Genomic DNA, 69,575 nt, shown 5'->3' with positions numbered 1-69,575 from the left:
GGCAGCTGTGGGCGATGGCATTGGTTTCCCCTGCCAGGGAGCCCGGAGTCCTGGTTGCCTACCTCCAGGTAGCGGGACGGGTAATTTCATTTCACGGTGTCTCGCGGTTGTCTCTGCTATTGGCAACCAGGAGAGTGAAGAGATTGCAAGTTAAGTGTCCTTTTTAGGGCCACATTTTGTTGCTGGCTCCTTCCTCTGGGAAAAAGACACTGATTTATGGCTGGACAATCCCTACACACAGAGATCAAATCATTCTTTCCGTCTCTTAGCTCATTTTTGTTTAGAGGAACAGATGGTTTCCATAGGCTATGTGGAAAATGGCTGAGAAAAATCAGAGTAAAAAAAGTTAAAGTCTTTATTTCTGTCTCTTTCTCCCCACAGTTGAGTTTGAAATTCTTGCTTGGGGCCATATGGAGTGGATATTCCTTCCAGAAGGAAACTATATACTGCTCTCTGCTTCTACTCAACTGCTTTTCACTTTGCGAGTGGACCCTTTGAAGCAGCCTTTTCTGTACCTCAGATTCTGACATGAATAATTGTTTAATTGCCTTTCAGTCTACGCAAGATAAGGAGCCATGTCTCGAAATTATATAATTCTCTTAACCAAACAATGGCCGAGCCACCCAGAGCCATTTTCAAAGAAAGACAAAAATTCCTCACATATGTTAAGCATTTCACTCTTTTCAAAGTGCCTTGCTCCGTATTATTTTGTTAAATGGGATGATGTATACTAAAGCACGCTGTAAACTGGATCACATAACAAAAAGGTAAAATTTTACAACGATTATCAATGTGATTTTTCCATATTGGAAACTGGGGCTTAGTGAGGGGAATTTACGGCCCCAAATCACAGCCGTTAAAGGGGCCCAGCCCGGTCTGTTTGCTAAGGCTGGATGCTCTCTCGCTCCCGGGCAGAGGACACCTCCCCTGGGTGGCCATCCCCGGCAGAGGTCAAGGAGTACAGGGCCCCGGACAGAGGCCGTGCAGAGGGTGGGGCCTGGCGCGGGCCTCAGCCCTGTGTCCTGCTCTGCCACCCTGCGGTCTCCCCCCGGAAGGTTCCAGGCAGCAACTCGCCTTTTCCTCTTGGTCCGTCGCCATCAGTCCCTCTTCCACAGACTTCTGTCCCTTGCGCTGTGGCAGAGGAATTGTTACATTCTCTAGATTTAAGAAATATATAGGTTCTTTTCTTTAAAAAATTGTCTCTGAAATAAGCTCGCAACCATTTGCATATTTTTAAAAAGGTGTCAGCGAATTCTCATGACGGGATTTGCGTTTAGCTTCAAGGATGTTAGAAGAGAACCTGGGGCAGCACTGCTGGTGGGGGCTGAAGCACCTGCCATCCACCCCCACTCCGTCTCTCCAGGATGGAGCCCACTCTGGGGAGCAGCAGGATACAGGGCCAAGGCCCCCCCCATCCCAAGACCAGTGAACCCCATGGGAGTGCAGGGCAGCCTGAGGGAAGGGACAGAATACAGGCGGTGAGGGCAGTTTCTGCCTTGTTTGCCTTCAGAATGGGCAATTGTTGGACCATGCCAGTTATTTAATGTTGCAAGTGCTTCAGTGCTGTCTGAATACTTTACAAATATTGAATTATAGTCTTCTCAATGTCTCAGTCTCTCTCTGGCAGTATGGTAGGATGTCCCCTCATGTAAATCTCTTGGGGACCACTAGGAGTTGACTAATTCAACTAGGAGTTGAATTTTTCTATTTTAATATGTATTATAGAAGATCAAAAATCCATACGTCATGGGTGAGACAATATATAGATTTGAGACTGTCAGATTGTAGAGTAACAACAAAGCAGAAGGAAGATTACACTGTAGGAATGAGGCACTAAGTAATCAAGTAGTCAGGAAAACAGCCTGAATTATAGTTCCCTGGGGACGGAATGAAAGAAGACACAACCAAGAAATTTAGCTCCTTATATCTCTTGGAAACCTCAGAGAATTAAATTCATGGACTCAATGGATAAAAACTGTTTCTGGATTTAAAAACCCAGCAAGGCTCCATTTCCCCTTTTCCTGTCCTGCCCAAGGAGCAGACAGAACAAGAAAAAAGGCATGATTGTGTTTTAGAGGTCCAGTTTGGGGAAGTCAGCCCAGAGTAGAGAAAAGAGCAAAAATTTTGCAGTGAGATGAAGCAGGGTCAGATCCTAACCCTGACAATGTAGGCAAATTAATCTCTCTGAGATTCATTTTCTTCACCTAGAAAACTGCTAATATTTAATATTTACCTTAATAGGACCACACACATAAGAAATGGTAGCAGTTATTTTGTCCTTTTTATGTAAGTAGGACAAACTTAGACTCATTAAAAAAGTGTTGTCACAGTTATTTCTTGCTTTTCTTACAAGAAAGAAAGGTGTATCTTCAGCGTGTCCAATAGCACAGAAAGGAAAAAGAAAATGAAGGGCACATTGCAAAGAATCAAGATTTCTTACTCAAAATTCAATCGCAGCTCCATAATGAGAGCGGAACACTGCCCTCTTGTATCCCCTATTGCTAAGTGTGCTAGCTTTCATCTGAGAGAATGCGGGAAGCTTTAGTTCACATCCTTGAATGCCATTCCAAACGTCTCATGTTTCTGATAATGTCCTTCAGGTCCTTGAACACACTAACTATAAAAGAGATGAATGACTGTGGATTATTCAGCAATTCAGAAACTTTAAGAACAGTTTCTTAACTCTTCACTCATAAACATGGTGCTGTTTCCCCTTGGGTAATTTCTCTCATCTTTGTAGTCAGATGTCAACAGGCATCATTTCTTCACGGTCAGGACCAAAGGAAGAAGCAGAGCGGTGGGAGGCTGTTAGCGCTCACCAGCGCCCCCTCTGGCCACTCTGGCAAAGGTGGCCGAGTTGAATCCTACTGTGAGGCTCGGGTGTGGGTGGACACAGCTCTGTGAAGAGCCCAGAGCCCTGGGCCAGAGTAGGGTGGCCTGGCCTGCCACTTCTGTTCTGTCTCTTCTCTGCACTATCCTGATTAGAGAAAAATACAGGGAGAATGTTTGCAAATATTGTGCAATAGAGCTGGCAATTTTGCATAATACTACCAAATTTGGAATGAGGTTTAGGAAGAATCAAAACAACTTAGGGAATGCACGTTACCTCCCCTCCCCCCCTCCCACTGAAATACCTGATAATTAACCACTTTTTATTTTTTTATGTTATAAAACTTGGATCTTGTGCTTTTTTTTTTTTTTTTGACAGTATATAAGTCAATTCTGTGATACTCTAAAGGAATAAAGTTTCATTGATATTCTCAGACCATCCCCCTACACATCCTCAATACTTCCCTGTACCTGCCTTAGGAACTTTAATGATCTTATCAGTCACTCAGATTAGGGAAACTTACAGCTGAGTATTCTTTCTTCCAGATCTTGGGAGAAATTCTCAAACCTTGCACTTCTGTGTCTCACTCCTTTCACATCCTGAAGTTGAATTTGGTGATAATTATATATACTGCTATAGCACTTGATAGTTTTTAAAACAAGGTTATTCACTATATTACAAGCAGAGGAGATTTCATTATTTTGTTTTTTAGAGGAGAACATTGGTGTTCAAAAAAATTGACATATTTTTGTTTAATATCTTCATTACAGACTTGGGTACTGATCAATTTCTAGAATCACTGAATCTAGAGGAGAAACCACACATATTAGATTTAAGTTGCAAAATAATTTTGAGATAAATTTAATTTTTAAGTGTAAAAATGAAATCATAAATGGGTTGGAAGAAAATAAAAAAGAATATTCTTATAATTTGGAGTGAGGTAGAGAAAGACTGTATACAAACTGGGACTTCCAGGACAAAAGTGATAGTGGAAAATATTGCTAGATTTGAGTGTTTAAAACACATGCACACACATACACACACAACGCATGCAAAACTTCTGAATGGTAAAAGATATACTCTGGTATACTTTGGAGTTTAATGAAGCAAAAAAGGGCAAACGACAAACTGAAAATAAAAAGGTTAACATCTTTAATATATAAAGAGCTCTTACAAACCAATAAGGAAAAGCTGACTCCATATGTTAACAACAGATATAAACAGCAAATTTGCATAAGAAAAATAAAGATAGTCAATAAATATAAACAAAAAAATTTTTAACCTCCCTGGTAACAAAATAAAAAAGATTAAAACAATAAAATTCTCCAACCTGAGGGAAAAAAAATAAAATAGGATGAAAACACCCAGGGTGGACAAGATTTGGGGAAATAGGCACCTTTTTGTTATGTTTTTGGGAATTTAAAGTGGTACCATCTTTTGGAGAACAATTTGGCATTACATATCAAAATCCTTGAAAGAGAGCATAACATCTGATCTAGTCTAGGAATGAATTCTCAGCAAGTAATTGGACTAAATTTGCCAAAGATCCAAGTACAAAAATGTAAGCAGTGGCATTTTTGTTTAAAATAGTGAAAAATAAGAAACAACCTAAAATATCGACAATATGGGTCATATATATCATAATTAAGACATCAAAAGAAAGGCTACCAAATATAGTACTATGAATTGTTTGATGTAATTTTATTTAAGAAACGTGCATATATATTAATGAACACACACATACATATAAGCATGTGCATATATGTTATATATATACACAGAGAGAAACAGTGCTAGTCTCCACTCTCTAGTGATTTACATATAACAATCCATTTAATGCTCTCTACAGCCCTGAGAAGTGGGTGCTATAATAAACTACATTTTACAAATGAGGAAACTGAGGCAGAAGGCGAGAAGCCCTTGCCTAAAGTCGCACAGCTAACAAATGGCAGAGCCAGGATTCCAATCCAAGCAGTGAGTGACACTGTGTTCAGCACCCTCTGCTTTATGGGGACAGACCAAGGCTTGGGGTACACCCTGCCTGGCCTTCAGGGCTTACCTCTGGGTAGAGGGCTTCTGTTTATTAGTTTAAAAAAATCAAATCCTTATGTTCTGACTTTTCTGCCCTAAACCCAGGTTACTTAGTGGTGAAGCGTTACAAGTTTGTTTAAAGTTGCAAAGCTGAGGAAATATTTCTTCCCCCGCTTGCTTGGCTGCTTTGGTAACTTACAGGCCAAAATGAGATCAAGGAAGGGCGGCCCAGCCTTCCTGACTCCAGCTCTCTGCTCAGCCCTGGACTGTGAAGCCTCACAAAGAAAACAAAATGTACTAGGGCAGGGGGCAGGGGGTTGCTTTTTTTTTTGCACTTCATTTCTTTCTGAAGATTCCACGCCTGCCAATTTTTTCTTCTAGAGGAATTATTGCATGAGGCCCAGCATTCCGAAGACCTGACATGCAGGCCTGGAGTTCGGCCCTGTGTGAGCAGTCCCCTCCCCACTGCCGTCAACCGGGCATGGCTAAGATTCTTATTCCGCTCAGTGTTTTCTCAGAATCCCAGAGGACCTTGGTGTGGGGAAAATTCTCATTTTATTTTCTGACTCAAATCATGTTGGCTCTTGGGATTATAGCAAATACCAAGGGGGCTAGAAATTGTACTGTGTTTCCTGTTATTAAATACATAATTTTAAAAAGAGAGCGTATGCTTTTTCTGAAATCTGCATCAGCTTTATCAGCTCTAAGGTGGACCTGTGTAGATTCCTCAGTACGAAAGTGATGATGGTGGCCGTGGTGATGACTGTCATAGTTTTCTGGGGGTCCATCCTATGCCCTGCCTTGTGCAAAGTGCTTTCCGCACACCGTTCGTGTTGACTGCTCCTCGCAGACGTGGAGGGAGGTGGGAGCATCCTCACCTTTTGCAGGCCCCAGTGGTTTAGTGGTCGGCGCATAGTCACAAAGACCAAAGTGCAAGGGCTGGGATCTGAACTCAGGTTCCTGTGAGTTCAAAGTATGTGCCTGAACATGCAGGGCAAGGCCTAAGGCCAGGGGTGACTATGACTACACGGAACGTGAGTGTCCACTCCCCAGCCTCTCACCCACCCTGGAAGGCACTGGGCCAAGGGGCTTATGTGGGGTTTGTGGAATGAATGAGTGGCTGTGGGAACAAATGCATCCACAGAGCCACCACCAACGTGACAGAGAGCATGAACAATAGAAACACGGCCATTATGTAATGTCTTTTTTTATTTAAGAGAAGGACTTGGAGGATAGGGGAGCCTGGGGTTTTGCTGTGGCTTTTATTCCTTTTTGGTCTGGTGTCTCTTAAATGGGAGTGTACTTTAAGTTCTGGAGAGAGAGATGGGGGCTGAGCGTTGCCTAGAGAAGAGAGAACAATTTACTCAACTCCAGCCTGGTGTCTAGAGCAAGGGATTGGCAAACTTTCTTTGGAAAAGTCCAGAGTAAATATTTTAGGCTTTAAGGGCCAGACCATCTCTGTTGCAACTACACAGCCTGCTGTAGTCGCATGGAACCAGCCATATGTAAACAATTAGATGTGGATGTGTCTTCATAAAACTTTATTTATGGATGTTGAAATGTAAGCCTACTTCATATAATTTTTTTGTTGTTGTTGTTGTTTTTTTTTTGAGACAGAGTCTCGCTTTGTTGCCCAGGCTAGAGTGAGTGCCGTGGCGTCAGCCTAGCTCACAGCAACCTCAAACTCCTGGGCTCGAGTGATCCTTCTGCCTCAGCCTCCCGGGTAGCTGGGACTACAGGCATGTGCCACCATGCCCGGCTAATTTTTTTTTATATATATATCAGTTGGCCAATTAATTTCTTTCTATTTATAGTAGAGACGGGGTCTCGCTCTTGCTCAGGCTGGTTTTGAACTCCTGACCTTGAGCAATCCGCCCGCCTCGGCCTCCCAAGAGCTAGGATTACAGGCGTGAGCCACAGCGCCCGGCCTTACTTCATATAATTTTTATGTCACAAAATTATTACTCTTTATTTTTTTTCCAACTATTTAAAAATACTACCCAACATGAGCTACAGATTCAATGCAATTCCTATAAAAATGTATTAATAAAAAACATCCTTAATCATGGTATCACAAACATCGGCAGGAGGCGGAAGTTAGCCAGTGGACTGTCATTTGCCTGTTCTGTCCTAGATCCTAGGCACATGGAAAGAGTGACCCTTTTCATCTTTTCCATCTTGTCAGCTTGGCCACCTTGGGTAGGAAGGGGTTTATGAAAAGCGCTTCCTCATTGTACCACCTGGGTGACAGTGGGCAAGTCACAAGTTACTGGTGCTCTGTGTGCCTCTACTCTTCTTTCCATAAAATGGAACATAGATAGTCCCTAGCTTAGAGGATTAAATAAGATCATCCACTGAAGGCACTTAAAACAGCATCTGGCATAAAGAAGCTGTCACTAAATATTAGCCATTATCATTATTGTTGTCATGGTTTATGCTGTAACTGGGATGCAGGGAGATGTGAAATCCCAACAATAGTTTAGTCCGTTGGCTTCTTCCGGGTCAGCAATGATTTTGAGGTTATTATGGGGTTCCCTGGTCCACCCCTTGGCTTTGCCAATGTGCCCACATTGGAGTAATACATTTGTAGAGTTAGAAGGGCTCTCAGAGTCCTTCTAGTGCAACCTCCCGGCCAGAGTGGGAATCTTCCCTGTAGCCACCATGACAACAAGCCATCTCTCTGTTCTGTATTCTTTTATGAGATGGTCAGTCAGGCGTGGCCACAAGAGGAAACTCAAGTAAAAAACAAAGTTTGCTAGACTCAGGGGTCCTAGAGATAGGAGGCAGGGCACTCCCGCAGGGCCACAAGGGTGGTGCAGACAGAAGACAAGAGTGAGGGGAACGTTTAGGCCACGACCTTTTTGCAGTTTCCCTGGGAAAGGTGGGGCAGGGTGAATGGCTTGGCATTGGCTAGTGTGGGTAATCCTGGCTGGCTCTAAGAGCGGTCTCCAGTTGCCTGGCGCCTGGTCCTGGCATGCAGAGGGCAGAGTTTTGCCTCCTGGGTGCGTGGGCCAGAGAGAGGAGAGGCTGGGCTCTCTGCGTTAGGTTAGTTTGCATATCAAAGGCTAAGTCCTTCAAGAATTGGCTAGATCTGGAAGAAGGGGAGTCTCTCCTCAGCCACAAAGGTTTCTTATGATGTCAAAACATTGTGCAGAAAATTTAAAAATCTTTGTAACATCATATCCTTCCAAATGAGATTTCCACTGCACCTGACCACATTATAAGTTCTAGATGCACACTTGGTTGCTTCCTATACCTACCGTGTTTCCCCGAAAATAAGACCTCCCCATAAAATAAGCCCTAGCAGGACTTCTAAGCATGTGCGCAACATAAGCCCTACTCCGAAAATAAGACCTAGTGATCGGCGTGGCTACGCAGCGCATCTGCACAACCCATGCATTTTGTTGTGGAGCAGTAAAGCAGACCTTCTCATCTGCCCCATGGTGACAGCTACTATCCCAGAGGTAACCAGAAAGTTACCTCTGCGGGCAGCCCCACCAACAAGGTCATCAGGTCCCGGCCATCCTGTGTGTGCTGCAAGCTGAGGCTTTGAGGGGAAAATAACACATCCCCTGAAAATAAACCCTAGGATGTCTTCTTGAGGAAAAATAAATCTAAGACCCTGTCTTATTTTGGGGGACACATGGTAATCGCCACTTTCGTTCCTGGGCTTGGAGACCCTCCTTTCTGACGTTCTCCTACGTATCTGGCTGTCCCCACGTGCCCCTGCTTCCTCCTCCATCTCCTCTTCCGGCAGTCATTGGCCAGTTGTACCTGGCTTGACTTCGAGGTCCTTGGAGACACGGAAGAGGTCTTTGAGTTGCAAGCACCCAGCCCGTGCAAGCGGTCCGTGGGTGTGTGCAGAATTGAAGGGTACCCTGCTTCCCACACGTGGTTCTCATCAGCAGGCCTGCTCTTCTCTGCACTCGTCTGTGCTTGCTCTGGACTCCCCATGTGCCAGATGCTCCCGGCTGCTGCAACATCCTAACCTACATTCGCCTCCGCGCCCCGCAGCGCTGAGTGCCCCGCCAGCAATTAAAGAGGTTTAACCAAAGTGCCAAAGAGCACATGCAACCGGGATGCACTGGCAGTTCTGGGTAGGCTTCCATGCGAACCCTGCCACCGAGAGGGAGTGTTTATTTGGGCCGACAGGAAGCAGTGAACTCAGAATAACACAGCCAGAGCCCGATGAGGTAAGCACAGAGGGAAAGAAGTAAAATTTTCCATTCTAGTTCAGCCATGACTAAAGTTGTCAGGAATCAGTGCAACAACTACGAATTTTAACATATTTGCAGGGGTAGATCTCTTTGCAAATCTGGGCTTTTATTTTCTCCATATGTTCCTACTTTAGCTTTCACAAGACTTTTTACAGTTACAATTGCAGGAAAAATGATCTGAAGCACATTCAGTATATTTTGTTCATTTATTTAACAAACACTCAATAGTACTTAGTTACGCCAGGCACTGTTCTGAGAACTTTTTATATAACCATGACACCACGCTGCTTTCCATTCATTTATTCATTCATTCAGTAAAATAAATTTGATCTCTTCTATGAAACCACATTGTGCTAGGGATAAAAAGGCATGAGATACAGGTTTTGTTTTTTTTTTCTCTCTCTCTAATGGGCTTAGTGGGAAAGACAGACCGAGTAAATCAATAACACAACTCTTACAGTAAATGACATGCTCAGGGCATACACGGGAGGTATCATGCGTCCCATGGGGCAAGGAGAAGGGACATCAAACTCAGCCTTGAGTAGGTGATGTTTACACCGTGTCTTAAAAGCTGAGCGAGGGACTGTGAGGAGAGGAGGGGCCATGCAGCAGCGACAGCCCGTGCACAGCACTGAGCAGAAGCCACCTGTGCCCTCAGGGAGCTGCAAGCCATGGTCACTAGCCCTAAGGAACGGGTGCGTGTCTGACGGTGAGAAGGGTCATAGACAGCTTGGGCTGCTGTCACCAGGTGCCACAGACTGAGCAGCATAAAAAACAGAAATTTGCTTTCTCACAGTTCTGGATGCTGGAAGTCCACGATCGAGGCGTGTCTTAGTCTGTGTATGCTACTGTAACAGACCACACACTGGGTCATTTATAATGAACAGAAATTTATTTGGTTCCAGAGGCTGGGAAATCCAACATCAAGGTGCTGGCATCTGGCAAGGACCTTCTGGCTGCATCAGCACCTGGCTGTAGGCAACAGGGTAAGAGAGAGTGAAACTCAATTTTATAACAAACCCAGTCTCTCCATGACCAACCCACTCCTCGGGTAATGACATTGATCCACTTCTGGGGCCAGAGCCCCATGACCTGATCGCCTCCCAACACTATTGCATAAGGGATTAAGTTCCCAACACATGAACTTTGGGGGACGCATTGGAACCACAGCAAGGGGCAAATCTGGTTTTTGATGAGGGCTGTCTTCCCTGTTTGCAGGTGGCTGTCCCTTGCTGGGTCTTCATGTGGCCTTTTTTTCTGTGGGCCTGCAACCCCTGGAGTCTCTTCCTCTTCTTATACAGACACCAGTCCCATGGGATTAGAGCCCCACCCTGACGACCTCATTCAACCTTAATTACTGCCCCCAAACTATCTCCAAATACAGTCCCATTCTGTGTGGTGAGGGTCGGGGCTTTAGTATATGAATGGGGACACGATTCAGTCGTAGGACACAGAGAGGAGGGATTGAGTGAGGCTGGTGTGGCAGCTGCTGAAATAGTCCCGGGGAGAAGTGATGGAGGCTAAGCAAACTCAGCGGCAGCGGGGGTGGGAGATCAGCAAAGAGTCCTGAGGTTTGTAGATGGCGGAGTTAGTGAGTGGAGGCAGCCAGTTGGCCAGGAGGCCTGGGGTGGAGGGACAGAAGAGGAAGTGAGAGGGTGCAGTCTCAGATGCCTTCAGAGCTCCAGGTTGAGGGCTGGGGATGCCTCCCTGGGCTGAGGAGCACAGGAGAAGGAGCACATCTGGACGGGGAAGGGAGACGATGAGTGCCAAGGGAAAATCATGTGGAGAGATTGAGCAGGGAGTTGGGTATATTGGTTGGAGAATCTGTAAAGAAGACTGGCCTGGAGCTAGAGATTCAGAAATCATCAGGTGATATGGGGTCATTGGAGCCAAAGATTTGGACAAAGTTACCCAGGAAAAGGAGTGGCCTAAGGAGAGGTGAAGAAGAACAGAAGACAGAGAGCTGGTGCTATTCACTGAAGTTCAGGCACCATGCAAGATGCTGAGGGTGGGCTGTCATCTCTCTGAAACCTTACAGAAGTCCCCTGATATAAGCATCAAGCAAACACCTAAATTACACTTACTGGGCAGGCGTGGTGGCTCACACCTGTAATCCCAGGTACTCAGGAGGCAGAGGCAGGAGGACCAGTTGAGGCCAGGAGTTTAAGACCAGCCTGGGCAACATAGAGAGACCTTGTCTTTAAAAAAAAATAATTGCACTTACTATGTGCCAGGCATTTCTTAGGAATACTTTGCAATAGCTCATCAAATCTTCCCAAACCCCACAATTTTCATGTTAGGAAACCGAAGCACATAGGAGTGAGGTGTTCAGGGTCACAGAGCTAGACTTGGAACTGCAACCTGGGTAATAAGGCACCACAGTCCGTGCTCGTAACCACATTGCTGTCCTGCCTCGCCCTGTATTGGCCTAATTTTAGAGATGAGAAAATTCAGGATGAGAGAGTTTAAGAAACTTGTTCCAGGTGACATGGCTAGCAGTGTTAGAGTCACGTTTTAAACCCTACAACCTTGGCACTTTTCATGACATTGTGCAACTTCTTTACAAGCTAAGGAAGGAGAGAATTGCAGGGATAAATGTGGGCTAGTGAGATCAAAACAGGAAGTGTCTATTAGATTTGGCAATGCTGAGGTCACTGGGGACTTAGAAGGTCAGTTTTGGTGGCAGCATGGGCAGAAGTCAAGGTACAAATTCTTGAGGAGAGAATGGCAGGCAAGGAATTTAGAGGGCTCTTTCAGAGAGTTTGGAGAAAGAAGAGAGATGGAAATGTAGCTAAAAAGAGAGATGGGGTGTAAAAATGTTTAAAGAGTTATTTTTGTTTATGATAGGAGAAACCTGCAGATGTTTGTAAGCTGACAAAAAAAAATCTGGGAATGGGAGTAGTAGTGGTGCAGAATTGATTTCCAATCTGTTGTGCATTTGGTGAATTTCAATCAGGGTCTCTGAATTTGACCAACTCTGGACCTCCAAAGGTCCAGAGAAACTGAGCCTGCAAGCTGGTGATGTCACCAAAGCACAATGACCCCAATGAGGGCACATAAAGGCAAGATCTTTATGTTGTCTTGTTTTAACCGCTAGCATAGCCACAGAATGCTATCGCCACAGTCTATAAATCTAGTAGCATCACAGCTAAACTGTTAACCTCACTGAAATACAAATGCAAATAGCTACGCCATACCCTACCCCAGTACCAAAGAGTCAAAACCATTAGAATTCACTGCTGGTGAGAACACAAATTGGTACAAATCTTTTTAGAAAACCATGGTGCATGTTTCCAGAGCCATACACATTCTCATGTCACTCGTCCCCGTAGCTCCATTCCTGAGAGTTGGGATACAGAAAAAAATTAAAGTGCAAAGATGTTTATTGCAGCATTGTTTATAAGGAAAAACTGGAAGTGATCTGTGTTCAGAGTAAAGAAATGTCTAGACAAACAGTAGAACATACACTAGATGGAAAATAGCATCGTGGTTTAATGTACCATTTACAAAGACAGTGCAATTTTCAAAACATAATATACATATAGCATTAAATGAGAAAAGCAGAATAGAAATTCTACAGTACGAATGCAACTGTGTAAGCAAACCAACGACATGAATAAGACTGAAAAGGTCTTCACCAGTAGTGATTATGTTTGCCTGCTTGCTGCCTGGATAATGAGAAGGAAACTAAACCTGGAAAGATCTCTCTATCTCTCCACTGATTAGCAATGGCTGACATTATATTGAATATTTTTTTCTGTTTGCTTTTTCATACCTTTCTCTGGCATTTTGATAGTGTATAAATTATCCACAAAGAAATGCAGGTGTCTTACTGAAAATTGCATCAAATGACACCTCTAGGTAATATACCAGGAAATCATCTTTAAAATGTTTTTATTATGCTCAACATCATTTTTTTTCTCTACAAAACAATACACATGTATTTGGAAAATGCAGAAAAATTGTAGAATCAAAGAACTGTGGAGAAGCAAAAAAAAAAAAAGCTCTTTTAATCTTTCTACTCAGATAATAAGTGTTGGTATTTTGCTATACAGATTTTGAGGGGAGGGACTGCCATGTTGATCTTAAACAAGTGCATATAATTCTGAAATAAAACTCTGATGTAACATTTCGCCCCTCAGCAAAGCCACATTGTCCACAGGCAGTGCAGTGCAGGATTAAGGACAGTCAGTAGTCGCTGAGCTCAGTGCGTGTGGAGTGGGGACGGGGTGGGGCGGGTGGGTGCTCTGCAGTGGGCCTGCCCTCACTGACTTACTAACTGAGAAAGCAGCTTTTTGAGCTGTCGTCGTGGTTGTTGAGGGCGTACTCCCTACTAGATCAGAGACATGTTGTAAGCAAAATATAACTGGATTTCCGCCACATGTTTGGCCATGGTGCCAGAAGACGAGTTCATGCTGATCCCTGCACTCCTCCCTGTCCCTTGAGGACAGGGGCCATCTTCCATTCACTTCTTATCTCCAGCAAAGCACCGAACATAGCAGATGCTCAATAAACATGTGTTGAAGTAAACTAAAGGCTCGGGTTCAAATTCCTACCCTATTACTTATTAGCTAGATACTCCCATCCACTTCTCTGGCTTCAACCCCATCTTTGATCTAATGCTTTTACATCTCATTACTCCAGACTCAGCTAACTCCTTGCCTCCTGGACTTTTCCACCTTCACGTTCCATAAGCAGCTCAAAATCAGTATGTCCCCACCTGAACTCATCGTCATCCCTCCCCAAACCTGACCTCTGACCTCTCGCTTCTCCTCTGACCTCTCACTTCATCAACAGTGTCTCCATCTGTCTAGGCATCCAAGTGAGGCACAAATTGTCTCTCTCTTTACTCTCTTCCATTTATTTGCTCATGAAATCCTGCTGACCCTAACTCAAGAATGTTGAAAACTCAACCTGCCATGTCCCCTCCCATAGCTACTGTTAGTTCAGAACCTCATTATATCTTACCAGGGTGATTACATCAATCCCCTAACTAGTTTCTGCCTCCAAACTTCCTGTTTCAAAACATCTTCTGCGTGGTCATAACCAAAGGTATTTATCTAAACTCAGGCAGAGTTATATCACTTCCTTCCTTAAAAACATCCAGAGGTCCTTTATTGCCTTGAGAATCCAAATTCCTAGACAACTCAGAGGGCCTGTCACAATCTGGCCCCAACATCCCTTTCTGGCCCCAACTCTTATGAAACTCACCACTCTCATCCCAAATAAGCACGGTCTGCTTTAGCCACCTAAAGTTTTCCACTCTTTCCCACATAGACCGTGTCTTCTCTCTCTTTGTATAGGCTGGTCCAGAATCTTCTCTCCCAACTTCTTCCCAATGGTGCTTCTCATCTGGGACCTGGGAGCTCCTACTTTCTATTCCAAGTCTGGTCTATGTGTCACCTTCTCTGAGCACCCTTCCTGGGCCTCCAAGGCAGAACTAACCACTCTTCTGACCTTGCTCTCCAGGTACTTAGTTCATACATCTATTATAGCATTTATTGGGTCCTTTTTTCGTATGTGTGACCTCAGAGCTTAAGATGGTCCCTGGTACATAATGATGACCCTATAAATGTTTGGGACAAGAGTGAACACTCAGATAGGGCATGATGGCTCTAGCTCTTGGTGCCACATACCTCCCTTGTAAAAACAGTCCCACCCTCTGAGTCCTGACTACCGTCTTCGCCCACCTCTGTGCAGTGATCCTCAAACTTCACTTTGCAAAAGAACCCCATGGGTGCTCGTTTCAGGGAAGACAGTGTCCTTTCCCTGCAAAAGATCGATTCAGTAATGATCAATGTGTGATCGGTAATCAGATCTGTTCAGAGAGGCCCAGAGATGGGGACTGATCCTGGGTGAAGGAATCATGTCTGGAGAAAGGGTATGTAGGCTCTGAGACAGAATAGAATGGAGCTCATTTATATTCTGAGATTTAAATAAGATATGGCAATGCCTGTAATCCTAGCACTCTGGGAGGCCGAGGTGGGGGGATTGCTCAAGGTCAGGAGTTCGAAACCAGCCTGAGCAAGAGCGAGACCCCGTCTCTACCATAAATAGAAAGATATTAATTGGCCAACTAATATATATAGAAAAAATTAGCCGGGCATGGTGGCAAATGCCTGTAGTCCCAGCTACTCGGGAGACTGCCTCAGTCGGATCGCTTGAGCCCAGGAGTTTGAGGTTGCTGTGAGTTAGGCTGATGCCATGGCACTCACTCTAGCCTGGGCAACAAAGCGAGACTCTGTCTCAAAAAAAATAAAAGTAAAAATAAATAAATAAATAAGATATGGCAGTAGGACTCTTCATTCTATTCGATTAAACCCACGCAAGGGTCCATGTTGGGGACACACAAAGACACATTAAAGACATTCTCCAAGCTCTACTCAATTTTTAGGATCTAGCTTAGAGTCCTAAATCACAGTACTTACTACAGGAAGCCTAGAAACTGGGCTAGATTCTCCTTCCACCCCGTCCAGGCTCAGCCCCAGCAGGGCTGTCAGGTAGTGACTGTAATTGTTGGAGGGCTTGTCTGACCCTCGATAAAACTGTTAAGTTTTGCAGGGCAGGGATTGTTTTTATTTATTCTAGTCTTCTCAGAATCTAGCTTATCTACCTCCTAGTAGATGTTCTGGAAATAGTTGTTTAATTAAATTGAATGACATAGTCCTTTTTACCTCAGGAGACCAGTGAGCACATAGCTAGCACGCAGATATTTACAGACTGAACAAATGAACGTATTCCGGGACTCAAGGCACTCACCGCCCCCGGGAGGCAGGGGAGGAGGCAGGGTCCCTTCCCTGCGGATCACGCGGCACACCACAGTCTAGGGGCCTCCGGAGCAAGAGAAGCACGGCGGTGAAACCCATGGGGATTCACGAAGGCTTTATGGAAAAGTGGCATGACCACCTGTGGGGCTTTCAGGTGGAAGGGTCTCCAGGGCCATGAACCAGCAAAGGGAGAGGCTGAGAGGAAGGAAACGCAGAGTGTGATCTGGAATGGAGGGGGAAAGGCAGAAAACTGAAGCTGGGAGCCAGGCAGGGTATTGGGGTGGGGGTCGGAGCTCCAGCGCTGCACTCCACCCCCCCCCCACCAAGCCCCTGCCCCAGGTGGAGAGGATGGGGCAGGGACCATGGGACCCCCTCAATCAGTCCCCAGAGGTGGGGTGTCTTTGGCGGGTGGGCGCTGCGCACCCCGGGGCGCTGTCTCCACCTCCAGCCCGGGCAGTGTCCTCAGGCAGGGCGGGGCGGGCCGGGTGTTGTTGAGTCCTGGACCCCAGGGGGGATGACTCAGCGCTGGCAGCTGCGAGCAGGAGCGGCGGCGGAGCGTGCCAAGTTATGAGACGATGATACCTCGGCCCCAGGCGTCTGAGGTCGTGCCCGTGGCCGGGAGGGGCGCGGCGGGCGCCCCGAGGGCGGATAAAAGGGGCCGCGCTGCTCCGGGCCGCTTTCTCCGCGCGGTGGCTGCAGCGCTCCTCTCCGGCGGGCGGCAGCTTGTGGGGGGGCGGCCGTCGGGGACGAGCGGGCGGGCACCTGGGCGCCCACCGCGCCCCAGCCGGGCGGACTGACCGACCCCTGCGCGGGGGCGACAGCAGGCGGGGCGCCAGACCCCTCTTGGGGACAGTCAGGTGCAGGCCAGGGCTGGTGGGGCCGGCACAGAAGCGGGAGGTGGACGGACGGGGCATGGCGGGGGTGGCGTGCGAGCCGGTGGCCAGGCCGAGCCTGACCTCCATCTCCTCGGGGGAGCTGCGCAGCCTGTGGACGTGCGACTGCGAGCTGGCCCTGCTGCCGCTGGCGCAGCTGCTGCGCCTGCAGCCCCGCGCCTTCCAGCTGCGCGGAGACCAGCTCGCGGTGCCCGGGCCTGGCGACCCCGCAGCCGCGCGCGGGGGCTTCAACGTCTTCGGCGACGGCCTGGTGCGCCTCGACGGGCAGCTCTACCGCCTCAGCAGCTACGTCAAGAGGTGGGTGGCCTCGCCACAGCCCCGCCCGCCGCCTGGTCCCCGCAGACGCCTCCACCCCGCTGCTGCCCCTGAGAGCCCAGGCTCTTCTCTGCCCTGCACCCCATCCCCCGCCCCCTCCTTCGTTCCTTCGCTTCTAAGTTTTTCTCATTGCTAACATCAGCTGAAGCCTGCAAGCTCTCCCCGTCCTTTTTCTCCCTTTGCACTGACACTTTGCAGCTGCCACCGCTTGAAGCCACCCAGTAGGGCATCAAGGCTGGGCTCCACGAGGAGGAGGGCAGGGTGGGACTCATTCGGCTCCTTAACTGGGTCAGATGAACTCAAATTGGGGGCACACCCTTTAGGGGATGTCTACATGTGGAGAGATTCACAGCCTGGCTTTAGATTTGGGGATTGGGGGGTGGGGAGGGAGGGTGCACCATTCTGAGCACTGCCAGCGATCCAGCGAGTAGTTCCAGTGGAGAGAAGTGTGCAAAAATCCAAAGTTTCTCATCTTTGGCCTCCCTTAGTGTTTCAAATATAAAGAAATAAATAGATCATGGCTGAGAAGGGAGCAAAGCCTCTGGGTGTGGAGCCCAGGACCCTGCGGGCTGCGGAGGGGGCAGACAAGTTGTGGGAGAAATGAGAGCAATGAGCATGCTTCCAGGAGCCTAGCAGGAGGCTGGGGCCAAACCTGCAGCCTTACTTGGATGGCTGCCCCCAGGGCGCTTAACTGCTGTGGCCAAAGTGCTTGGAGCACTTCCTTTGGTGGACACGGGAAGCTCGCAGGGATGTGGTCCTCCATCTGAAGCAGGCCTTGGTGCCCTGGAGTGGAGCAGGAGGGCACTTGGTGCCTGATCCTGCACAGCCACAGGCCTCCGGAGGTCACCTGGGGCAGGGGCCGCGGGTGCGAGGCCCTGGTGTACTTGTGCGGTGGGCTGAGTGCCGGGAAGCGGCAAGTGCAGTCTGGAGTTTGATTGGGAAATGAGTGAGCGGCCAGCTATGAAGATGTGATGCTTTTGCTGCCGGGAAAGACAGCCTGCTGTGGGTGGGAGGGAGCCAAGGGGGCAAACAAACAAAATGAGATATTTAGCATGCCGTCTTCAGAGCTGCTGGGAGAAAAGCCTTGCTTTCCAAACATAGATAGCGAGGGCTTTGCATGCCTGAAAAACCATCCCCCAGCAAGACTGTCTCCCTTTCTTAGTGAAATGAAAATTCCAAGCCATACGCAGGGAACCCTGGGAGGAACTGAGTCAGAAATCAGACGTGCAGAGATTTAAAAGGAAGCTAACCATTGTGTCTGAGAACAGGGATGGAAAATAAAAGTGTCCAGAATTAATTGAAGTCTTAGGTTAGGCTTTTGGCAGAACCAGTTCCCCCAATCATGGCAAAATTTAAAATGATTTTCAAGTCTGTCATTAAACTCTTGTTTTGACACCTCCTACACAAAAGAAAATGAAACAACAGTGATCCCCTGGCAGCCTAGAGTTAGAATAAACAACCAGGCCACAAGGACCAGGTGACAGAGACCAAGGTGCAAACAAATTAGAGGTTCTGCTTGTATAAGCAATTAAGTGAGGGCTTTTGTGCCCCAGAACTAGCAAGGAGTCTCTGGAAATGATTGGGGTGATGGGAGGCACGATCTCTTCCTCTGGGAGCACAAGGCAAGAGGTAGCTTTTATAACTGGGTGTGCAGTCCTGAAGGACGACCCAGAGGGTATCTGGTCTAAATGGAGACGGCCTTCTAGACTTAGGGGGAGGACTGGTTGTGGGCAGCAGCGAAAGGTTTTGCCCTTGTGGATCAGGAGGTGGGGAACACTCTGAAGCCAGAATTTAGACATCTAAAGTTGCTGCTTCTCTCATCTGCCAAAGTTGCCCAGTTGTCTTTGCCTTTGGGGATAGCATAAAATGTCCTCTCTCAAAGTATTCTGCCAAAGCTGTGATCCATCCTTCCTTCCTTGCCTCTCTTCCCTCCCTCCCTCCTTCCCTCCTCCCTCCTTCCCTCCCTCCCTCCCTCCCTCCCTCCTCCCCTCCCTCCCTCCCTCCCTCCCTCCTCCCTCCTCCCCTCCCTCCCTCCCTCCCTCCCTCCCTCCCTCCCTCCCTCCCTCCCTCCCTCCCTCCCTTCCTTCCTTCCTTCCTTCCTTCCTTCCTTCCTTCCTTCCTTCCTTCTTCTTTTTGTAAAAACAAGCTCTGGCCAGTTTTATTAAAGAAAAGGTTTACATGATTTTTTTTTTTCACTAGTCTATTCTGGCATGATTCTAAAGATCTCAGAGTGCCTGGATCAATGACAGCTGGGTGCACACCCTGCAGTATTTTCCATATGCTGTGCTCGATTCAGTGTTATTGTCACTGGTGTGGCGGCCGGCCATTGTGAGAGTATATGGCATAGCCCTGTCTCAGATTTCCTTGAGGATGAGCAGGTGGTAAGGACCACCAGATTTGCTTTGCCTCTTCTGTCTTCAGAGGTGGCCAGTCCCCAGCATACACTTCCCACTTGTCATACTGAGTTGGAACCTAGAGTTGATGGACTTCAGCAATCTTTTCATCTTCTTTTCAGCCACCATATTCCTGCCTTAGGTGTGGGATGGCCTCTAACTAAGAGCAGCCACCAATGGCTTGAGATTGAGAAAGATAAAATTATTCTATGTTGGACTACAGAGCTTTTGAGAATTATATGTAGACCATTTCCCAAGAAATGTAGATATACACCCAAATTTGTTGACCACTCAGGTAGTTCATGAGCTATCTGGATCCAGGTTAAGAATCCTTGCTCTATTAATTAATTCATTTTTTTTAATTCAACAGAATTAGACAGAACTAGCTCCTCCAATCATAGCAAAGAGTGCTGTGAAATTTAAAATGATTTTGAAGTCTGTCATTAAACTCTTGTTTTGAACACCTCCTACACAAAAGGAAATTAAACAGCAGAGGTCCTCTGGCAGCTTAGCGTCTAGAATAAACTGGTGTGTGGGATAAGCCCACAGTGTAATTAGGATTTCTTTAGGGGCTTCAGAAGTATGTGCGGTAGCTTTCACGAGGACCTTTCTTAAGGACCCCCAAAAGGCCAAGAGCCGCTGACCTTAACATTCATATGATCGGTCATTCACTCAGACAGCAAGAGGCTGATTTTAATGGCTCTGCTTACTCAGGTTCATTTTCTGAAACTTGAACATTTTTCTAAATACATGGTTACTAAATGTACCAAGGAAACCGTTGGTGGTGGGACAGTTTAGGGATGGCCACCAAGGGCTTTAAAGCTCTTTTGAGAGCCTGCTTGAAAAATATTTGTCCTACTTTGTTGGATATGTGGCAAGATCTTTATTGTTGTCTTTTTCTTTCAAGGTCAAGATTTCCACCCATGTTACAAACAAAACTTGCTCAGGATGCCAGGTATATGTAATGGTCATCCAAGGAGCTATTCATTCAATACTTGAAAGTCCAAATCTCCATTAACTATGACATGTGCACACACACATACAAGCCCCTTTTTTCCCTATAAAGCAATCTCTTGGTGAGGTGTAATGGCAAATGTTTGGCATAAATGACCCCTAATCCCTTCTTTCTGGTGGTCCCCTGGCATGAAAGAAGCTGCTTGGGTAATAAAAATAAGTACAACAGTAATAATGGTGGCTAATACTATTTACTTGAGTACCAGGAATGCAGCAAAGCGTTTCACAGGTATTATCGCACAAAAGCTTACAAAATCTGCAGTGGTGTTGTTTCCCGTTTTTACAGGTGGGAAAAGTAGGACGCAGACAGCTTAAGCAATTTACCTAAGACGCTGGTGAGCAGTAGAACCAGGAGCACTGTCAGACTCTAGTGCCTATGCTTTTAGCAAATTGCCTGGGACCTGAAATAATTCTGCCTTCTCACTCATTTCCTGAATCTACAAATAAATAACTGGAATTACATCAGCCAGTGCACATCTTGTTCCATCGGCCTGAAAGAGGAAGTAAGTGCAGTGGTTTTAAGGAAGCTACTGAACGCAGAGCTATGGCCTGCCCCTGCCCATCCTGTTAGGTGGGTGACAGTCGCACCCACCTCAGGGCAGCCACCCAGGGCCGATAGCACAGGCGAGGTGGGGCTGGGACCCTCTGAGTGAAGCGAAGACAGAGGCAGGCTGGAACACGCGTGGAGTTTCACGGGGGGAAGCCTCCCCTGTCCCGGAAGCAGGCAGTGCGGGGGGGGGGGGGGGGGTCTGTGTGGCGCCCAGGCCAGCCCTCAGAAGGGATCCCGATTTGAGGCTGGGAGGCGTGGAGGATGTGGCCTTAGATGTGGTAACCTGCCCAGGACACAGCACACATGATGATAATGATGGAATAATAACCATCCATCCGTGCATTGGGCTACGATGTTTATGAGGCCCTGAAGGGGTGGAGAACCTGCGGCCTTCTGGTTTCAAGATTGCTCCTTTTTAAGCACCAAAGGAGGCCAGAAAAGCTCTGTCTTTCTCTGCTGCACCCCTTTTAACAAAAGGATTTGTTCTGTAAAATTTGGATTCAGTCGAAAGGCCGCACTCAAGGTCCTAGAAGGCCACGTGTGGCTTTAAGGCTGCAGGTCCCCACCCCTGCCGGGGTCTGCTGTTTGCTAGCTGAGTGACCTTGGGACATGCACCTAATCTCTGTGGGACACCATCTCCCCATCTGGCAAATGAAAATAATAATAATAATACATCAGCCTTATAGGATTGTTGTTCAGAATTGAAGATTATAAAGTCCTTAAAATGGTTATCATTGGCACATTCTGATCATTTGACGACTGTTAGCTTTTGTATTATAATTAAGCAGTCCCAAAGCCAAGCGTTTTACACACATTATTTAGTCTCTTAGCCACCTGTGGGGGTACCTTTTTTAAGCCAGATTTTATAGATGAGGAAAATGAATTTCAGCAAAGTTAAAACTCTAGCTGAGGTCACAGAGACAGAAATCCCTCTCCGATCTGATGATTCAAAGGCCACTTGTCACCTTGCCTTCTTTCCTGCCTGCCTTCCCCGGGGGCCTCACTCTGGACTTAGCACCAGCCACACTCTGGGCCGCTTTCTGCTCCCAGCTCCCCTGGCCCTGGCCTCATGCCTGCCTGTCTGCCTGGATGTGGCCACCCGCGGTCCCCAAGGCTGGGCTGAGCTGTGACTCCTTCTGGGGTCTTCTACTCCTTCCTGCTCTTGCCCACCCCTTGAGAGTGTGTTTGTCCTGACAGAACAATCTCTCTCCTGCTACCTGTCTCACCTCAACACGAGGCCCCTCCCCCCTTGGTCTCTTTTGTTTAAACGACTAGGACAGAACCCAGTGGAGCTTGGACACATGAATGCAGAGAACTATGCATTTCTCTTGCATTTATACGTCCCTGTGAGTGGCAGGGACCCTATCCCCGACCAGTGCTTCTCAAACTTTAAATGAGCATGAAAGGCTCCCGAAGATCTCATTAAAACACAGACTCTGATTGAATAAGACCAGGGAGGGGCCAGATTCTGCATTTTTACAGGTTCCCAGGTGATCCCAGTGCTGTTGGTCTAAGGATCACACTTTGAGCAACAATGTGAACTTACCATTTCGTATTGAAATAGTGTATTTTCTTACCTGTCTCCCCAGTAGATTCTCTGCTTCTCAGAAGCAAGACTATTTCCTTTGTCATCTTCGTGTCCCCAGGGCCCAGCACAGAGCAGGTGCTCACTGCATCCACGAATGAATGAGCCATTCTCTGCCCCATCTCGGAGTTTCACACATACTATGTCAATATTTGCTGAATGAATGAATGAATGAACACAGGTATCCTTGAATAATGTCTGTGAGAGCTACAAACATCAGAGTGATAAGTCTGAACATTTTACTTTAATTTCACTAGAGTTAGGGCAGAAGAGGGGGAGTAAAAGAGAAGGAATTATTTGAGAGCTTAGGGTGAGGCTCTGCATAAGGCCATCTTGCTAAAACACTGGAAACTCATGGCAGAGGTATCCTGCTTGCCCCCAAGAGTACAATGTTTGTGCAAGCTTCTCGTTAGTGTCACAGCAAAGGATCATGAAAGCTGCAAGCCAATTTCTGGGCTTTCTGCACAGACTATTGCAGCATGTATTCTTCTTCTCTGCTCCACTGCCTGTATATTTTTAGATGATGCACACCACACACACACACACACACAAATACACCCTTTAGGTGGAGGTCATGCGTTTGAATTCCTATTTGTCTTTGAGCAGAAAATCATTAGAGCCAAGGAGCTCTAATTTGGGGCAGCTTTGAAAGGTGGGTGTCTTAGAGGGGCGTGATCTCTCAGCCACTCCTGATTTGCTAGGAGCAGAGCACAGGGCTCTTCCTCAGTCCCATCTTTCAGATGTTGCATTCAGCAAGCCGTTCCCTTCAGCCTTCCAACCTGGAAAAATGAGGAAAGAAATTAGAGCAAGGAAGGAGAAACTGTTGCTCATTTATTTATCACATACTCATATTGTCCTCATTTCCTGGTAACTCAAATGAACACAGCCCTGGCTGAAAATCAACTAAGCTTACAGAACTTCACCCAGTGGGTCAGTCAAGTTGGCCAGGATTAAAAATGCTCATAATGTTTATGGAGCCCCTGCTATGGGTCCAAGCACACATGTCTACATTGCATGTACTGCATTCAATCATCCTGTGGAAGGAAATGCTGTCACTGCCCTTTTACAGATGATGGAACAGGTTCAGAGAGGTTAAGAAACTCACTTAAGGTCACAGTGAGCTGAGCCTCTTCAACTGAGTTCACCGAGCCAGCAAACTAGGGCATGAATTAGATCTTATTTATTTATTTATTTATTTGAGACAGAGTCTCACTTTGTTGCCCAGGCTAGAGTGAGTGCCGTGGTGTCAGCCTAGCTCACAGCAACCTCAAACTCCTGGGCTCAAGTGATCCTGCTGCCTCAGCCTCCCAAGTAGCTGGGACTAACAGGCATGCACCACCATGCCAGGCTAATTTTTTCTATATATATTAGTTGTCCAATTAATTTATTTCTATTTTATAGTAGAGATGGGGTCTCACTCTTGCTCAGGCTGGCTTCAAACTCCTGACCTCAAGCAATCTGCCCGAGTTGGCCTCCCAGAGTGCTAGGATTACAGGCGTGAGCCACCGCGCCCGCCCTTAGAACTTATTTTGAAACGCTGTGCGTCGCACTACATTGTCCTGCCTTTTAATCTTTGGATTGAAGACAGGCTTAGAAAGGTTCAGCCTAGAACCATTTGGGGGGCAGGATAAAAGCAATGAAGAAATGAAAGTTTAAAGGAACTGTCTATCTTAAACTGTTTGCTTTTCATCCCTAATGATAACTTTGGCAAATATAATAAATATTCAATACGCAGAGGCAATATTTGCATGAGTCATTCTGAAATATTCACGATTAAAGATCAAATAACTAGTCCCTCATGTAATCTACTAAGGCTCATCTTGAACTGAAATGAGTGATTAAGTGTCAGATACTTAAGTACCCGTGCGACTTAACAACTAGATCCTCCAATCTTTTTGTATTTTAGGGACCTACGTATCTGAATTTTATAACAGTAAATTTCAAAGGAATGCTCACATCTATTTCTTTAACTAGAATTTCAAGTTTTTTAACAATTAGACCATAACTGGGAGGCTGGGGATGGATGAACTAATGAGGTATTTCTTATTTGTGGTCTGGTTAGAGATAGTTTATTAAGTCGGGATCTTGCCGCAATCTGTCTGTAAATTCTGGTATCAGGGCTGTCCTATAAGCAGTGTTTTCACACATATGTGGCACAGTGGTAACTGGCATGCTCTGTCGTGAGGTTTACAGCCCATTAGTGTCCCACAAGTGGCCTGAATCATCAAAGGCAGATTAAATTACGTTGCACGTAGTTTGTATTATTCAGGCTGTTTTATTAAATTCAGACTCCAAAAACAGATAATTCATGCACGGCTTATACATTGCACTCAAAATGTGACTTCTCTGATCATGCCAAATGATAGCTCTGCAAGCCCTGGAGCATTCAGAGAAGCCTTCCCACAGGATTCCAGGGAAAACCGACTGTTCTCCCAAGCAGTGATCATTTTTCTCAGTTGAGATTTTTATCTTTTTCCTTTAAGCTGTGGGTTCATTGGAAGAAATTCCAATGATGTCAAAATCCAATGATCTCTCCCATCGGATGTCAATCGATTTTGTAGGCAGAGGGACATACTGCACTGTCGTTTGTGTCATCAGAGAAGTCATCAAAACGTGCAGATTTCCCAGGTGCTTTGTACACAAACACCATGTGCTCGACCACTGATATTGAGAGAATAGAGGAATCGCCTTGAGAAATATAGTGAAGTGCTGAAATGACAACTTACTCCGGGAGACACAGGGAGGTGGGGGTGAGTGCAGCCCACCTTGCGTGGGTCACAGACGGCGCCTCGCCTGGCCCCAGCATCACCGGCTATTTTTTGATGTTTGCACCAGGCAGACTTGCCCTTTTCCTCCTCTACGGCTACAGGGTCCCCCCTTTATCCCTCCGTATCCCCTCGTCCCTATGCAACCAAAGACCTCACCTGCCTCTCCTCAAGCCCCTCCCGGGCCACTGCTGCCTGCCTGTCCTGTGCCAGGTCGCAGGCAGCTGACGAGATGGATGGCAAGTGGGGTGATGGGCAAGGACAGGGGATCCTGTACTGTCCCTCCACGCCCCCTTCCTAGGCTCTGAGCCCCTCTGGGGTAATAAGGCACCTGTGAAGGCCTGCCTGGCACCCAGACAATAGCAGGGGCTTAGTGAATGCTGTTATGTGAATGAATGCATGCATGAGAATGAATGAGCTCAGCTAAAGGCTGTTCTACTTTTCCTGCAGTCTCCTTTGCTTCCTTTCTCCAGTACTTTTTGGCAGTTGTTCAGTTGGGACAAACCTCTCCCAGCTGATGTAGACCACACATAAGGGCCACTGCACTTGGAGTTCCAAGGCGTCCCTACCTCACCCCTTTCCCGTGTTCTGCCCAGGTGAGGGCAAGAGCGGGCAGGGCAAGGAGGAATGCTACAGAATCTGCATTCTCCAGTCCATTCCCTTGTTAAGCCCCCTGCGCCCACCCCTCCTCCCTTCCCCTCATCTGCCCTGCACCTGCCCTCCTTACCCACACCCTGAGCACTAGCCCCTGCACCCCTTTCCTTACCTGGAACACTCCAGCCCCACTCCTCCTCCCCACCAGGACCAGCCCCCAAGCCGCCACCAGGGCAGAGGGGAGGGTGGTGGTGGTGGAGACTGCTTTAAAAGCCCGGTGAAATAGGAGGCAGGAAGCGTTTTAGAGTCTCCATCAGGGGTCAGGTTTTAAAAGCTCTCGAAATCAGGTCTGACAAACCCAGCAGAAAGATAATGACATAGATTTGTAAGAAACCAAGCTGGGAGACAGCAGAGCGGAAGCTGTGCTTTCCTGCCTCGGGGTGGATATTCTGCATGCTTTCCACCCTCTCCCAGGTCACTGCCTGTGCACGGCCCCTGCGAGGGCTGCTGGGAACAGGGTGCAGGTGTGTGTGTGGGGTGACACCCGGAGGACTGTGGCCCCAGCTCCCCACAGCGGCCCTTTGCTCTCCAGGGCTGTGATTTTCATGTCAGGCCCTGAAGGACAACCAGCTGGAAAGAAAGGCTCAGCGCTGTCATGAGAGATGTAAGATGCAAACACGCTGCAGTGCAGCGAAGGCAGCCCTGGCTGTCGGCTCAGCAGGCCACTTGCTTCCTGCGGATGCTCTCAGCTGTCAGTAGGGACCCAGCTCTGGGTTTCAGAGAGACTGACGCAGACGCACCCTCACTCAGCTGCCTCCACCTCGCTGCATCCCAGCTAGAGCTTAGTTAGAAAATGAGCCATCTTCTTGAAGGAAGCTAATTTGCCCTGGGATCTTTTGATCAGCAATGCTGCCAGGGACATAGAAAGGCTGCTTGGAAGGCTCATAGGACTGGAAGAGAGAGCTAGCATGCTGGAAGACAGAGGTGAGATTCAGAAAGATCTTCCTAGGCTGGAATAATGAACGAAAACCGAGGAGGCTAAATTTATAGGGATACAGGCAAAAATCCAACACCGGTTATTTTTGTTTTTTAATTGCGCAAGCTCAGGAGAGGGGGAGATATGAATTAGTAATAGTTCATATGAATATTAGTTAATTGTGTAATGCATGGAGGGGGCTGGATTTATCTTGGGATTGGAGAGGGAAATAGGGAGGAGAAGGACAGGAAAATTCCACACCTACCAGTCAGACAGCATGACTCCTCTGGAGAAGAACCAGCTAATTCCACTTGTTGAGTGTAATTTGCTCTTGATCCAAAAGAGCTTAGGGCTCTTATAGCTTCAGATGGACTCTTAAAGCCCAAATGATAGACGATACCCACCATCAGCTGGTAAAGGCTGCACTTGAGAGCCAAGCATTGACGCCAGGCCACCCCAAGGCCCGTGGCCACCTTTGGACTGCACACTGACCCCTCAGCCCATCAGCTGTGCCCAGAGGACGGAGATTTATCCGTATGATGACCTCTGTAAGGACACACCTTAGGGGACTTTTCTCGGAGATCTGTGGCCGTGACAGGCACCTGTCTGGCATATCCCCTTCCTGACTTAGATGGAAGGGTACGTTAATTACATTTGCAATTACCTCTGCTTTTTCACAGGTATGTGGAACTGACCAACTACTGTGATTATAAAGACTACAGGGAAACCATACTGAGCAAACCAATGCTGTTCTTTATTAATGTACAGACCAAAAAAGACACCTTAAAAGGTAGGTATCTAAATATTTTTGGTTTGGTTCTGCCTTGCCGAGCTGTGCTAAAAGCACAGCACAAACCCGCAGAACAAACCCCTAAACAATCCTGGGGGAGAAGCCCCTGTCTCCCAGCTTCTTTTCTACTTCCTATCTAGGCAGGAAGTGACCTGATATTCTGATACTTCAAGGGTCGCAGAAATGACTGGAGTGATGAGGTTGATATATAACACACCCTAGCACATATCAAGCACTTACTATGTCTGAGGCATGCACTGGCGTGATGAATTGGCACAACAGCCCTGCAAGGCTTTATCGACTAAATGGGGACGTGTTTTGAGCATGAATAGCATGAATGTCATCACTGTTAATAATCGTTCTGGGATGGAGGCATAAACTGGGAGTGACCCAGGCAAACTAGGATGCAAGGGCATCCTAACCAGGAGTTACTTACACTATCCCCATTTTATAGGTGGGCAAATTAAGATAAAGAAAATAATTAGCTGTTGTTGATGCGTTTACATTTCATGCTATGGCGTTAGAATTTCATGTTTAGGCACATCTCTTTATTGTTTCTTATGATAAATCAGATTAACCGGTAGCAACTATATTAACCCAAATTCCAATATGAAAATGCCTCCATCCTCCCTTCCTCCTCCTGCCCAGAGTGATGCTTGAGGAAAGCCATGGGCATAATGTTCTGTGACAGAGGTGGGATTTCTGAGACTTGCTTCTAGATAACATTCTTAAAATGAGTCCAAGGTAATAAGAAATGATCTACAAATGTCAAATAGACTTCCTGGAGCATTCGCTCCCATTCAGATGTGTGCAGCTCTCTCTGCTTGTTTCATAATCAAAACTCATGATGTTCTCTCCGGAGGAGAGGCCAGGAACAGAACGCACAGGAACAAGCAACGCTCATTACAGCGTCTGAGGCCCGCGTGTTCGCTGGCGTGATGACGACCAGACAGCCAGATAGTTCTCCAGTTACGTAACTCACAGCTGCACCAAGCACACCTCCCGCGTCATCTCTCAGGAGGAATCTACACAAGGAATGAGACCGTTCCATCTTAATGCTTTAATGAAAGTACAGGGAGTGGTACGAGGAAGTATTCGCGGGTGGCCTACAGAAAACATGCCCTTGTATGACAACTATTGTGGAAGGAGGTACAAAAACCCAGTACTGATTAATTGTACTGAAAGCCATAAAACAAACAGGCTCTATGACATAGAAGCCCATAAGATGGTCAACTTTAAATCGAGACATTGTGATTAAGGCAACATGTCTAGCCCTGATGCTATTCTAAACTGTGCTTTTGTGCAAATTAGAAAAAGCCACCATTCCCTCAAGGGAATTATTAATGCTTCCCAGAAATGTGCCACAATATGTACAAATAGACACTGTCTGCACGTGTGAATGGCATCGTCTGTGCAGTGCACAAGCTGCCCAACCTGCACTGCAGGGTCTGGTGGCCCCGAGTACTTCATGAGCCTAAAAGTCTTGGTTTGTTTGAAATGTTATTCAAGGTATCAAAGGGCTTGCTTGCTTTATTTGTCCCTTGTCCCAAAGAGGATATGAAGCAGTTTATATTTAAAGTGCCCCAAAAAAACAATTTGGGAGGGAGAAAAACATGGGTAAGAAAAATAAGATGAATAAGGTTAGTTTTAAATGCCTTCCTCGAGGATGTGAACACTTGTTCTTGGTGGACCGGAGGCTTGGCTCTGAGATGTCTCAAAGCCAGTGTAAAACATTCAGTTTTCAAATCAAATAATGGCTGGTGCATGGCCTTTAGGTATCTTCTGTGTCTCCCTGGGACCAAGTACTGAGGGATGACGGACATGGAGCTTGATTTTGGGGGCTGGAAAAGTGAAGAGGTTGCTAGTTATACTATTTTATACTTCATAATGAGTAAACAACTTTCCCTTTGCTTGAATTATGCAGAATTGGACATAAAGGGTTACCAAACAAAATAAGAGAAACAACAACAAACTGTCTGCCAGGACAGAGCTGTGCTGTTATGTAAACAATGGGAGGGACACTTTTTCCCAATCGGGCTCGTGTTAGGGGTAGAGGCAGGGAGGAGAATCAACCTCAAATTGCCTTGATCCTTGGAGCTGGAGATTAGCCATTTGGCAGAGAGAATGGCCGGTCTCTGGAGAGGCTGGGGAGAGAGGGGTACAGGGTGAGGATCGGGGTGTGGGGTGAGAGCATGGGCAACCTCCTTTCCTGGACTTGGATGACTTCTGCTTTGCAAATATGGAAGTGTTGGGGAGAGCCAAGCTGTGATTTAAATACCCAGCAAGGCGGGGACGTGAAAACCGGCCATCTCGATTTTTCACTTTCTTCCCGCACACACGTTGGATTCGTGGTGGGGAGGCAGAGATCTCCTCTGTGCTAATTGTAGGGTGGAACTTTTGATTTCCGAAGCTTGGGTGACAAACTGCAGCTGGGGGAGGGGGACTGGGGGGGGGCGAGGCCGAGGGAGGGACCCGATTGTCTAATCTATTTTTACAATAGCCCAGAGCTTCCTTTAAAGCCACAAAATTCTCGGAAACATTTCTAGAAATCTGGTTAGGCTTTGCAGTAAGGAAGCTTATAAATGAATAAAATCTCCGGAGAAGGCGGGAACGGCTGCCTTAGCAAATCCTAAGCAGCGTGTTTATGTCCCAGGGACAGACTTCTTTCTGAACTCTGCTTGCTAATTTCTAGAAAGGACATACGCGTTTCTGGTGAACACGAGGCACCCCAAGATAAGAAGACAGATAGAGCAAGGGATGGACATGGTAATCTCCTCAGTGATTGGGGAGAGTTACCGGCTCCAGGTAAGCCTTACCCCGTCGGAACCCAAGGCCACCAAGCACACGAGGGACCTGGGCGTTTCGTGCCAGGGCTGAGTCCCCGCGACCTTCACTACATCCACACACTTTGTTCTCTATCGCAGCGTTATTGCTGCCAATAAATGAGCTTAGTCTTTAGTAACTTATTAGAAATGGCATGAAAATAGATGTAATTTTGGCCAAGTAGTGCAAAACCTTTAGATGGAACGTGACACAAATGCAAAGATTTGCTTATAAAAAAATAAAGATAACAGTTAAAAGATAACAGTTAAAATTTGCTTATAAAAAATAAAGATAACAGAGTGAAGGGGAAATTAGAAGTGGGACATTTTGGGTATTTGGGCTGTCGTTCGTTCTATGATGTCAACATGCTAACTATGCCCGTGAAGTCAATTAAATGTTTCTCTCTTTCAGTTTGATTTTCAAGAGGCAGTGAAGAACTTTTTCCCTCCAGGAAACGAGGTGGTTAATGGAGAAAATTTGAGCTTTGCATATGAATTCAAAGCTGATGCATTATTTGATTTCTTCTATTGGTTTGGGCTCAGCAACTCCACTGTGAAAGTGAATGGAAAAGTTCTGAATTTGTCAAGTACAAGTCCAGAAAAGAAGGAGACGATTAAGTTATTTCTGGATAAAATGAGTGAACCTTTAATCCGAAGAAGCAGTTTCTCTGACCGAAAATTCAGCGTGACTTCCAGAGGTACGTTAACATTTCTCAAGAACATTTGGAAGGTAGTTAATTAAAACGGTAGAATAACGTAACGGAAGAGGGAGTCAATTAATTGAAAAGGCAAGACCTACCAATAAAAGGAAATATCACGCAATTCAGAAAGTAAGAAGTGAGACATGTTTACTCCCAGAAGGAAATAATGACTTTTTCTTTTAGGCTCTTTTAAGTCTTTTGACATAGTGGTTATATTGTGTGGTATACCCAGAAAACAACTTTAAAGATTATTATTAATTTAAATTAGCATGAATGCTCATTTAAATATTATTGGCAATAGTTTAAATCTCATGGAAGAATGCTGCTTTCCCAGAGCTCACATCTGGACAGCAGAATGTCAACGAAAAGGATTGGTTGAGGGAGGATTCTCTAAATTTTTTAAGACCACCAAAGAAAAACTCTCGAGAAGGTTACATTGTTAACATTTCACAAACTGCAAATGACATGGCAGGTTCTTGATTTTGACCCCGGTGTGGCTGAGGCGGCTGGCACCCATCACTGCCTGTCTGGATGTGTTGTCGGTGGAGCCGTCCTCGCTGTCTCGGGCTAGTCCCGGCTGCAGAGTGACTTCCTTGAATCCGGACTCCTGCTGCTACGTGTAGAAAAGCACCACCCTCGAGAAGCCGCAGTGTTATCAAAGTTCAGATGTAAAATACAGTCCTCGTTAATTGTGTTTAATGACAGTTGCTTTCCAATGTTTCTAGCAGATATGCTTACGCCTAGCTATTTATTATCCTGGAAGTGGTCTCTCTCTTCCTCCCTCCCTCTCTCCTTCCCTCTGTCTCTATCTGTCTGTCCCCATCTCTCTCTCTCTATTCCCCACTCCCTTCCTCCCTGTCTCTAATCTCTGTGTCTCTGTCTCTCCCTCCTCCATCTCTGCCTCCATCTCTGTCTATCCCCCTCTCCCTCTCTCTCTCTGTCTCTCTGTCCATCTCTCCACAATGCTTTCACTTTCTCTGTCCAGGAGTTTCTCACGAAGATGCCTTGTGCTGTGCTCCATTGCAGCCCTGGGGCGGATTCTACTCTGATCCTTTTGCAGGGAAGATCAATTTGCCCTCTCTAGGCAGCGTCGCAGGTTCTGAGTCCTTCCTCTGACACCCTCGTCCTCACTCACTGGCCACAGCAGCCTGGGCGCGGCTCACCCTCTGTCGTGTAGGCTGCCTTGGGCGTCCACCGCCATCTCAGGGACACCAAGGAACACGCGAACTTGGGCAGTGCTTCCCTGAAAGTTTACCCTGAGCCAGCCTTGGGGCCACTTCCCCTCCAGAGCTGTGGGGCGGGATCCTCCCTGGGAGCCCTCATCATGCACTGCAGGTGGCACAGCCGGGACACACCTGCTGCCCGTCACACAGGCAGAGCCTGGCTCCTGTGCCTGCAGAACACGGGGCCACCAAGGCTGCTAACCCAGCTCTGTCCCCTGCAAACGCTGGCCTCTGTCCTTGGCATCTATTCCCCAAATGTGGGCCTTTTGCCGTCAAGTGAAAGAACACATGCAGCTCACTGCAAATCTAGTCCAGCCGGCAGGAAAGCAAGTGACAATCATGCCCCACTGAAAAAGAGAAAGCAACATGTTTCTGTTTAGCCTTTTGAGTTTTTCTAAGGAAGCCAGGATTCTCTTTAATTATTGAAACAGCTATGTTGTGTGAGTTTTAAAGGCACTGTTGGATTTTTTTTTGCAATGATGGTAATAATGCATGCCTTGTTTACTGTTTTTTAGGTTCAATAGATGACGTTTTTAACTGCAATCTGTCACCCAGATCATCTCTCACAGAGCCTCTTTTGGCAGAATTACCGTTTCCAAGTGTTCTGGAATCTGAAGAGACGCCCAACCAATTCATATGATTGGACTGAACACTGCAGCGTTGCTCCTACACCCAGGCCTGTGCCAGACTGCAGCGCTGGGGCAGGGGCGGAGGCAGCGTTGGGGCAGGGGCGGAGGTGGGAGGCGGGCACTTCCACCCGCTTGCCGAGCCCTGGCTCCTCCGTGGCTTCTATGGAGGGCTCCTTTCTTCCACTTCCAGGGTATGATGTCCTGGTAGGCCTCATGTAGCTGACTCCCTTAAAGGTTATGGTTCCCAGGATGGAAGGGCCTCGGCCCCATGTGCTTGGGGATGGGGGGATATCTTCTACTATGAATACTTCTCCAAAGAGGCACAGGAGCCCACAGAGTCCAGCCAACCCAGAACATTCTGCTCAATGAGAAAGAATTCATGCAGCTCACTGCAAATCTAATGGAGCTTTCCTGGCAGCCTTTTTGGGGATCGTCTGACTTGGGTATTGGCCCATGACCCTTCATAAAACTGTTTTGTCATGATGTGGGCCCTCTGACTTGAGACAACCTGTTTGGACTCAAACCCAGCAAGCACGGTGTCAGTGGTGCTTTTCTCTTGCAAACCTGGCTGGTCACAAGCCTGTGCCATCTTTCATTGGAAGGCAGGTGTGTTTTTCATCCTGCCTGTACAAAACCTTAAGGTAAAGGCAAAACATTCGAGGTAAAGTTCACTGTAGGACTGGCCTGGTTGCTAGGATGGTAACTCAGGCCACCGACTGCCTGAGATTTGAACTCCCTTGGCCTCCCTTTTAATGAAGTGACCCATGTGGAATGGGGCCAGGTGATGTGGTGCCAGATAATGACAGGGGAAGGGTAATGGACAGGTAGTGTCCCCCTTATTGAAAGCACATTTGTCAGTTGGGTATTTTAAATAAGCTTTTAGCCATGCTAACACTAAAAGCAAGCTAGAAGAAAGCTATACCATTACCATAAGACATTATTATGTCAATACATTTTTCATCTCATTGCTGCAATGGAATTCTTCAAAAGAAAAAAATCATCCTATCTACAAATAAAAACCTGCATGAATGAGTCAATACATAGGATTATAATGAGGAAGATTTATGGGTCCTGATTAATAACTTTTCTATCCTTTTAAAAAATGTGTCCCCTGTATTGCACATTTTGATAACACTACTGATGATCTTTTCATTTATGAAAAATAACATTTGAAATGTTATGGTACTACATTTGCACAATTAAAACTTTTCTTAGCATTCAACCTACAAGTTGATTAAATTTGTGACCAAAGGTGCATGTGATCTTTCCATTGCGGTTTGCGAGTGGTATATTTGCCTTATAGCTTACTGAATTACAATAAGAACTGTGGTTTTCATAGCCACTTTCTCAAGAAGAGCCTTTTGAAAAACAAGGCTATGGAGTGTTCATAAAAAAGAAACAAAATGTGATACTGGTCTTTCAGAAAAGGAGAATGCTACTTAATAACAGAAGAGGATACACATTTGTTATTAAACTCAGTAAAAATTAAGAGCATTAACAATAAAATAAGTTTCATACCAGTGCAAACACACCTTAGGTAGATATCAAATATTAAATACTTCCCAAAGGCCATAGAAACTATAGTTACAAAATCGACAAAGAAGTTTTTTTTGAGTGGTGAAATTGAGAAAAAACATCAGTATCACCCCAGGAATGTACTAAAGATCTAGAAGATTTCTTTCATCATTAAAAACTTTTTCTCAGTCAACTCTGAACCAAATGTATCCACTCATTCAACTGTCACTCAGCAAAATTTTATTGACTGCCTATAAGGAAATTTACACTGTGCTAGTATTTTATTAGCAAATGACAAAGAAGTGATATTGTGCTATCTTTAAAATTGATGAAAATCTAGGAACAGATCTTCCTTGGTAAAAGAGCCCTCATTCTGAGTATAAATGTAACCCAATGCAGATATTTTAACCATTGAAGATTAACAGAATCTGTAGGACAACAATGACCTCCATTCATTCAATTCATTTCCATTCATTCTATACATGCTTGAGTGCCCACCACGTGTTGCAGGTACGTACCAGGTAGATGCTGGCACATTAAAGTGCCTAAAGCTTGACCCTTGCTTTCAAGGGGTTTCTAGTCTTATAAAAGAAAGACCAGTGGTACAAGCTGATAAGACTAATACAATAAGTTCTATGAGAGAAATTCAAGAAGGAAATGCTTATGATCCAGCTTTGGAGATAAAATCAATGACATGTAACTGTAAAATTTAGTTTCAAAACAAATATGTAAAGATTAATTGATCCAAGTGGTTGACTTACCCAAGTTCTCAGTGACATAGGAGGCTAATTCATTTATTCCGACAAGAGTGCAAGCCCAGAAATTATTGACAGAATGAGAGAGTTTTTTTTCTTATTACCTGATAGAGATAGTTTGATTTTTGGCTAAATGATATCACTGCCCAACTTGATTTCCTACCTTAATTATCAGCTCAAATGTCTTTTACTGTTTGAAATGTTCAATCTATCCTCAAAGAGCAAAGTTATGCCCCTATCGAAGAAATTCAAAAGGATGTGTGCGTCAGTCTGTAAAAGGAGTTTCTAAAGAATTTCAAAAATGCTTCAAGCAATGGCAACACCATCAGAATAAATTATTACTTTAAAGAAGAAAACATTCATTTGGGTGGACAAGTGCTGGTATAACAGATTTGAAATGAATGTTCACACTCGATATTCATTACTTGTGCAAACCTGAAACGAGCGCTAACTACTGGCTGGCCCAGCCATTTGCTCTGTAAAGACATCAGAGAAGGCTCAGGGAGAGGAGGGGTGGCCCAGGAGGGAGGTCACATTTAAAGGGGATTGACAAGGTTGTGACAGAATCAATAGTCTGAACTTGACTGTTATGGTTTCATTTGGATGAAATGTAAGTTTGGTGAGTAGCAAGTTAGAAGTAGAATTTAGAATTCCCCCCATTAAATAGGACTGGCCTAATAAAACAGAGAATATTATAGAATTTTCTTTTCTGGAATTTTCAATAAGAGGATAGCAATTGTTCTTGGATCATTTGCCCACAACCCCTCTTAGTGGCAACTGCGACCTAGAGACCTCAGGAAGATCTAACCTTGCCTCTCATATGACCTGGAGCAGTGCTTCTCACAGTTCAGTGTGCCTAGGTGTCTTCTGCTCTGGAGATCTTTTGAGAGTGCAGAATCCTGATTCAGCAGGTCTAGGCAGAGCCTGAACGTCTGCATTTCTGATCGGCTCCCAGGTGATGCAGAGACTGCTGGACCTTGGACCATAAGCAAAGCTCTAGATTTTTCCATTTCAAACTGTGTGCATCTCCTGGGAATCTCCCGGCTGACTTGCTGAATCGATGCCCAGGTGCGGCGTGCACACTCAGGCTGAGGAGCCGCTCCCCAGCTCACCTGTCTTCTCCACGCCTGGGCCCCATCTACGCTGTCCTATAGCTTCATGCTCCCTCTCTGCGCCTTACCCTTGGCCTATGAACTTGGTCACATCTCTCCTGTTTTGCATAATAACTCACTTCCCTTCTCCCAGCCAGAGGCCTTCTTTTTCCTGACAGCCCACACTTGAGTGTTCTGTGCTTACTGCCTCCTCACCCTCACCACCCATCCCGTCCTACTACTTCACATCATGGTGCGTGTTTGTGTGCAGAAAGTAATCCATTACAACAATTTTAACTGGAAACAACCAATTAGCATTCAACCCATTCAATATAACTATTCTCAGCTGTTTGGGACCAATTCAAAGCTCTGTAAAAGGCATATTAGCAACCTAGATGTTTTAATTTCGGAATGATGAACTTATCCCGGCAGGAAGGTATGGAACGTTACCTCTCATCCTTCTGGAAGAAGAGGCCGGGATTTACTTAGACTTCCCACCTGGCCCCTTCACGCCGTTGTTTAACCCACCCAGCGAACCCTCCACATGCCCAGGTGAAGTCGGGCTCCTCGGCGTGGGCCCAGGGCCTGCCACTCTGCTGGCTCTTGGTCCCCGTGCTCTTCACAATATGGCAACCCCAGGCTACTCAGGGTGTCTGGACTACACGCACAGTTCCAGGCCCCTCGCCCTTCCTGATGTCACATCCCCCTGCTCACCTGGTTGGCTCCATGCCACGCATCCCTGAGGGCTCAGCTCAAGCATCTCCTCTTCTAGGAAGTTGTCCCCTGTAGCACCCAGGCTGTTGCCCTTCGTACCATCATACAGCTGGTATTCAGTGCACAGTCAGTATTTGTGGAGGGAAAGAAGAAAGACCAAAAAAAAAAAAAAAAAGCAAAACCACAGCCAAAAAACTCTACTCAATCATTTAAAGGGGTTGCCTCGGGCAACCAAAATTCAAAGTCAGGAAGGATGCTGTACTGTTCACACTAAAATGGACCCACACAAAAATACATTTTGAAACAGAAATGAAAGACTATAAAAAGAACAAAGACCAGAATAGCAATCAGACCGAAGAGTAACACCTTAGACTTGTGTGGCTTTACAGTTTATACATTATTGTGAGAATCAGTAATCTTTACAGCCCGGTGAGGGGGTACTAGCACACTTGTTTCACAGATAAGGACGTTGGAGCCGAGAGAAGGATCTGGGTTACCCAAAGGGCCTCTGGGTGGATAGTGACAGAGAGATCTCTGGCTCTCAGCTGAGTGTGTCCCCCACCATTTCACGGCTCGCCTAAGATGACACAAATTGTAACGTATTAATAAGAATTCACTTTAAAAAATTCCATATACTCACTGCTCTATTTTAAAAATATATTTCTCTTAAATTATGCTATGCTAATTAGTTTTACCATTTCTAAACAGTAATCTGTTATTGGGTGCTACTTTCTTAATATAGATGCCACTACTAAACCCTAATTTAGACTGGTTCCTTTTAATAACGTCTGTGCCTTCTAATGTGTTCCACCCTTCATTGCTTCCAAATCTGAGAGTCTAAAATGCGTTCTATTCATTCCATTATATGGATAGGACTCTGCCTTTAGAAGATTCTAGTTTAGCTCTTCCTGTTTAAGAAATCCATTGCCTATATAGTTGGGATGCTTACTTCCATGCTTTTTCCGTTTCCTTTGATTAACTCCTCTTCTGTTACACTTCACTGTTCACCTAAGGTCCTAAGTTAGAATAACGGCTTTAAGGATAAGGAACCGCTGTAACTGGCTTTTTAAACATGTTGCCTGCAATCTGCAGTGTGTTATTTCCTGTCTTCCATTTCCACCCATGTGGGTAATAGCTGTGTTCTGACCCTGGGGCGTTCAATAGTTACTAACCACCTACTCTGTATGAGCTTAGCAGGCAGGTGCCAAGGTATGCAGATGAAAGACCCTCGTCATCCCAGGACAACTCTTACATGGGGGTGAAAGACACAGCTTAGTCTATGGGGGAGAAGAACAACTAAATTGTCAATCACAAAACACTACGGTGGGTGCCAGGCGCGGGTCCTGGTGCGGAGGAAGGATCCACGACAACTTTTCCCTCATTTGTTTCAGCTGGAAGCTATGAACGGATTTGGAAGTTTGCAGCAGAAAATCTGACACTGCTACTTTCTCTTCCATCTGTCCCCTTTTGCTCCTCTTCCGAAATTCACAGCACAGTGGTGGGGAGAGCTCATTGCCAGAACTACACAAATACGTGAAAAGAAAGTATCCACGTGATCAGAAACGCGTGTCTGCGTTGCGCACCCCACCCCCACCCCAGGGCGCGGGGAAGCTCCACGCCGCCCGCCCACGTGGGCCCAGGTAGAGCTGCGAACCCGCACGCGTCTCCATGGCGACGCGTCACAAAGCCACCGCGTGCCTCTGGCTGGGCCCAGGTCAGCTGCAGCCAGGGCCCCGCGACTGCCTCTGGGCAGAATGGCACAGTCTCAGCCCAGCACTCCCGAGGACCTCTCTCTGTGCGACCACAAGCTTGGGCCAAGTAAGACAGCGGACCCCGCCGCGCAGGGCGGGGCTGGGGTCTCTCCTGGTGGGGAAGGGGCGCCGCTGGGCCTAGGCGCCTAGGGTCTTTAGGGTGTCGCCTCCCTCTTAGGGACAGGCTCAACTGAGGCAGAGACGGGGAGTCAGGCAGAATGACAGGGTGTTGGTCACCTTGTCTCTTTCCAGTTCTTCTCATACTGGATGCCACGTCCCCCTCCCTAAAACCCAAGGTGCTTTAAAAGGTGCAGGAAATGCCTGGCTAGGAGGGGACAGGAAAAAGGAAGGATGAGTGCTGTCCCAAGGAGAAGAGGGCCAAAGGCAAAGGAGGAACAGAGGTCAGGCAAACCCTGCGGAGAGTAGGCCTGGCTTGGGTCCTGCCCCACATGCAGGGCCTGGGAAACAGCAAAGAAAGTGTGTGGTGTGTGTGTGTGTATGCGTGTGGGGGGGGGAGGGCAGAGGCAAGGACCCTCCACCCAGCTGTAGCGCAGGCGGGGAGCTGTGGCATTCAGCCGCTGCTTCCACCCCTGGGCTGATTTTTCTTTCAGAGAGCTTTCCTGCCTTGCAGATGCAGTGCTCTCCATCCTAGTCCTGCACGCAGAGGTAGCGCGTTTGCCAGCTGGGCTCTTTGGGTCTGTGGAGGGAGCGCCACTCTACCTCGGGGGCAGTGGCGTGGTCACCGTGCAGTCAGCGCCACGGTGGCCTTTCTCACGGCAGTCACCGCGCATTGCAGCCATCTAGCTAGAAAACTGTGGTTCCATGGTGGCTCCAGAGCAGTGAGGAATTGTCCAAGTCCAAATTCTCGCAGAACTGTGTTCCCGCGAGAAAGAATGAAATGTGCATTTTCATTCCAGTTCACTCCTTTGTAAATTATGAATAGAGAATGAACATACTTAATTCGCACGAAAAATACCAAATGTATTCGGTTTCTGTGTGGTGGCAGGGCACGCAGGAGAGACAGGCGGGGAAGAAACTCTCCCTACATGGCGACAGCACTCTTTTGGGCGCTCCTCTTCCCTTTCCAACCACCCCTCTGTGGTTTTTCACTGTCTCCTGTCCTGCTCCCTGTCTGGGAAATGTTGGAGTCCTCCGGGATTTACCTTTTGGGGCTTCCATCCTCCACGTGAGTGGCCCTCAGGTGCTATACGAAGGTGCTATGACTCTCTCATCTTCATCTCTAACTTAGGTCTTCCTCCTAATTGTCAGACAAGAATATCCAACTGTCTATCCCTGTTCAGATGTCACTGCAGGGCCTCCAACTCAACATGTGCAAAATAACACTCCTTGTCCTCCTCAAAACTCCCAGAAAGCTCAGTTAGGACTGTCCCAGCTGCTCTGATTAGAAGGCACAGAAGCTTCCTTAAGACTGCAGTTTGATTGCCAGGTCTCTTTGATTCTGCCTCCAAAGTTCTCCTTCCCCTGGGTGAGCTTGACTCTTCCCCTCCAGACTCCAGTCCCTCATAGCCATTCTGTGCCACTCCACCCTGCAGTGCTGGGTCACCCCACGCCCCAAAGGTGGGCCTGGTGTGTCACTGCCCAGCTTTGGTCTGAAGGCAGGACAAGGTTGACAATGACCGTGACGACTAACTGCTATTGAACAACCACCGACTGGGCTCTTCCGTGCTGCATTAGCTTCCTGCGGCTGCTCTATGTTACCACACTCTGGTGGCTTCAAACAACAAAAATTTATTTCCTGACAGCTCTGAAGGTCAGGACTGCAAAAATCAAGGTCTGGCGGAGGCTGCCCTCCCTCTGGGCGCTCTAGCGGAGGATTCTTCCTTGTGTCTCCCAGCTTTGGTGGCTGGGAGCATTGCTGACTTGCGGTGGCATCTCTCCATCTCTGCCTCCGTGGTCAGACTGGCTTCTCCTCTTCTGTGTGTGTGACATCTCCCTCTGCCTGTCTCTTCTAAGGACGCCTGCAGTTGCATTTAGGGTCCATGAGGATAATCCAGGGTGATTTCCTCATCTCAGGATCCTTAATTGCATGTGCAAAGGCCTCTTTTCCAAATAAGGCCAGATTCACTGGTTCCAGGGATTGGGACATGGACATGTCTTTTGGAGACCACCCTTCAGCACGCTACAGTGGCTTTACATTCATCCTCTCCATTAGCCCTCAAGCCAACATCCGATTAGAATTATTAGGTGCCATTTAGTAGCTTTATCAGGCTATTGTGAGAATAAAATAAAATAATAGATGTGGAGATGCTTTGTAATCTGTAGTATAATATGCATATCAGTTACTATTTTATAATATTTTCAAAGCTCTGTAATATATTTTCATAATCACGAACACATCCCGTGGGTCACCACGGTTAGCAGAAGAGGGATTAGGTGTTGCAGGGCACACGAGGCCTGGCAGGCCTGTCGTTCGCCACCTCTCCCTTTGCTTCCCTTGCGTGGGGCCATTTGTCCTGTCCCAGACTCTCAAACTTCCTGCTGCTTCCTCTACAAATTGCTTTACTCTGTGTCCTTGTGGGTGTCCCTGTCAGACGTCTACTCAATCACATCCCACCTCAGATGCCACCCATGCTACGAAGTGCCCCGTGCACCTGTCCCTTGCTGAGCCCTCTGGGTCCCTGTGACGCACGGGATGTTGGCATGGTTTTAAACTTGTGCTCATGGGGTGTTTAGCTCCTCCACTGGCCTTGAGTTCCCCGAGACCAGGACAGGCTCTGTGCCCCAGCACCCGGTGCAGGGCTTGTCCTGTCACAGGGCTTCAGGACTTGATAGTAGGAGGAACCGGATGTGAGCACAGGAAGAAAGAAGCAGGAAGACAGAACCACAGGGCGATGGACACAGGTATACAGAAAGACACGGGATACCAGCCAAGAAGAAAGACAGGAGAAACAGTGACACGCAGAGAACACACTAGAAATGGATTTTTAGAACACTGTGATGATGGATTTTCAAATGAACATTTCTGTTAATGAAGAGGACAAATTCCAATAACATACTTTATTTTCAGAAGCTTTGACAATGAAGGTATAAAGCAGAGAAACGCAGGCTTGACAAAAAGGACCGTAGCAAGAAAAATCATTAAACATGAAATTAAAGGAGGATGTACTGAAGTCAAGTGTGCGTCCATGCGGGTAGGAAGTAGGTGGCAGAGGGAACGCCTGGTGTGTCCCACGGTAACTCAGGAAGAGGGAGGACCGCTTGGCCCCGGCCACTGGCAGCAACCAGGCATGTCGCTCCTGTCCTGCAGGCTCCTGGGATGGGCGCTTAGCCCATCATGGGGCCCCGCTGCCAGCTCCCAGCCTGTCCTCCTAGAAGGACCCAGACGAGACACGGAGAAGCATATCTGCCTGGAGCGCTGTTCTGCAGGGTTTTGAGGCTTATCTGAGCCTAACAGGAACATGATCTGCACTGGGTTAATGTTGTTTGCCTTGGGAATAGGAGGGCTAAGTGATGCATGGTCTTGATCCTTCGAAGTGCCACTCAGAAGTTCAAATGAGGCTAAAGAAGGCTTCTTTTGCGAGCGGCATGCCTCCCAACTTCTTCCTTTCTACTTGTCCACACTTGAAATTCTATTAACAAAGAACATTTAATTCTACTATTGGAATAAAATACTTTCAAACAGAAAATGATTCCCACTCAGGCGGGAATGCTGCCATTTCTGGAAGAGTGAGATCCGAGAGCAGGACCCGGGAGTGTGTGAGGAGAGGTGTGGAGAGGGGTATACAGGCGGCCAAGACCGCAGGTCTCTGACTTGGAGAGCTTCCAAGTGGAGGTAGGACTTGAACCCCAGGGTGAAGGCTGTAAGTAACAGTCACAGCTGAGCAGATCCCAGCTGGAAAGAGACACTATTCAATTAGAAACAAGGTCTGGTTGGGAGTGATGAGTAGATGAACATTAAGATGCTTACAGACTACAGGAACCATAAATTATTTGGCCAGTGCTGTCTATGCTAGACAGTGCATCTAGCTTTTAAGAATATTGGGAAATTGAAGAGTGATACTTTATAGCAATTGTAATAGGATACATGAGGGGGAACAAAAACAGGCAAGGAGGTGGCAAGGAGGTGGCTACGGTATTCCAGGGATGAGTTGACAGATCCTAGACAGCATTGTTTATTTAAAAAATAGAGACATTTCAACCCAGTTTCTCATGACATGTGAAAAGCAACAGGTAACTGCCCAGATATGAAGAATGAGAGAATGACTGAATTTAAAATTTTAAATACATGTTTTCAGGAAATTTGGTGGTACTTTGTACAATTGGACAATGGAAGGTTGGGGCAGAAAAACTGTGCTGTTGCTAGTATCTAGCTAAGGGTAAATTCTCAGTCGGCATCCTTCTGGAACCATCTGGAACCAATTGCCGCAAGTCATCCCTCCCTCCCTTTCTTCCTTCTGCTCTTGGACTCCATAGGGTCCTGGTTCTCTCCTCCCCTCACTGTCTATTCTTTTTTGCCCTTCACTTGCCCCCTCCTCTCCCAACCTCTTGGCATTGGGGTGCCCCAGGCCCCAGCCTTGGGACTTGTCCTCTGCATCTTCTCGGTCCACTGTGGGTCTCTCTGCTCTCCTGGCTTTAAATAACATCCACACCGAAGAATTTTGCACAGTCATTACAAAGAATGAATCTGAGACGAGTTTGGAGGGGTTTTCCATAAGACACTGTTAGTGACAGATATAAGAAAAGGACACTTTGTGTAATATGGACCCATTTTTGTAAAACAAAATGGTGAGAACCAAAATCCAATATGCCTGTGTGTTTATATATCTGTGCATGAATCTGCATATGATTACGTCCACACGTATGTAAGTACAGAAAGAAACGGGCACAGTTGTTAACATGGGCTACCTGCGAGGAAGATGACAGTGGCCCAGGAAAGGAAGGTGTGAGAGGGTGTCCAGCCTGGCGTGTCTGATATGATCCCGTGTGTAAAATCATCCCGCGTATGTATAGGGGTTTATCTAATATGATGCGTGAAATGCCGGTCACTAAAACAGAATACTGGATCTCTTAAGACGATAGAATTTCAAATGAACTACTTTCTCCTTTTTATTTTTATGGCTTGAATTCTTTAAAACAGCATGGTATGAATACTCAGGCAAAATGATAAACCTATTTTTTATGGGAAGGGAGCCCAGATAATTAAGTTGAGCTTCTCCTCTTTCCTATTAGAGGCTATAAGTTGGCCTTTACTTCTTAGACTCTGGAGTTTTTATTTTTTTTTTCCCCTTGCAGAATTATTTTAATGGTTAAAACAATGCTTGATCAAAGTACTCTGGCGTGCCCCATTTCAGACTGCTTTCTCGTACTTTCGGCAGGCGATTTCAGCTGGGACTCCTACGCCACCACGATGAAGACTGCATTCACACCTAAAATGGGAGCAGTGCCTGCTTTGATGCGGTAGGTCCCTGCTGCAGTCGGATGGACACATGCACCTTCATTTGCTCGCTTTCCTTTTATCATTCAAAACCCAAAACAAAGAGAGAGAGTAGTTAGAGAAGGCTCGTAAAAATGCACTCGGGCAGGGGTGATGGTGGGCACAGCCCTCTTCCAAGCATCAGCAAAAGTGCCTTCCCACAAACTGTATCCAAACCTCCCACGAGAAAACCCGAAAATCGCCACACTGGCTCTTCCTAAAGTGACTGTGCGTCCTGGCTTACAATCGACCCGGTATATAGGTCGATAGGATTGGTGCTACCTGAACATTAGCGTGAATCGAATCCATTCCCTAATACGTAGTAGGCAGGCAGTGACTATTGAGTGATTGGCTGTGTGGACGAGTGGATACTCGTCATCCCAACCATCACCAGCACTAGTCTTGGAAGCTGGAGGAAGGCCACCGTCCCCCTGTCCTTACCTCTGCGGCTCCTCCAGACATTGCTGCTGGCTTGCAGCTTCTCCTCCAGGTCCACCCGAGCCGAGGGTGGTGGGAATTTCTAAACATCAGCTGCCTTTCTGAGCTCATCAGTAGGTGAGTGAGAGCAGGATTAGGGACCCGTCTCATCTTTCATTGCATCACTAGTTAGTAGGCGTGAGATCAGCGCGGAGAGCCTTCGATTGCCTGTGTTCACTTTGGGAATTGTTTGCCATCTTTATTGGCTCCTTTTACCTTAAAAGTTCAAATTTTGTGAGACGTGGAACAGAGTATTAGCAAGACCATAGATGTGGAGTCTGGCGGAAATAGGTTCTGTCCTCAGCTTGAGGCTCTAACCCTTGTCACCTCTGCCACCTTAGACAAGCAACGGCCCACCTGGGGCTCAGCTCTGTCGCTGGTGAAACGGGGATGACGGTGCCTGCCTAAGGTGGCTGCTCTGAGGACACAGTTTAAAGCACGGGGACAGTGACTAGCACAAAGAAGTTAGTCATTTTCATTCATTTTTTTTTTTCTACACGATACATGGTAGACTTCCAAGAAGTGCAAGGCCACAAGATTCCAGATTTCTGAGTTACTGAAATCACCCAATCCTGTTATCGCCCTTCACTGGGAGATTCTTCATCTGACTGTAGTGCATCTGCCAGATATATGACTGTATCACTGAAGGAGAAACATTCGGGATGAAAGTCAACAACAAATAGATACTTAGGGAGTCTAGGTCAGTGGTCTTCAAATTCACATATTTTTAAAGTTCCCATAAAAGTTTTCAACGTAAACTTAAATTGATTAAAAGATTTAATTTAAAAGATTAAACTTCCAGCCCATCCTAAATATTGACATTTTAAAATAAAACTTTTAAATATAACCAGTGAGTACTCTAAATGCCTTAGCAAATTAATATTAATACTTGCCATGATCCTTTTAATAAATAAACAAGCTCTTCTCTGATAATTTATTTCATTTCTTTTTCTTCCTGAACACTCATTTCCACTCCACTTCCTCCACAGACTTTTTTTCCTGCTGTAATATATCTTATGTTTGAAAGCAATTTATTGATCACTCTACTATACTTCTTTGCAACTATTTAAGCATACTAGTTGCAATTAATTTTTAAACATGTTATGTGACCCCTAAGTATTGAGTTATCACGATTATTTTTAGTACACAATTGCTCAAAGCAACAAATACATTACAAATGTTGATAATTGCTAAATACAAAAAGTACATATTTTGCAGCTGCATCTTAATGAGATAAATGAGGCAGTTTTGCTTTTAATTAGTTTACATATCCAGTTTTGAGTGCTATTATTTTTTATAATGAGACTACATTCAGCAAAAGTTTTATTCTGGTCCTCTTTTGTTTTCAATTTATAGATTCTAGTGTTGAGAAACTTTGTTCATATATGTAAGTATATGTGAATGAAAGTTTTAGTGTAGCAATGTCATTCAACACTCTGAACTCATTCTGAGTCATATGCCAGAAATCACAAGGTGATTTTTAATGACTAATCTGGTGACAACTTGATTTAGGTACCCCTTCAATTTTATCAAAAGCCAGTAATGAGATGATTTGGCATCCACTTATTGAGTTAGTCCTTATCTTGGTCTCTGAGAAACAAACTGAAAAGGTACATCTTAACAAATGACTATTAAATTGCACCTGTTACTCTCACACCTGGAGGCAACCTGTTTAATATTTTATGATCAAAAATGACTTGGAAAATGAAAACATTAATTTTAATACATGTTTTCTAATACAATCTCCTTTTTGGATAACAGGCTTTATCATCACATACTTTAATATATTTTCATCAAAATCTTGGAGCCGAAGACTTAGCTTATACAGCTTATATTATCTTTAACTAGTTGGCAGAATCAGTCCTTGCTGTCAAACCAATGAGTTAAATTAGGTTTATTTCCTGTCAACATCTGACGACATTTTCAGTTCAAATAAATGTTAATATATGTTTTGAGGAATATTTTGAAAACTGTGGAAAACTGAATTATGGAATGCCTATTTTAAAGGAGATTATTAAAAATAAACAGGAGAAGTATAAAAAGATTCAGGTTTCATATGATTAATTATATCGAAGTAACAAAAATAAGGCAATGAAAAGTGTAGCTAAGTGTATAAGTTATTAATTGAGGAGTATGATAAAAAATATGATCTTACTTAAATATATTCTCATGTATATAGAACTCTGCTGTTAGACTTTTGGGAATAATTAATAATAATCATGTATAAAAACCCCAGGAATAATTTTATTAATTTAATTAAACATCAAATCAAATATTTACTAGTATTCAATGAAAGGAAGTTATTCAAGGTGAAAACTGATTGGTCTGGCAAGCCGGTATAGACTTGCCTGCATTGTTAAATATTTTACAACATAAAATAAAATAACGACTGGCTATGCTGGAGTAAATATTTCATAATGCGACTGGATTACAAATAAGATTTAAATAATCTATTGAGTGATGAATACAAAATCTGGAAAAAAAAATCATGTTTCTGATTTACCAGTTTTGTCCGGTGAATCTTCAAAAATTTAGTGTCTCAGAAAAGATGCTCGTTATATTTAAAGTCATCATCAGCACCAACCTGTCCTGCTTCACCCACTCAGAGATGCTGTTCTTTCCAGCTCATGACATGTCCTAGGAATTTGTTTTTTCAAAGCCAAAGAATGCATTATCTTTAAGTATGTGAGGAAAAGAGCCATTTTCAGCATTCTACATTCTCCGCTCTTCTCTCAGAGGCCTCTCCCTAAAGAGGGATGCACATTTTGTAATTGTTAGGAGATGGAAAACCAGACGTTCCTCCCAGGAACAGGCAGATAGCACAGCCTTGCACTCCCTACAGCAATTTGTGGGACCCCTAGAAACCGCAGCCCCAGGCAAGTGTATGGGGCTTGGATTGCAAGGAGGCTTCCCTGAAATCACCCCTCTCCTGATTGGAGGCTTGTGTCTGGAGGCAATGCACCAGAGAAAGACCCTATGGTACAGTGGGCAAGGGAGAATTAGGCAAGGGGTATGGGAAAGGAAGAACCTGTGTGCACGTGCAGGTTTGTTCTCAGGCGGATATGCTTTTAGGAAAGAAGATATTGAGACATTTTGAGATCTGAAAATTGATTCTTCTAAAGCTGTGTTGTGTCCCCTTTGGAAACTCTCCAGTTTACATCTGAATGATAGTAAAACAGTCCATCATCCGGATGTTTGTTTCTTACAGACATAACCTGAATCTATCCAGACCTCCTTTTTTTTTTTTTTTTTTACAAAAAAGGTCAATATGAAATATTTTAAACATACACAAGGAAATATACAACAATTCCCTAGCTATGCCCAGCTATGGCAATCATCAATACATAGATACTTTCATCCACACCTTCCACCCAAACTTCCCACTGGATTAGGTGGAAGCAAATTGCAGGCATTGTAGTATTCCAAATCTAAATATTTTGTATGTACCTCCAAAAGATAGCAATGTTTTAAAATATATAACAATACTATTATCTCACCTTAAAAAACCAATTCTTTAATATCAAGTAGCCAAATGGTAATCAACTTATCCCAAGTATCTCATAATTTAAAAAAAAAACAGTTTTGTGGAATTAAAATCAAACAAGGTCCACATATTACGTTTGGTTATGATGTCTCTTACCTCATTTAATCTAAGGGAAAAAAAAGGAGGATTCCTCCTTTTTCTGACAATTTGATGAAGAAACAGGATTGTTCTTCTGGATTTTTCTAATTTCATTCCAACATGTCATTTAAAATATTCTTCTTTTCATATGTTTGCTGTAATCCAACATTCTAAAGACTTCATCTGCTTTGGATTTTGTATTTTGGCAAAAATTGTTAATAGGTGATGCTGTGTATATCCACCCGGAAGCACATGATGTCTGGCGGTCGCTCTCTTGAGCTGTGAGTGAACATTGGTGGTCACTGCTTGGATGCAATATTTCATGAGGGCTTGCAATCCCGTGATAGCCTACTTCTTATATTCCTTCTTATCAACTGGAATACTTCTATAGGGAGAAACTTTTCTTCATCAACCATTTGGATATGGCAAAGCACTGTTTGTATGGGAGAGTACCCAGCTCTTTAAAAAAAAATTAACGAAATAAATTTCAGATTGTTATTTTTTAAAATTTCATTTTAGATCTTCATACTTTTGTTAAGAGCCATCCTAAAATACAAGATTGTTTCTTTTCAAGGGAATCTGGAAATTAAATGATTTCTGGCATCAAGTCCTAAGCCAGCCAGTCTTTAAAAAGATGTCATGAGTAAACTGATCTGACATGTATACTAGTGTGAAATTTGACATTTAATCCCTTACTCTAATTTCTACCTTTTTTTTTTAATAGTAAAAAAAGTATCAGAAGACTAGGATATACGTATTCACTTAGTGACCCTATGCCCAATCAGACACAATACAATGATGAGTATGTTTGGAAAGCACGTTCCAAAGAAGTCTTGATCAACCCTGGGAGTTCAAGAGGAGCCAGGAACCAAACGCCTGAGCCCAAACAAGTAAGAAAGCATTTACACACCTGTTGGATTTAATACTGTGTCAACAACCTTTAAGAATGAGAGTTTGAATGTTTTATAAAGACCCTTCATCTCCCACAAGTCACAGGGTACACAGTCCTTCTTCGACTATTTTTTGTCTACCTTCTCACATTTATTTCTAACCACTTCTCTATCCCCTAGGGGTTTTTTTTGTTAAGACTTTTAAAAACTGAAGTGAAATTCACATCACATAAAATTAATCATTTTAATGTGAACAATTCACTGGCACTTAGTAATATCCATGTTGCTGTGCAACCACCACCTCCATCTTGTTCCAAAACATTTTCATCACCCTAGAAGGAAACCCCATACCCATGAAGCAGTTATTCCCCACTCCCCAAACCCCAAGCCCCTGACAACCACCCATCTGCTTTCTCTCTCTGTGGATTACCTATTCTGGATGTCTTACATGTGGAATCATGCAATGGGTCAACTTTTCTGCTTGGCTTCTTTCCCTCAGCATGCTTTTGAGTTTCAATCCTATCGTAGCAAGTATCAGCACTTCATTCTTTTTCGTAGTTGAATAATACTCTATTATATGGACATAGCACAATTTGTTTACCCATGTATCTGTTGATAGATATTTGAGCTGTTTCCACCTTTGGAGACTATTTTGAATTGTGCTGCTATGATAGGCATGTATAAGCACTTGTGTTTGGTATTAAGTTTTGTGTACTCTCAAACCTCCAGGTCTTTTACTATTCTGTTGCCTCTATCTAGAATGCCCTTCTCCTGTCCACCAAGGGAACCCCTATATTTCTCCAAAGCCCAGCTCAAAGAGAGACATCTCTAACTCCCTTCTCCCCTGGATGGAAGTAACTAATCCTAGCTCTGTGTTTTCTTGGCCTTGTGTACCCTTCTCCCATCATGAAAGGCAGTGCTTAGTTGTAGTAAATGGTTTCATTTACTTGGCTGCCACCTGGAAGGGAGCCACCTGGGATGGAGCCACCTGCATGCATCCCATAGATGATAAGGTGGTGGAATGGACAGGATTTGATGACTATAATGATGTGAAAGATAAGGAAGAGGAAAGAGGGAAGGATGACATCCATCCTTCTGACATGGACAGCTGGGCATAGGCTGATGCTGTTTATTAAGCTGGAACATGGCAGATGACCAGGTTTGCTGGGAAGGACATAGGCGAAAATGTGAGTTCAGTTGAAGACATGTTGGTTGAGGATATATCCAAGAGGCAGTTGAATATACAGGTCTGGAGCCTGGGGGAGAGAGATGAGCTGGAGATATAGACTTGGGAGTCATACACACATAACCCATTAAACTTAATTATTTTCTTCAATATTTAAAAATTAATGTGAAATAGTTGATTACAATATTACACTATATATGTATACATATGCATACAGACAAGCATATAATTTTGCCTTCTTCTAAGTGCTATGGAAGGCTCTCAGCTGAGAAGAGGTAGTGTGGCAGACTGCCTTGTCCTCAGCCAATGAGAGCTAGCATGGCAGGCTGTCCTGTGTGTTCTCAGCCAATGAGAGCTAGCATGGCAGACTGCTCTGTGTGTTCTCAGCCAATGAGAGCTAGCATGGCAGGCTGCCCTGTGTGTTCTCAGCCAATGAGAGCTAGCATGGCAGGCTGCCCTGTGTGTCCTCAGCCAATGAGAGCTAGCATGCCAGACTGCAGGCCCTATTAATCCAGGTTTTGAACATCAACAGCTGTTAACATCACACAAAAAGAAACAACCATATATTACGTGCCTCTTGCAGTCTTGCCAAACACCATTGATAGTCTAATCAAAGATATTGAGTCTGAATCTGAGTCTCTGGATAGAGCTGCCAATTTACAGGAAATGCAGGGAACGGAGGAACTGTATGCAGTCAACAAAATCCAGACCATGGGAACCTCTATATATCAAACAGCTTCTTCAATAGATAAATTATAATTGGTTTCTCCAGTAGATAAATTATGACAGGGAAAAAAAGAGGATTGTGAGAGAACCTGAAAATTAAATGAGTTTTGAAAGACATATTTGGGGCAGTGAGTATGCATAATGATTTTGAGTAATTTCAGTGTAAAGGGAAAGTGAGAAATATCTTAGTAACTAGAGGGGAAATTAGAGTGAAGAGAGTGTTTTCTTTTTAAGGGAGGAGAAATAAAGACATGCTTGGATACTAATGGAAATGACCCAGCAGGCAGGGAGAAATTGAAGTTGCAAGAGAGAAGTAAAATTGGTGGAGCACTTTGCTGCAGTATGTTAATGGAAGTTCTGTAAAATAAAGAGGTTTATTCCAAGGTTTATTGACGTGTGTGTGCCCATGGCCTGAGGAGCCAACCCAAGAATTCTAGAGCAGGTGGTCCTGAGGTGGTTGGGTTACAGTTTGATTTTGTACATGTTAGAGGGACAGGAATTGCAGGTAAAATCATAAATCAATACATGGAAGGCATATGTTGGTTTGGCCCGAAAAGGTGAGATGTCTTGAAGCAGGGGCTTATAGGTGGGTTCAGAGATTCTTTGATTTGTAATTAGTGAAAGAAACAAAGGTTTGTCTAAAGGCTTGGAATATTTTAAGTTTTAAGGAAGTCTGTTGATCAAAGAAAAACCACAGTATACTGACTCAAGTGATCTGTTAAGCAAATTGACGGCTGCAGGTATGATTTTACTTTTGTCCCACATGGCTTTAGGCCCTGTTAATAATTTAGCATCTTATTGTCACAAGAGTCTGTTTTGGCAGTCTTATGGTCTCTGTTTTAACATTAATGCTGGGCAGGAACTGTTTTAGGGTTTTTCTGGAGTCCCCTTGGCCAAGAGGGGGCTTAGGATTTTATTTTTAGTTTACAAGTAGACTGGGATCCTGTACCCCAGGGGGCCGGGCCCTTCTGAGTGCACGTGTGGAGTGCAGGTGTGTGTTGGGGAGCTGGTGTGGGGGGCGGTGCAGGCTCTCTGCTGGTGGCTTCAGGAAGCAAGGTCGTGAGAAAGAGGAGTGGAAGCTTCAAGTTTTACACGAATGAAACCTCTTTGGGGTGAAAAAGAGAGAGTGCCCTCCCTCGCCTGGCCTTCAGGAAGTTGCTGAGGCCTCTGCACGAGGCGAGGTTTCCCTCCGGGGCTCCCAAGGGAAGAGCAGCGGCTGTCTGTGCTGCTTGCCAATGTCTGCCCAGAGACAGGATTAATGTGGCCTTTCTCCTCCCCTGGCCTTATCTGCAAGAGAATTCTGCTTAGAAGCGCAACTCTTTGAAGTTTTCAATCTTATTTTCTTGTCACCAATATGAAAAAAATCAAAGAGATGCACAAAGTACCTGAGTTAACAGCTAGGTAAACCAACGGCTCCTTGCATGCATGCAGCTTCAGTGCAATTGCTGAGCACAAAGAATTCAAAAGAATGTGTACACGTGACTACTCATGTTCTCGACTCCATTGGGATCTATACGGACTTTCTTGAAAACTGCTTTGCATTTATAGGGCTTTTTTACGTGGACACTACCTGAAAGTCAACAGAAGACAACATTAAAGGTCTGCCCCCCTTGGACAATCCCAGCCTCACTGGAAGAAGTTAAGAAATCGATATCAAATCAGTTTGTTTCCGTTACTCAGAGAGACTTTGTGGACCTAGCAGAAGGTAAACATGTTTGTTTTTCTTTTTCCCATGGTCATGTGATAGGCACTGGAGACGCGGTGGTGAGCAGCTTGGATGTGGCTTCTTCCCTCAAGGAACTCACGGTGTAGACAGGGAAACAGGCAATTTTGCAAACAAGAACTATCCAGTATATAAAGGTGAACCTTGCGAGAAATGTGGGTTGCAGGGGTGCACGGGAGGACGTCCAGCACCCACTAATGTGGGTGGGGGTCACCCACCAGCACCCACGTCCAGCACTCACTAATGTGGGTGGGGGTCACCCACCAGCACCCACGTCCAGCACCCACTAATGTGGGTGGGGGTCACCCACCAGCACCCACGTCCAGCACCCACTAATGTGGGTGGGGGTCACCCACCAGCACCCACGTCCAGCACCCACTAATGTGGGTGGGGGTCACCCACCAGCACCCACGTCCAGCACCCACTAATGTGGGTGGGGGTCACCCACCAGCACCCACGTCCAGCACTCACTAATGTGGGTGGGGGTCACCCACCAGCACCCACGTCCAGCACTCCCTAATGTGGGTGGGGGTCACCCACCAGCACCCACGTCCAGCACCCACTAATGTGGGTGGGGGTCAGGAAAGGCTTCCCTTCCTGGGACTGAAGGATAAAGAGGAATTAGCCGGACAAAGACATAGGGGAGAGTGTTGTTGCTGGATCGTGAATGCCTAGAGGAATATTTGAGGAACTAAAAGAACTTCAGCATGAGTAGAACAGCCAAGGGTGAGGGGAGGGCTAAAGAAGAGACCACCGTGGGCAGAGAGCATCGGTCTGGAAGGGCCTTGCAGGGCATGCCAAGGAGTTTAGATTTACCCCAGGAGCAATTAAAAGGTTTTATGATGGTAGTGATACCATTCAGACTCGGGCTTTAGAAGCCTCACCCCTATGGGGTGAAGAGTGGAGGTGGCCCAGTCTGGAGGAAGGAGGCCATCAGGAGGCTATCAGAGCAGCCCAGAGAGGAGGAAGGTGACTTGATACAGGTCAGGCAGTGCAGGTGGAGGCACAATCAGCAGGGTGTGGCACGGGCACTTGAGAAGATGATGTTTCTGAAACTGCAAACGGGTTCCAGCCTAGGGCTGGTTGCTCACTGCACAGAAAGCCAATTACTGAGATGATGAGAATTTCCAAGAAAGAAAGGAAATTTTAATACAAATGACCTCAGCTGGTAGACAGGGAACATAGCCTCAAATCCATCTCCCCAACAGAGAGTAGGGGCTTTTATAAAGGGTAGAGGATTGTGGCTACATGCATCTGATAGATTGTGCTGAAATCAATGCAGGTAGACAGTTTGTGCAAGTTAGTGAGGGATGGCGATTCTTAGCATCAGGAACAAATCTGGAGGCATCACATTACCTGACTTCAAATTATATGACAAGGCTATCGTAACCCAAACAGCATGGCACAGGTATAAAAGTAGACACACAGACCAGAAAGATGCCAGCTTCTTTCCCCCTTTGGCCAGTGTTCAGGTGAGCATTTCATTGCTGAAGTGCTCTTCCCCAGCTCCTTCTGTGCTTTCACTTTGTCATTTTGGAGACCCCAAGCTTAGAAATCCCCTCCTCTTTGCGACCTTTTCTTGCTGTTTTATCCGAGGAGGCCTGCTACCCTCTCAATTGTTTCCTTCCATTTTGAAGTCCTTTGTTACTGATTCTTGTTTTCTGTTGTTTTCGTTTTACTCTTTTCTCCACTATTCAGTAAGCTCACCAAGGCCATCATTCACTCAGGGCCAAGTACAGAGACTGGTATACAGAATGAGATCCGTAACTCTTTGATGAATGATGGACAGGCTACATAGGAAGTACCTTTTCTCAAGCTCTATGGATATGGCATGGAAAGATCTCTGTAACTGCAGATATGCATTAAGGGTCATGGGGAAACATTTGATGTGCCAGCATTTTTAAGAGACATTTTTGAGCTTCCAATCAAAGTTGTCCATTCAACTCAAGACCTGTCGAGATGCCCTCCTGATCTCCTGCCTCCGACTGCTTCTCTCCCTTCCCTCGCCCTGCCTTGGCCGGGCTGCCCCTGTCTCTCCATTGGTGATCTCCACTCCTGCTCCCCTTGCCACTGTGGTTCCCTCAAATCCACTGTCCGTGCTACAGCCAGAGTGAGTCTCCGGATGGGCAAATTGATGTCATTTTACAGCTTAAAACCCTTTAGTGACTCTCTGTTGTCCTCCAGGTAAAAGCATTTGCCTTACATGACTCTTGTTCAGTCTGATCCTGGCCAGCCCCCTGCCTCCTCCCTATCCAGTCCCCATACTCAGTGACAAGACCCCAGCTGCCCTCCAGTCTCACGGCCCTCCTGCGGCCTCCTGCCATCTGCACACATTGCTTCTGCCCCCGGAACACCTCTTCCTCCCTTCACTTAGCCCGTGTCTATGCATAACTCAAGTCCAGATGTCGGTTCATTTCTATCCTGGAAGCCTTCTCTGGTTGCCCACTTTGGGTCATGGCCCTCCCCCGTGTTTTAGCAGCCCCTGTTCATACCTCTTTTGCAGGACTTATCACATGACATTGTAATTATCTTCTGTGTGTGTGTTTGTTTCTCTACTACTTGAAGCATCTGAAGCACAGGCCATGTTTTAGTCTTGAATCCTCATGAATGAATCAATGCAAGCGAGTGAGAAACGCTAGAAGGTGATTGTTTTCACATTCGGGCTTGGAGAACTTGGCTTTGATGGATCAGAGCAGCTGATACAGTCAACACGACTAACTCCCAGTTAGCTGAGATTATGTGCTGATGCTTCTGAGGGTGTTGAATGGTCCATGCTCTAAGTTTACTTTTGGATTGGGCCTTTCTGCAGATGTCATGCGCAATCTCAAAATGGGCCAATTTATTTCTTTGGGCTAAACCACTCTAGTATCGCAGTTACCAAGTGGAAAAGAAACAAGGGGAGCTGAGCTCCTGGGGAGCATGGATGGCCCCCTGGAAGGGTCTTTGGTTCAGGTTCACTGAGTCATGCTTATTATTTTTGCCTATACTTCAGCACCACTGTGGGGGTTCAGGTGTTGGTTGGATCCCCTTATATCAGGAACCTCTCTTCTTACTAACGTGTGAAGGAGCTCATTACCGGGAGATTGTACAGAGACAATGAAAGCCTCCCTTTGTCGAGAAGAGCGAAGCCCACACTATGGACTGAACAGTACATAGTTGATTAGGAGTTACCCTAACATAGATCACACTGGCAGTCACTGGAGTGCGGTTCAGATATTAATTGCTAATCCATAACAATTATGTTTTTAGGGTGTTTTTTGTTCACTCATTAATTTAATAAATATTTAGTGAGGTCTAGTGCTGTGATAAGTACCGAGGATCGATGAAGAGTGAGAACTTTGTCTCCAAAGGAACTTAGGCTAAAGTCTAGGCCCTGGTTTCTGCTTTTTCGGGATCTTAATCTCCATCTTCCAACTTCCTACTTCTCTACTGCTCCATCCTGGTGCATGTGGACCAGATGTTTTTAAGACCCTTCGGAACCTGGCCCCAACTTACCTCTCCTACTTGACCCTCAGCTACTCCTCCCTTCCCTGCACGCCCCACCCTTTTGCCAACCAGCCATGTTGCATGGACACGCTGGGGACTGTTTGCTTCCATGCTGACCTGTCATCAGAGCCCTGTGCTGTGTCTGCCTTTTAGTCCCTGTCTTCCTCCTCTTCCCCGACACAACCCCTCAGTCTCAGGGCTACCCCATCATCTTTATTCAAAGCTCTGAGTCAGTGACTGCTAAGCACATGAGACATTCGTTCACAGGGTAAGTGCATGGCTCCCACTTCTAGAGATTCTCAATGTCTGGGACGAGGTTCAGCAGCTATATTCTGAGAAATCCTTCCTAGGTGATTCTGAATTCTTATCTCCATGCAAGAAGCATAGTTCCCAGGGTTATGGTTGCAAGATTTATTGCATTCCACATCTGTTTGTCCTGCAGATATCTTTCTAATCACACTAGTTGTCTCAAGGGTAGAACGATGACTTAATTATCTATAACCTTGGCAAACAGCACAGAACACATACAGAAACTGAAAACATTTGCCATTGAATGGTAGCCCTAGGGAAGAGACATAGATATATGTGTCAAGTATTTCAATAGATATTTGTTTTTCCCTGTAAAGCTATTAGTAAATTATAAAAACCAGGTGTCTTAGTCCATTCTGTGCTGCTGTAACAGAATACCTGAGACTGGGTAATCTATAATGAACAGAAATTTATTCAGATCCTGGTTCTGGAGGTTGGGAAGCCAAGAGCTGGCACCTTGTGAGAACCTTTTTGCTGCATCATCCTGTGGCAGAAGGTAATAGGGCAAGAGAATGTGAGAGTGAGAAAAAGAAGGAGGGAGCCACACTCATCCTTTTATCAGGAAGCGACTCTTGCAATAACTAACCCATTCCCACAATAAGAGTATTCACCCATTCATGAGGACAATGATCTAATCACCTCTCATTAGCCCAGCCTCCCAACACGGTTGCTTTGGTGATTAAGTCTCCCACACATGCTTTGGGGGGACACATTCAAACCATAGCACTAAGTTATAGATGGAAATTATAAGGACAGTATCAGATGATTTCCAAAATATCTTAAGGGGTGCCCTGATTTTGAGCCCTACAATTTCCTTCTCTCTATGAACTGTCTGCTCAGGGGCGGTTTACGGGGTCACTATGAGAACCATTGAGCCCCTGCATCCTCTCCTACAAGGTCATCTAAAGTAAGAGGCCACATGTAATGGAACCCTGTCCTCTTCTGCTGCTCTAGACAGAAATTATTTTTTAAAAATCAATATAAAAATGCTCTCAGGTGCCAGTAGATACAATTCTGTATCCTTTTGATATACAGTGTATACCAGTAGATGCCATTAACCATCATTGGACATACAATGTATATTAGAATTTATTTTGAAAATACCTCTTGAAAAACTAATTTGGAAGAGAACTGAGTTCAGTGTCAATAGTAATTTGCACTATTTGGACATCGTTCATGAAACCCATGTTTTTAACATCTGCATCCTTCTGAATAAAGATGACGCTGTTTGATGTGGGCCTGAACTAAGGCTATATAGCAAGAATTAGGGGCGAACTCATTCCAAGTGAGTGGCTTGGAACTCTCTCCTGCGTAACATCGTAGTGTTTGTGGAACTCACTTCAGTGCTTCACAGATATTTACGGATGCTATATTTAATGAATATGTTTTAGCAGAGATATTTCAAAGAAATAATAGCACTATTGTCCACTAATGACAATGATGTTACCTAACCTTCCATCAGTGAGGGATAAGCTTTGAATGGCTCTTTCCCAGGTAATGGGGATGATACACACCACCCCATCTGGGGCTGTCAGATTAAGCAAATAAAAATATAGGACACCCAGTTAAATTTGAATAATGACACACAGTAGATAACAAATACTTATGAATACATACGCTAAAAAAGTATTCATTTTTTTTTTATCTGGAATCCAAATTGAACTGGGCAGTCTGTGTTTTCTATAGCAACCCTATCCCAAATCTCTCACTCTGCTTCCCGCTCTGCCCCAGGGACTAGGCAGACCTGGGGCGTGATTGGTGCCTTCTGTGCCCACCGAGCAGAACAAACAGACACCCCTCACTGTCATACAAATATATTCATTAGAAACCACGTCTCCATCATTTGAGCATATACTTCCTGTGACTGATAAAAGCAGCAAATTATTTTTTGGTTGAGATGTCCATGTACATTAACTGTTCTTCTAGATACAAGAATAGTGGGGTTTTTAGCACGATAAATTGGAAGCTGCTGCCAGAAGCAAGATGGAATGAAAAGCTACTTAAAAATAGCTTACGACGAGTAATTATCGCCTTCTGTTTCTATCCCCACCCCAGCTCATAAGATTAGGGAAAAGCTCCAGATGTCTCCAGAATGGAAAAAGTGCCTTCCCCAACCTCCAGACACCGAATTTCGACGGAATTACCAAATTCCAGCTAAAATTCCTGAGCTTCAGGATTTTAGTTTCAAATACGGATGCTACGCAAGCCTGCCGATTGCGTCTAAGGGTCTGGGTGAGTACACCCGTACTGTAGTTTCTAACACAACCCTCACAGACCCTAAGCCCCGGCTCCAAGACTTCTCAGTGCAGAGGACCCTGAGAGCCAGTTTCTATAACGGTCACAGAGAAAGCCAGTGGTCTGGCACGACACTGGAACCTTGTCGCCACGGCTCCCAACCCGAAACCCATGGAACCAGCGCGTCTCAGAAGAGGACTGATGGCTTATGCCATGAAATGAGTGCAGTCTCTGCCTAGGATAAGCAGTGACTGGGATTGGGAGACACTCCTCCCTTATGAAGCAAAAGGAAGGATGTGGTGGCCATAAAATGACAGAAAAAGAGAGTAGGTGGAGCACAGTTAGTCTTGTCCATTATCCTCATGGTACACCCTTTGAAAGTTTTTTCAAGTTCCATGCCCAAGCCACCCCCAAGCTACTGATGAAGAAGAAAACTTGGTGTCCATCTGAAGCATGATTTATTCCTGGCATGGAGTTGGGATCAAGTAGTACTTGGGATAAAAATCACAGAATGGAAGCTTAGCTTCTTGGGGGCAGAAAGTAGCCTAGAAATTACCTCGTCTTGAGCCTCATGTCGTGTGAATCTCCTCTGCCCTGTCCTTACTGAGGGGTGATACTGTCCCTGTGTCCACAGTTCAGAGTAGTGTCCTGTCTCCAGCTGTTTAAAAAGCTGTAGCAGCTGGAATATTCCTTGCTAAACTTCTACTCATTGGTTCTACTTCTTCCCATGAAAGTTTATGGTATAAATAGACTATTATTCTATGAAAAGCTTGCCATATACCTTCTAAGTCTTCTCTTTTCCAGACCCTCCAAATGCCCTTTTCAGGGTGCAGTATCAAATCCCCTCAGCAATGTAGGCCCCCCTTTGGCCAATGGCCCCTTCCAGGGGACACCTGGAAGTGGAAGACATCCTTAAGGTCTACAAAGATTGGGCAAGTTGGAGAAATTAGATCTTCACATCATGTCTTCATTATTTTTTTTTCATGATAGTCCCATGAATGTCAGAACCCACATTAAGTGAACAATATTCAGAATCAAATATGGGTAATCACTTTGATGTGGGGGTTGCTTGCACCTTTTACCCCCATGAGCCTGAGTGGAAAATGAGTGCTCACTATAAATGCTGTCACTCTTCCAAACTGCTTGTTCAGAGCCGCCTGGGTCCCTGGGAGGTGGCCTCTTAGTGTGACATCCCAGGCCTGCAGGGGAGATGTCTTGAAAGAAGAAGCTTCTATGAGGGCCTTTGTTCATTAAGCAGGTGGTGAATGTGACCATCGTAGGGGCCGAGGGCAGCCTTCCCCTTTGCCCTCTGAAGGTTTGCTGAAAAATCAGACTGATAAAAAGCAGACTGAAAGGAGAAAGGGCACACAGATGTATTAGCGTGCCCTGGAGTCATACAAAATATAAGAACTCGGAGAAATGGCCAGATGGTTGTCACTTTTATAGCATGTCAAGGTTACAGAAAGAATGTGGGCTCGGAGAATGGCAAAACAGGTTCGGGAGGAGGGAACAGGGAAGCCTGTCTAGGTGACGTAGAAGAAACCTCACAGGCAGCAGCCCTCAGGCAGAATAGATGGAAAATGTTTCTTTCAGAGCGTTAAAGGTACCAGGCTCTCAGCTCATCTCTCCTAGATCCAGACAAGGGAGGGGTTCAGAGAAAGCCCGGATGCACGAGTGCCGACTTTCTCTCCAGATGCAAATCTCCCCCGCATGCAAATCTCCCCCGCAACAGCCAGCTTCGCAGGGCTACTTGTGTCTGCAGGCCCTCTGAACAACCGTGTCGAAATATGTCAAAACACGCTGGGGTGAAACATCTTGGTTTCTTTCACCATCCTAGCACGCTGAGCTGCATGTGAATCCGGTTCATGGAGCACTCCTTTTCTGAACGTGGTGGGCAAACTCACGCTCTGGCCCCCTGCCCCCCGTCACTGCCACTTCCAACAGCCACAGTCCGGAAGTCCCGGCGGCTCTGCCCCGCCCCAGTCATGGCACCTTCGTTTCCGCTGTCATTAAGGATGCCGATTAGGCTCCAAGTCGGGCTCGGGGCTGTCAGGGGTGCGTTCAGACGGCAGGGGCACGGATGCTTGGCTTGGGTGACTGTCCCCCGTCCCCTGTGTGTCCCGCAGTCCCGTCCGTGCTGCACAGCTACATAAGGAACCAAGAGCGCACCAAGAAGCAGACCACGTACCAGAGCGACTACGAGAGAGCACAGCTGGATTTCCTGACGCTTTGGGACTCCTTTACTCCCTCTCAAGTAGAAGAGTACCTTCAGAGTGTTTCCTACAAAGGTAAGATGAGGCCTCGAGTTGCTCTTTCATGCACTTGTGGACCGTAATCCACTGCTTTACGCCAAATAGAAGTTGCTCCAGTTTCTAGCCGCTGGAGTGGAATGCCCACCAAAAGGAAAATATTGCCTCAAAAAAAAAAAAAAAAAATCTCATAGTGGTGTGCTAACTTCAATCCACTGAAAAGAAATTTCTCTGTTAAGAGGCCCCAGTGACTATATTCCCACTTACTGAAAAGGAGACATACAGCTTTGCATTCATTTCTGAACTCATTTTGCCTGTGGTTGCATTGCTCCAGGGTGGTTTCTCTTTTCCTTATAGCTAATTGATTTTCTCCAGTGGGTGTTTGTGCTATCTCATAATTTTGTTTTATTCTGTTCAATTTTATTTCCTGTCGGCCGGTACTTTTTTAGTGACAGGCTTTTTAAGGCACATGAGACTTTGCATATATCACACCCTCAAAGAGGGCAAATGCCATTCTCAGGATGGTGTGGCGTCTCTCCACGTGACAAAGACCTATCCCAGGTCAGGACTGAGTGAGTGGAACAGATCTGAGAGCACCTCAGGGGCAACGAGTCAGTCTAACTGAGAGTGTGTAAAGTGTCAATGCAGAGAATAAGAGTTTGAGGCGGGGCAATTGCATGTCCCCATTCCTCACGCATGAGCACATGGAGATGTATATATTTATATATGCGCATTATATATGTGTATATGCATTATATATACATATATGTATATACATTATATATATGTATTGTAGATGTATATATTTATATAAAGTGCATTCATATGCCACTAAATTAATGCATCATGTACATTATAAAACATACAGTTAAAGGAGGAAATAAAAAGCAAATAGAAGCGGAGGTTGTAATATTTCTTCCTGCACCCAACAGACCATCCTCTGAACCCCACTTTGCACTCTAGGTCTGTGGGGCCGCTAACCTGTTTTGTGCCCCACGATGAGGTTTAGGCTCAGGTCTTCCACCAGCTACGCAGGAGCCCTCCAGCTGTTCTTTGTCTCCTACCTGCCTCTCTTGGGTCCCCAACTGCTGTCCCCAGCCACATTCAGAAGAACTTACTCTTCTGCAATCCCTTTTGAAACCGTTTCTCTCTGGGATCCCCGGCCCCAAAGCAAGACTGAAACCTCCCGTAGGGAGCTGTGCGCGTGTGCGATTGTGTGTGCATGTGTGTGTGCACATGCGTGTGTGTGCACATGCGTTTGTGTTGGGGAAAAGGGTATTTTTCACCCTCACAGACTGAGGGCTGAAGGCCTAATGACCCCCAAAAGAGCTTTAGTGTTGGGTTTTGGGGAAGTGCAAGGAGCAGATGTTTCGCCCCTTGTGGAGGCAGACGCGGAAGTCGGTATTTTCTGCTGGGAGGCTCATTCCTCGCAGCAGAGGCCTCTGGGCCAGTCTGTGCTTCAGGACACTGAAAGGCTCCGAGGTCTGCTGGCCCTGTCCTCCCGCAGGCTGAGCCAAAGCTCTGCAGCAAGCTTAAGCCTGTCTTCCTGTTCTTCTCAGCTTTGGTGCCTGTGTGCAAAATCATCGTCTGCATTTCAAAAGGAGCTCATTTTACCTGTAGAAGCCACATCTGCTGGGCCCTGTAGAAAGCATGCTCTGTCTTCCCTAAGCAGATGCTCTCACTTGCCCAGGGACTTGCAGTGTAGATGCAGCTGTTGCCTCTCTGCCCTCGTGGAAAGCCTGGCGGCTGCGGGCACCCCAGTCCCTTGCTGCGAGTCAGGCGTGATCCAAGCCTTGGCGAGTAGGGACTCCCAGAGTGCCCTGGCGGCCTCTGCTCAGCTTGGATCTACGTTGTCCAAGGCACCAAGATGAGCTGATCTTCCAGGTAAACACCATCTCTCCACCTAACCCGACTTCCCTCCCCAGCTGATGAGGCATGAACTGTTAGCCTACAGGGTAGCTTTAGGACAGGCTGGTTTTTGTTTTTTTCTTAGCCCTCCTGTTTTCCTGTTCCCTCAGGGCGGCGCTGGGGAAGGCACCCAAAGGTTCATGCCCAGAGCTCTGCTGTCTGGTGCCGACCTGGCTCACGTAGCACCCGCCTCCCTGGGTTTTGGCTTCTCTCCCCAGCTGTGCTTTAGAGCAGTCTCAGTGCCAGCTCTGCACGAGGCTGACAAGCAAATAGGAGGTTCCCTTTGAATTCCTATGCCCCAAACCTCTTGTCATTTTCTAGTGTCAGGGATGACACTAATGCTTTTCAGCTGGCGAATGTCTCTGCAGCCCTTTTGTGGCTGAGCGCGTATGCAGGGAATAAAAGAGACCTGGCAGATGTGTGAGGCTCAATTATTATCAACTCAGCTGAAATTATTTTACTGGATTAGCCCTCGTAGGTGGTAGGCCAAGATGGGACAGGAGCCCAGAACAGGTCCATTTGCAAGAGAGAGAGGAATGGAAAGGACCAGCCTCCCCTCAAATAATGGCCAAGTTAGGGGGTGAGGGGGTGGGTGGCTGAGCAGAAGGGGCGGGGGTGGGCTAGAGAAAACTCTAGGAAGACAAAAAATAAAGCTAGAGAGGAAAGGAGGAGAGACAGCTACAGGCAAACCTTTAGTTTCCATCGATTCTGTGCATTACCACTATTTGGCATTGAGTTTATTTATAACTTGAGGAGATTGAACGAGATGCCTTCAGTGGCTATTCTACTTGCAAAATTATTTTAATCCCTGAGTCTGATTCAGATCACCCACAAGCTGACTCTTTAGGCTGCCTGTTATCTGTTGGAAAAGACTGTGTTGTCGGCCCACTTTGCCCCTACTTGAAAGGTAAAATGATCTGGAATCCAGTTTTCTGTGAACTTGTTCAGCCATGATTCCCTCCCCATCTCTTTTTCCCACTGCAAACCCCTTGAATTTGCATTTCTTCCTCGCCTGTGATTCAATAGTCAGAATCCATATATTTACTCATTCAGTAAACTTCATTGATTGAATACCTATGATGCTCACTGATACAAAGATAAATAAAAAACCCCTCTTGGGAAACTCATTGTCTGGTGTGGGGGACAGACACATAGTTATAATGTCATAAGCTCTGTAATGAAAATAATCTTTGAGTATAAGTAGAAGCCTGCAAGAGATACTCCCAACCCTGGCGGTGGGCAGGGAATGCGGGAAGGCTGCTCAGAGGAGGTGTCCTTTAAGTCTCAAAGATTAATCTGCATGACAAGGAGAGGAGGGACTGAAAAAGGAATTGCATAAACCATATCAGGGGGTCATGAATCTACATCTATACATAGTAAATAGGGGTGGCATTTGAATTACAACTGATAGCCCTTCTGAACAGTTAGGTTGACATTAAATTTTACACACACACTCTTATCTTTTTTGCCAATTCATGCCAAGCTTGATTCATCTGGTATCTTTGGTATCAGAGGAAAGGATTTTTTTCTTTTCTTATTTTAAAATAAATTCTTTGGTATAAGGTTTAAAAAGAGAGACAATGCTTACAATGAAAAGGGCTGACAACAGCCAATGTTGAAGACACGGAGCAATGAGAAACCCCTGTACACTGCTGGCAGAAATATCAAATAGTATAATCACGTTGGAAACACTTCTGGCAGTTTCTCATACAGTTAAACGTATACTGTGATCCAGAAATTCCACTTCTGAATATTTACCCAAGAGAAAAGAAAACATATGTCTACAGAAGGGCATGTACAAGAATGTTGATAACCACTTTATTCTTAATAGCTTCAAACTGGATGCAGCCCAAATCTCCATCAACAGGAAAATGGATAAATAAACCGTGGTATATTCACATAATGAAATACCACTCGACAATAAAAAGGAAGGAATTATTGATGTATACAACGAAATGTATGAACCTCAAAAACATCATGCAGGGCAAAAGAAGCCAGACACAAAAGAATACCTTTTGTATGATTTCATTTATTTGAAGTTCTACAATAGGCAAATTTTATCTATGATGAAAGAAATCAGAACAGTGGCTGTCTTGGGGTAGGAAGTATTGACTGGGAAGGAGTGTGGAGGGTCTTCTGGGGTGATGAAAACGATCTATATCATCATATGGATGTGGGTTACAAGTAGACAAGTGTCAGTTCATCTGGACACATAAAATCAGTGCATCTCACTTTATGAAAAGTATACTTCAATTAATAAACACTGGTGTCAAGGTATGGAGAAGGGCAGGGATGGTTCAAAATTAAACACAAAGATTAGGCATGGCTGCTCTTTCCTGTAACCCTAGCATTCTGGGAGGCCAAGGTAGGAGGATCGCTTAAGCCCAGGAGTTTGAGGCTGCAGTGAGCTATGCACAACTGCACTATAGCTCACAGAATGGAGCAGGACTGTCTCAAAAAAAAAAAAAAATTAAACATAAAAACAAATAAATGGAAACATACGTGGAGAGAAAACAGGAACACACACGCATACGCACATACATGTGCACACACACATCCCCATCTATGGACCTCAGCTGGCATTGGTGACATGAGCAGGGTAATGTGAACATAGGACATGATAACATGACATCTCTTGCGCTCTCCTTCCTTTTTTTGTTTTGGCTGCACAAATGACTCCCAGTTGCTGGGAGTGAGCGCAGTTTTACAGTTCCCCTCTGTGCTATTAAAAAAATATGTGAATAGGATTAGGGAATCACAGATGTCAGCAGCAGACAAGACTCCCGCATGTTACAGATGAGGAAACTGAGGCTGGGCACTCAGAGGGCCTTCCCACGGCCAAACAGCTATCGCTAGAGGATACCAAAGCCTACCAACGTTGGCGGGCGGAAAAGCAGCCCTGGCTTCTGTGATGTTTTTGGAATAATGATCTCTATTGTTTAAAATCTCTGTATATTCCTCTGCACCCAGTAATGAAAGAATAAGCCTACTATTTACTGCGTGTCTTTGATGGGCCAGGCACCGTCTCGGTTCTTCACCCACAGCGACCCTAATCCATTCTGACAGCGGTGCAAGGTACTGGATTCAAAGACGAGAAGATGAAGAATTGGAGAGGTTAAATGCTTTGCTAATACCTGCTAGCACAGAAGCTTAAGTCTGTTTCATTCTAAAATCCGTGGTCTGTCCAGGAAGGTCTGCTTAACCCCTGAATGTTAAATTACTCTTCTTAATCAAGACTTAGGCAACTGGGCCTCTTTAGGTAGTAAATGTAATGGTCTTTGATTATTTTGGTCTTTTATCAAATTTGTATATTTAGTACTGTTATCAGATATTTTTCTCCTTCCTGGAATTTCTGTATTTAGCATTTAAATACTTACAGGGAAATTTTCATTCTGGTTTCCTTTGTAATTTTCAGACAGACAAATTCTGGATCGCTTTATTCGTTCTCACTGTGACACAGACAAAGGGAAGAAATGAAAAAGGAAAATAGTTCAAATGAAGATAATCTGAGAATTAATGGAAGTGCTAAGTAAGACCTGCCTACGCATCTTCTCAATAATCAAGAAAAAATAAGCTGCAAATTGCTCCAAATATATTGCAATAGTTACGAGTTTGTATGTTTTGCTTTGTCTTATTTTTAAATAATAAAAGCATTTAAGGCTACACATTTTCCCTGAACATAGTTTTATCTGTGCCCAATAGGTTTTGATATGTTTTTTCTTTTCTCTTTAGGATATTTAATTTGAGGTTTCAATTTTCACTTCCTCTTTGAACCAGGAACTATGCGGAAGAGATTTCTTAATTTCCCAATAATAAGACAATTTTTAAATCTTGTTATTGTTGATTTGTTTTTTTTAATAAATTAAAGTAAAAAATCTCTGCTTTGGAAAGTTTATCAAAATTTCTTTAATACCATTAATCAATATCTGATTAATTTTTATGTTACAGAAATAAAGAGAAAAAATATATAGTTCATTGTATTTCTCAAATCCCTTATGTCTTTACCTTAATTATACACTTGAACTGTCAAATTCTGAAAGAAAAATTTTTAAAATATCCCACAATAAATATGTTTTCAGCAATTTCTCTTTGTATTTCTGAGATTTTTGCTATCTATATATTCTTTTACTTATGTGATATCTTGGCTAGGTATAGAAATGTTGGATCACAGCCTTATTTTCTCTGTAGTCCATACTTGTTGCTCCAGTTGTCTTTTGGTTTAGAGTATCGTTTTGTCTGATTCTATTACCACTATAAGTGACCTGTTTTCCCCAAAAGTTTATAAGATTGTCTCTTTACCTCTGGAATATTTCAGTCATTTTTAAAGGTTATTTTCAGTTTTATCTGGAATCTCTGCTTACCTTTAGAACGTGTCTTTTATTTCACCAATTTTTTTTAAGTATTTCTTTTCTTTATGTTATTTTCTGTGTTACTTTCTCTTCTGAACTATCACTTGCATCAGAGGCTCCCGGATTGCCCTTTTTTTATTTATGGTTTCCATTTTTTTAATGTTTTTGACATCTGCTGTATGAAATTTCTTCCTTTTGCTCACTCGGAACATAAGTTCGGTTCTCAAAAGTGGCTGTTCTATTTACTGTATTTGTAAATTGAAGCATCATGTTTTATTTTAGCTTAAATCTTAGAAAGCCTTAGTTTTTCTCTATAATTGAATCTCCTTGAGAGTTATTTCTGTCATGTTGAACATATTCTTTACCTTCTCCACAGACTCTGCTTTAATTAGAGCTGCCTTTTCTAGCCGTTGGCTCTGGTCTTCTCACTTAGGTTACAGAGTGCTCACAAAAGGGCAACATGGGTTGTCTGCACCCTCAGGTTAGGTCAGTTCACTGGGTTCTCTTGGGCCGAGGAAAATCAGCTTCAGGGGAAGGACGGCCCATTCTGTTTAGCAGATGAGCCATAAAGAAGCTGAGCAGTGCGGTGGCTCACGCCTGTAATCTTGGCCCTCTGGGAGGCCAAGGCAGGAGGATCGCTCAAGGTCAGGAGTTCAAAACCAACCTGAACAACAGCGAGACCCCATCTCTAATAAAAATAGAAATTAATTGGCCAACTAAAAATATATAGAAAAAATTAGCTGATCATCGTGGCACATGCCTGTAGTCCCAGCTACTTGGGAGGCTGAGGCAGGAGGATTGCTTGAGCCCAGGAGTTTGAGGTTGCTGTGAGCTAGGCTGACGCCACAGCACTCTAGCCTGGGCAACAGAGTGAAACTCTGTCTAGAAAAGAAAAAAAAGAAGCTGAGCCAACAGAGAAGGGGTGCACTTACCCGCTGACATACAGGTAAGAGTACCATCCTGCCCCTGGCCTCCTCAAGCAAGTGAGAGATGCCTGTTTCTCAACGGCACAGATTGAGTTGAGTTTATCCCACTATTCCATAAGCTCCTCCCCCCAGATTTTCTCGGGTCATCAGGCTTGGGCGGGTCCTCCAAGAACCACAAGCAACGAGTGGACAGCTGTGGCCCTGTTAGAAGGAATCTTCCCACATCTGCCCCTCTGGGGCCCACCAGGAAACCTTCAAGTCTGAGCTCTTCGCCGCGGGCTGCAGCAGAGACAGCCTTCGGAGCCAGCCTGGCCCGAGCCAGCTGCTCCAGCATAGCACCAGGGTTCAAGGAGGGTATAGCCTTGCACCCACCCCAGATTGCTAGAGAATATGCAGCTCCAGACACACCCCCAGACCCCTCACTAGCGCTCAGTTAGGTTGTTACAAGGCTGGAGAGAGAGCTGAGCATGTGTAGGCAAAAACAGGCCTTTCAGTCCTCCATCTAATCCGTGTGAAAAGGCTGGCTCCATGGCCATCCTGTCAAATGCCCCTTCTTCATTCTTTGTCTCTCCCCCTCTCTGTCTCCCAGGAAGTCCTGTGGAGGTCCCTCTCCTCTTTTCACTGTCCTGAATCACAACAGCAAGCAGGACCTGTGAGGAGAGGCAGCTTGCCCTCTAAGTTTCCATCAGCAACAAGTTTTTCTTGTTTGTTTGTTTTTTTATGGATCACTTATTTTGACCTGTCCTACTTTCTGCTTCCATTTTGTAATATCCCAAACTCTTCTCATCAAGACAGCTATAGTTTTCTACCTATCAGCTGGAGTTTACTCCCTTTCCTTTGCAGTTTTTGGCCAGCACTTGAGCATCAAACTGCTTTTGGGACTTGTGCAGTAGCCAATCAGGAACATTGCATGGATTCTCTCTTAGTTTAGTGTGTGTGGCATGGGACTTGCTGACTTCACAGCACCCATTCCAAAGCAGAGTTCCATACTCCCTTGGGGTGCTGAGCCAAATATTAGTGAATGAGTATCCCTTTCATTCCATAAATATTTATTGAGCACCTACTATGTGCCAGGCAGTGCTTCATCTGACGGGAATGATGCAGCAGTGAAAGACAGGCATGGGGCTTCCACTC

At 45.4% G+C, this 69,575-nt stretch overlaps 2 protein-coding genes across 2 annotated transcripts; both read left to right on the top strand.

The window, feature by feature from the left end:
• Nucleotides 1-16,310: 16,310 nt before the first annotated feature.
• On the top strand, nt 16,311-34,346 carry MEDAG (mesenteric estrogen dependent adipogenesis). Its single transcript, XM_012746551.3, has 5 exons — nt 16,311-17,035; nt 27,611-27,720; nt 30,413-30,525; nt 30,955-31,240; nt 32,982-34,346. Exons 1-5 carry the CDS (start codon nt 16,758-16,760, stop codon nt 33,104-33,106), a joined length of 912 nt encoding a protein of 303 aa, XP_012602005.1. The 5' UTR covers nt 16,311-16,757; the 3' UTR covers nt 33,107-34,346.
• Nucleotides 34,347-38,834: 4,488 nt separating this feature from the next.
• Nucleotides 38,835-66,833, top strand: TEX26 (testis expressed 26). Its single transcript, XM_012746552.3, has 7 exons — nt 38,835-38,988; nt 44,258-44,339; nt 49,179-49,344; nt 52,805-52,961; nt 58,830-59,006; nt 61,136-61,297; nt 66,582-66,833. The coding sequence occupies exons 1-7, from the start codon at nt 38,925-38,927 to the stop codon at nt 66,641-66,643; spliced, it is 870 nt and encodes a 289-aa protein (XP_012602006.1). The 5' UTR covers nt 38,835-38,924; the 3' UTR covers nt 66,644-66,833.
• Nucleotides 66,834-69,575: the final 2,742 nt, after the last annotated feature.

This window comes from Microcebus murinus, chromosome 13, assembly GCF_040939455.1.
Source record: "Microcebus murinus isolate Inina chromosome 13, M.murinus_Inina_mat1.0, whole genome shotgun sequence".
Classification (NCBI taxonomy): Eukaryota; Metazoa; Chordata; class Mammalia; order Primates; family Cheirogaleidae; genus Microcebus; species Microcebus murinus.
The sequence above is the reverse complement of the archived record's forward strand: the minus strand, read 5'-3'. Positions and strand labels throughout refer to the sequence as shown.

Bases quoted from the DNA above. Each gene is read 5' to 3' on its own strand.
- MEDAG (XM_012746551.3), top strand. From the start codon at position 16,758: ATGGCGGGGGTGGCGTGCGAGCCGGTGGCCAGGCCGAGCCTGACCTCC. The intron at 17,036-27,610 runs GTGGGTGGCCTC...GCTTTTTCACAG, and splicing joins CTCAGCAGCTACGTCAAGAG to GTATGTGGAACTGACCAACT. The intron at 27,721-30,412 runs GTAGGTATCTAA...GCTAATTTCTAG, and splicing joins CAAAAAAGACACCTTAAAAG to AAAGGACATACGCGTTTCTG.
- TEX26 (XM_012746552.3), top strand. From the start codon at position 38,925: ATGGCACAGTCTCAGCCCAGCACTCCCGAGGACCTCTCTCTGTGCGAC. The intron at 38,989-44,257 runs GTAAGACAGCGG...TACTTTCGGCAG, and splicing joins CGACCACAAGCTTGGGCCAA to GCGATTTCAGCTGGGACTCC. The intron at 49,345-52,804 runs GTAAGAAAGCAT...TTGCATTTATAG, and splicing joins AAACGCCTGAGCCCAAACAA to GGCTTTTTTACGTGGACACT.